This window comes from Littorina saxatilis, linkage group LG10 (genome assembly GCF_037325665.1).
Source record: "Littorina saxatilis isolate snail1 linkage group LG10, US_GU_Lsax_2.0, whole genome shotgun sequence".
NCBI classification, from domain to species: domain Eukaryota; kingdom Metazoa; phylum Mollusca; class Gastropoda; order Littorinimorpha; family Littorinidae; genus Littorina; species Littorina saxatilis.
The window spans coordinates 29,097,920-29,170,008 of record NC_090254.1 but is presented as its reverse complement, the minus strand read 5'-3'; the positions used below and the strand labels follow the sequence as shown (position 1 = coordinate 29,170,008).

At 41.9% G+C, this 72,089-nt stretch overlaps 2 protein-coding genes and 2 long non-coding RNA genes across 6 annotated transcripts in view; 1 reads left to right on the top strand and 3 right to left on the bottom strand.

Moving 5' to 3' along the window:
- The window catches only part of LOC138979038 (uncharacterized), a 1,504-nt gene extending 159 nt beyond the window's left edge, over window positions 1–1,345 (bottom strand). The window contains exons 1-2 of the long non-coding RNA XR_011459902.1: window positions 458–1,345; window positions 1–274 (exon numbers count right to left, since the gene is read on the bottom strand). The exon at window positions 1–274 is cut by the window's left edge and continues 159 nt beyond it. This is a non-coding gene — a long non-coding RNA (uncharacterized lncRNA). The remainder of the gene's footprint in view (window positions 275–457) is intronic.
- Window positions 1,346–1,357: 12 nt separating this feature from the next.
- LOC138977834 (uncharacterized) lies at window positions 1,358–5,553 on the bottom strand. The gene is made up of 2 exons (XM_070350442.1): window positions 1,565–5,553; window positions 1,358–1,436 (listed from the first exon to the last, which is right to left on the bottom strand). The coding sequence occupies exons 1-2, from the start codon at window positions 5,551–5,553 to the stop codon at window positions 1,358–1,360; spliced, it is 4,068 nt and encodes a 1,355-aa protein (XP_070206543.1).
- A 971-nt stretch (window positions 5,554–6,524) lies between these two features.
- LOC138979039 (uncharacterized) lies at window positions 6,525–7,561 on the bottom strand. Its single transcript, XR_011459903.1, has 2 exons — window positions 7,141–7,561; window positions 6,525–6,957 (listed from the first exon to the last, which is right to left on the bottom strand). It is a non-coding gene; the product is annotated as an uncharacterized lncRNA (long non-coding RNA).
- A 17,787-nt stretch (window positions 7,562–25,348) lies between these two features.
- Window positions 25,349–54,703, top strand: LOC138978572 (E3 ubiquitin-protein ligase MIB2-like). 3 transcript variants are annotated; one of them, XM_070351317.1, is made up of 19 exons: window positions 25,349–25,568; window positions 29,987–30,196; window positions 33,408–33,579; window positions 33,935–34,041; window positions 34,517–34,711; window positions 35,445–35,593; window positions 39,092–39,196; window positions 40,315–40,419; window positions 40,790–40,958; window positions 42,065–42,216; window positions 42,687–42,838; window positions 43,838–43,991; window positions 44,619–44,773; window positions 45,602–45,728; window positions 46,789–46,891; window positions 47,318–47,409; window positions 49,373–49,557; window positions 50,327–50,544; window positions 50,879–54,703. In XM_070351317.1, exons 2-19 carry the CDS (start codon window positions 29,995–29,997, stop codon window positions 50,911–50,913), a joined length of 2,577 nt encoding a protein of 858 aa, XP_070207418.1. In that variant the 5' UTR covers window positions 25,349–25,568; window positions 29,987–29,994; the 3' UTR covers window positions 50,914–54,703. The 3 variants fall into 3 exon arrangements, with proteins under 3 accessions (XP_070207418.1, XP_070207419.1, XP_070207420.1); XM_070351318.1 differs by lacking the exon at window positions 25,349–25,568 and adding an exon at window positions 28,631–28,732; XM_070351319.1 differs by lacking the exons at window positions 25,349–25,568; window positions 29,987–30,196 and having other exon boundaries at window positions 33,441–33,579; window positions 33,903–34,041.
- The last annotated feature ends 17,386 nt before the right edge of the window (window positions 54,704–72,089 follow it).

The following is a 72,089-nucleotide window of genomic DNA, read 5'->3' as shown; positions in this document are numbered from 1 at the left end:
TCTTCTTCTTGTTGCGTAGACGTTTGATATCGAAGCGCGGATCGTACTTCTTCTTCTCGTTGAAAATGTATTTCGGTTTACACAAATGAAGACGTGATGGTGTGTTAATGTTCACAAAATATAAAGTAGTCTACTCATCATGATAAACTCGATCTGGGTGACACTTGGGGACGTTGGTGGTTCCTTCCGTGGTTACCGCTGACGTTGCCCTTCCCACAGTGTTCACACGACATCATTTACACAAGCATTGTACACCCCTGTACACTTGCACCTTCTGCAACACACACGTGCAATATCTGTTATTATCAAGTATGATTTCCATCGATATCATTCAATTTGTTTCTCTAAAACAAACACAGAAACAAGAGTTCACAGACTGACACAAACACATGGAAAATGAACAATACCTGTGTTTTCCTGTGAATCAATAATGTTAAAATGTATTAGCGTGTTTTACCTTCGGTTAGTGGACCTTTGGAGATCGCAAAAATGTGGAAATCCGTCCACGGAAGGTGAAACATATGCTAGTGCAATCTACGTGGCTTCGTTGATTGCTGCCATCTTGGAGTCAATGAAACGGTCAGAGCATTGCATCCTAGCAACCTCAACTGAATATATGTACAGTTCATATTCACGAATTAATATACCAGTGCACGCTGTTTCCTTTTGCTCTCTTCTTTAAATTTCTTTCCATGAAGATAAACAAATTCTTGTCTTGTACGCTGCACTAGTTTTGGACTAATGGCGCGAGCGTTGACGTCATATGTATCCAGTGTCGTCATGACGTAGTCTCGGTCATTTAACCTCGTTTTGTGTACGCAACTAGTGAAGTCTCGATTAATATGAGAGAGGGAGTCGATACACGAATTCCATTCGTCACATAACCCCATGGATCAAGATAATTATCCTATCCCAAGTAGATAATTATTCATCGTACGACGCTCTGCTCATATAATCTGCACCGTGGTTGTCCTTCCCGGGGATAACACGTACGGTGAACTCGTATGGCTGCAGTTGGAGGGCCCATCTCATCAGACGAGGGTTGTTCGGTTGTCGTTGGAGATGTTTGAGTGGGCGATGGTCTGTCTCAATGGTGAAGTGTTTCCCGTACAGATACCGTTCGAACTTTCCCACTCCCCAAACTGTAGCTAGGCATTCTTTTTCTACGGTGGCGTACCTACTTTCTGCTCCGTTGAACTTCTTGCTTTGGTACGCAACAGGTCGTAGAGTCTCTTCGTGCTCTTGCATGAGAACAGCACCCATTCCTTTGTCGGAGGCGTCCGTCCTTAGCACGAAAGGTTTGCTGTGGTCTGGCATACACAGCACAGGTTTCTGTGAGATTTTCTCCTTGAGTGTCTCAAAACTCCTTTTCGCTTCGTCGTTCCAGACAAGCTTGTCTGGGTTGAACTTCTTTGTCAGGTCGGTTAACGGAACAGCTATGTTCGCGTATGATTCGATGTAGGACCTGTAGAAGTTGCAGAGTCCTAGGAACGACCGTAGTTCCTTCTTCGTGGTGGGTGGGAGAGCGTCCTGAATCTTCTTGATCTTGTCGCTTTCTGGCCACCTTTTTCCACCTCCCACTTCGTGTCCGAGGTACGGCAACTCTGTGTAGCCTATGTAGCACTTGGAGGGTTTTGCTGCCAAATTGGCTTCTTGTAGCCTCTGTAGTACTGCCTTCAGAGCTGACATGTGCTCTTCCCAGGTTTCAGTTGCTATAAGCACGTCGTCCATGAAGTGGTGGACGTCTTTTCTTCTGATTGGATTGAGTAGCTTCCTCATCATGCGGTTAAACACCCCCGTCGCTGTTTTCAATCCAAATGGCATGTTGGCCCAACGAAATTGGCCCGCTGAAGTTGTGAATGCCGTCTTGTCTCTATCCTCCTCCTCTATTGGGATCGCCCAATATCCTTTCGTCAAGTCTAGCTTTGAAAAGTATTTTGCTTTTCCCAAACTTTGAAACAGATGGTCGACATCGGTGATGGGTTCAGCGTCGAACACTACCACGTTGTTCAGAGCTCTCAGATCAGAACAGAAACGGTACTTTCCGTCCTTCTTCTTTATCAGGACGATGGGAGAGTTGTATGGAGAGTTTGCAGGTTCGATGACATGCAACTTCAGCATTTCTTCAATTTCCTTTTCGACAGTTTCTACCATGGCGTGAGGTATGGGTCTGGGTTTCACAAAGACTGGTTTCTTCTCTGTCACTTCAATGGAACATTTTTCCAGGTTCGTCGTCTTTGGAACATCTGTTAGGAACTCTTCAAATTCTTCACAGATCATCTTCGCCTCCTTGACCTTTGCCTCGTCCAATTTCTCGTCGAAATGGATGTTCTTCACATTTTCGGTTCTTTGAGTTTCTAGGAGGGGTAACATCTTCTGAGTGTCATACTTGAAAATGTCATCGTCCATCGTGTTGTCCTCTTCCATGACAACAGCCACGACCTCTTCTCCTCCGTCTTCTTCATCACTTTCTTCTTCGTTTGAAGCAGGAACACTCGCTTGGGCAGATGAACTGGGATTGGGAGTGGCGGAACTCAATTCCCGTTCTTGGTACTCCTTGATGAGGTTGATGTGGTAGATCCGTGTTCTTCTGCCAACTTGGATCTTGTAGTCGAATTCGTTCAACTTTTCCACAACCTTGTAGGGACCTGACCATGTAAGTTCCAGCTTGTTGTTCTTCACAGGGCGTAGAAGTAGAACCCGTTTTCCGACTTCTAGCGTCCTTGGTTTCGTTTTCTTGTTGAAGAAATGGGCTTGCTTGCTGGCCGCTTTCTTCAGGTTCTCACGTGCCACGTTGCACGTTTCTTCTATTCTGTTCCTGAGGTTGACTACATATTCCGCTGTAGTCTTCTGCTCCCCTGAGATTTCTTCTTCGGTCCATGTTTGGCGCAGCACTTGCATGGGTCCTTTGACAGATCTCCCATACAGCAGCTCAAACGGCGAAAATCCCATGCTTTCTTGTGGGGCTTCTCTGTATGCGAACAGGAGGGCGGGGATAAACGTGTCCCATTCCCTCGGTTGATCGATCGCTAACTTTTTCAGCATGCTCTTCAGTGTGGAGTTGAACCTTTCGACCAAACCATTCGCTTGAGGGTGAAACGGTGCAGTCATATGGTGTTTGATGCTGAGAAAGTCGTTCACTTCTTTCATCAGGTGGCTGGTGAACTGTGTGCCTTGGTCCGTTATCACTTCATCTGGGATTCCCAATCTAGTCCACATCTCCCAGAGAGCTTCAGCTACGGTGTCTGCTTGGATGTTTTTCAGGGCTACGGCTTCGGGGTATCGGGTAGCGTAGTCAACAGATACCAAGATGTATTGTTTCTTGCTCTCCGACATAGGTTTGACCGGGCCGATGATATCCACCGCAACTCTCTTGAAAACTGAACTGATGGGTGGCATCCTTCCCAGAGGGACTTTCTTCGTCTGACTTTTCGGTGCAGTTCTTTGGCATGTGTCACAGGACAAGCAATACCTACGAATGTCTCCTGCACACCCTGGCCACCAGAATTCTGCTCTAATTCTGTCAGATGTTTTTCTTTGACCTAAGTGTCCTGCCATGGGGTGATCGTGACCAAATGAAAGAACTTTGTTTCTGAGTTTCTTCGGAACGATTACTAGTGAACGGTCGTTTCCGTGGCGATCTTTCGTTGTTCTATACAGGATTTCTTTCTTGTATGAATACCGTATCCCATTGATCCCTTCTGGAGAGTTGGCAAATTGCCTGATGGTCTTCAACGAAGGGTCACTTGCCTGTTCTCTCTTCAGATCAGCTGGCGAATACAGTCTTTCTTCTTCCTTGACTCCCTGTTTGTGGCTGCAGCTTGGTTTCTGGGCGTCCTCTGTCGCTTGTGCTCTCGTGGTAACAGCAGCTGCTGTCCCAGGGTACCATGCTGGGTCTCGAACAGGATATGTGGGAGTCAATTTCTTCTCTTTACCTAGTCCATACCATTTACCTATGAGGACAGGGTAAATTGGGTCGTCCATCACCGTTACTTCTGTCTCGGAGTCAAAGTAGGGTGAATCGATGTGCACCACGGCGGTGTGGTACATCTTCTTGGAGTCTTTCTCTGCCAGAGTAGTCTCCTTCATTTTCGCTGAATATGCCTCCTTTGGCACAAACTTCTTGCTGACAATGATACCAGTACATCCAGTGTCTCTCAAAGCGTTGACAATTGTTCCATTCAGCTTCACTGGTACCACTTCGGCACATTTCTTTTCCTTGCAATTTCCGCAAAGTTTTTCTAAGAGGATCGGTGTCTCAAGTGTATCTTTCTTCGATGAAACTGCACCTGCTGTGTCTCTCTTGTTTGGACAGAAACGAGAGACATGCCCTTGCAATTTACAAATGAAACAACATCCAGATGCTCGCAGTTTCTCTCTCTCGGCGTCACTCAACTTTGCCTTTAGAGTTTGATTTGCGGGTTTTGTTGATGGAGCAGCTATTCTTGTTTCTTCTTGGGGAGAACGACGTTTTTCAGGCTTGACGTACGTTGATGAAGTTTTGACGTTCGATCTAGATTGTTGATATGTGTTGGCTATCATCCCAATCTCTTTGGCGCTCTTAGGGTCTCTATCCCTAATGTGAACGGCGAGGTCAGGAGGAAGGGTGTCCAACACCTGCTCACGGACCAACAAATCTTTGAGATCTTTTACATCTTGGTCGCATTCTGCTAATTCCACCCATTTGTCTAGATACCGTTCTAGCTTCGTGATGTGCTCTTTATACGTGTCAGTGGCGCTTTTCTTGGTTTGGCGAAACTTCTTTCTATAATCTTCGCTAGTGAGTTGGAAGCCCTCATACAAAGCGTGTTTGAGAGTGTCGTAGTCATTAGCGTCTTCCTCGTTCAGCTTTGAGAAGATGACTCTCGCCTTACCCTTCAGAAAGTACACTACACGTGAAGCTTTTGCTGCATCACTCAGGTTACAGTCTCGAGCATAATGCTCGAACTGATGGAACCAGCTCTCGATGTCATCACGGTCGTCTAGAAAAGGAATCTTGGGTTTGAAACCATCATCTTCGCGAATACGTCCTGGCGAGTTGTTGTTCCTGTTGCCCTCTTGGTTGGCGTTCTGGATTTTCAACTGTTCCAGTTGGAATTGTCGTTCAGCGTCACGTTCTAGCCGTTCAGCATCACGTTCTTCGCGATCAAGAGTTTGTTGCTTCTGATTAAGAACAAATGCACGCAACTCGGCTCCTTCTAACCCCAACAACTGTCCTTCGGCCAATAGCTGTCTAGTCAACTCTAGCGGATCTACACTTGTGGACTGAGACATATTTACAGGTGACACGTCCGTGCACGCCTGTGGATCAACCTCTTCGTCGTTACGGTTGCTGTCAACTTGAAGAGAGAGATGAACACTCTCTTCTTCGTCAGCAGGAATTGGTAACGAGTCTATCACCTCTTCCCGATCGTTACCGACAGTAAGGGTTTTTCTTCCCTTCTTATCTGTGGTCACTATGGGGAGAGATTTGTCGGCCGGCTGTTTCCGTGCCAACTGGGCTGCGATGGTGGACTTTCTAAAATTATGAGCTGGGGAACTGTCGTCACTCATAAGTCACCTCGCGTATTATTCCAAAACGTACAAAATGTATGTTGCTCAAACACCGTCGAGCTACTAAATTTCGGATCAAATTACAAAAAGAAACAGTCGGGCGGCGCCTTCGTGCACAAAATGCAAGTCCTAGTTTAGCTCTACTTCTACTGTACTTTGAAATAATTCTTCAACGTATGTTACGTTACGTTTCCACACAACCACCCAAAGAGTTATGTTTCCACGTTCTATCGTGAGTCAGTTTACTTTTATCTACCAACGAGAACTTACACTGTAAACTTTATTTGACTCTTTCTGGCGAAAAGATCGATCTTTCACTCGATCGAACGTTGAATATACACGATGTATCAACTCAACTGTCAATTCGCATCATTTACTGTGTAGATTAATTTACAGCCACTTCTACATCAAGTAAATACGACTGATATCCACAAGTCGATTATATAGGGCTTCACAGGGAAATACAGGTATTAAATCCTTACCTCTTAGGTACCTGACTCCCACCAACCTCCCGCGTAATTTAGAACAAACTAAGGGGAATGATGGTTCCGATAGTACGTGCAAGAATACTATCACACTGATGAATTGGAACACCACAAATAAAATTGGGAGCTAACAAATCAAAAGTGGTCTCGCTAAATATTGATTTTTTAACGTGTCGTTTCAGCTGACAACACTTCCAGTTTTTATTTTACCGTGTGATAGGGCACACGTTGAGTTATAGATCTGTGATAAGTAATATAACTAAAGGTAAATAAATAAAATTATATGATGAGACGATGGCGATGAAGTACGAACATATATACAATACAAATCGACATGCAGGAAACCTACAGCAATTTTGAAACGAGAAAAATTTGGAACGGCTGGATTGAAAGTAAAACGTTGATTCAATATCCCGTGACTCGAGCCCCCATTGTGACGTCTGCTTCTCGTTCTAGGGCTGATCAGTGTTTAACAGAGACAAGTGCAAAGAAGTAATAAGAAATTTAATAATTCTGTACTTTCAAAAACATGCACGTGATCATTCTTGCAGACATCAATCCCTTTCTCTTAGAATCTTCAAATGAAAGTTTTATAGATTATGATTTCGCTGGTGTGATTTCACACACACGTAACAACATTGTCTTTCTTCTTCTTGTTGCGTAGACGTTTGATATCGAAGCGCGGATCGTACTTCTTCTTCTCGTTGAAAATGTATTTCGGTTTACACAAATGAAGACGTGATGGTGTGTTAATGTTCACAAAATATAAAGTAGTCTACTCATCATGATAAACTCGATCTGGGTGACACTTGGGGACGTTGGTGGTTCCTTCCGTGGTTACCGCTGACGTTGCCCTTCCCACAGTGTTCACACGACATCATTTACACAAGCATTGTACACCCCTGTACACTTGCACCTTCTGCAACACACACGTGCAATATCTGTTATTATCAAGTATGATTTCCATCGATATCATTCAATTTGTTTCTCTAAAACAAACACAGAAACAAGAGTTCACAGACTGACACAAACACATGGAAAATGAACAATACCTGTGTTTTCCTGTGAATCAATAATGTTAAAATGTATTAGCGTGTTTTACCTTCGGTTAGTGGACCTTTGGAGATCGCAAAAATGTGGAAATCCGTCCACGGAAGGTGAAACATATGCTAGTGCAATCTACGTGGCTTCGTTGATTGCTGCCATCTTGGAGTCAATGAAACGGTCAGAGCATTGCATCCTAGCAACCTCAACTGAATATATGTACAGTTCATATTCACGAATTAATATACCAGTGCACGCTGTTTCCTTTTGCTCTCTTCTTTAAATTTCTTTCCATGAAGATAAACAAATTCTTGTCTTGTACGCTGCACTAGTTTTGGACTAATGGCGCGAGCGTTGACGTCATATGTATCCAGTGTCGTCATGACGTAGTCTCGGTCATTTAACCTCGTTTTGTGTACGCAACTAGTGAAGTCTCGATTAATATGAGAGAGGGAGTCGATACACGAATTCCATTCGTCACATTTGTAAAGATTTTAGTCAAGCAGTATGTAAGAAATGTTAAGTCCTTTGTACTGGAAACTTGCATTCTCCCAGTAAGGTAATATATTGTACTACGTTGCAAGCCCCTGGAGCAATTTTTTTATTAGTGCTTTTGTGAACAAGTGGCTCTATCCCATCCCCCCTCCCCCTTTCCCCGTCGCGATATAACCTTCGTGGTTGAAAACGACGTTAAACACCAAATAAAGAAAGAAAGAAAGATGTTCTATCAGATATAATTCAGTTATGGCACTGGCTTTTCAGCTTTCAATTGACAACGCTAAAGTTGAAGACAACCTAACTGTCCATAAAAACTTGGTGGCTATGTTGTGTACAGCTCTCACTTGTTGGAATTGTGTAGAACACTGTTGACTTGTTTGTGAAAATCATGACTGATGTTTTGCAGGCAAAAACAATCAAGGCTAATTTTGACATTGACATGAATCGGTAAAGTTGTGATTGATCATAAGTGGTTTGTTGGGAGGCTATATGTTCCTCTCTGTTTGAAAGCAGAATTTTTCTTGACTGTAATGGAAAGTTGATATTTTGTTTGAATTGTTTGATGAGTTCTATGACTTTTGAATGTATTTTACCTTTTAAAACAACCGTTTTATAAAAGTAAGATTCAGTGTACAGTGGTACCTCTCTATAACGACTTTGAAAATGTAACCGAAATTCGGTCATATTATGGAGGGGTCGTATTATGGAGGATGGTTTTGTTATGTCCGGGTCCGTCAATGATCCGGAATGACATTGGCGTTTTGATTGATTCCGCCCACAAAGTAATGTTATTCTTTCCTTAAACGATTATGGTAACCTGTTTTCTAATTCAATTAATTACCCACACACTTTTCTTGCTTGTTTAATCAAGCCCCGTAACTACTCGTGGGTTAAGGTTTGAAATAAACAAACTGAGGTCGAACGAAAGCATGCGGTCCCAAAACATGCACGTCGATGTCGATACCAGCTACTAATCATAGTCATACGATACCCAGCAACGATTTGGTTGAAAACAAAGAAAAGTGTCCCAAACGCAAGGAACAAAACGAATAAGAACCGCGGCAGTGTGTTGAAACTGATGTAAAATTGTAGCCAAAAGCGTCAGTTTTCCCGATGAAACTTGACTCACTCATTCAACTTGGGGACAACTGCACTACGGACTGTCCACAGAGTTGAGTAATTTAGGACACATACTCCACTACTCACCTTCAAACTTCACTGACGGGATTCTGAGAAGAATTTATTGATTCAAACGAACGCGTGGTTGTATATTGTGTCATTTGGTCACGGATCGGGGAAAACCAAGAACAGTTCCAGATTTCAAAACCCATGTTCGTTGGCCGCCATTGTTAGCTAGACCGAAAATGTTACACTTGCTTTGCATACGTACATCGCAAAATGACATGACGTCACCACAACTTTCGGTTTTGGTTCGATGATCGGATTGCTTTCATAACGTTTCTGTAACTTTGCGTGTTTAAAAGGTAGGAGTTCCTGCACAGTTCTTTGCAAAATGAAGCAGACATCTGGCGAATGACCTTTATCTATTCAAAATAAAGTAATGACCTGAAATAGAAACGAAAAACCATGGCTTCAGCCGTTAGCGTGCCGAAGCCGATGTACACGGAAAGGATTTCAGCACGTGTTTGTGTCCATATCGCTTACTCACTCGACTGGAGATATAAGTCAGAGTAAACCAACCCCGTGATAATTTTGGGAAAAGTCGTTATAAGTCCACGTTTGGACGGTCGTATGTCGTATCAGAGAGGGGGACGTAATATGGAGGTGACAAATACTAAGACAAAGAAGGAGAAAAAATCCGTCAGAGAAAAGTCGGTCGTATTATTGAGGGACCCGTAAAAGAGAGGGGTGGTATAGGGAGGTACCACTGTATTGTAGAGACTTAATACTTTAGTTCATTTCAGATGTAGAAGTAATAATTATTTTACTATCATTATCATCACAAGTAGGCCACTCATAGACACATTTGTGAAGCAGCCCATTGTTAGAGCCATCCACAATTTGACAAAATGACAAGGAAAGAAATTGCAGTTTAAAAAAAAAAAAAATCAATTGTGAGATCTATTGTTGGATGTGGGTACAAATGTGTACAGAAATATTTTGATTGGCTTAATTTTTTCTTCAAATATATACCATGACTCTATGCTTCTTTTAGACGGTTTGTTTAGGCGTGACTAACACTGGCCCTGTAACTACAGAAATATGCAAGGTGGAGTTGACAGTGATTTGTATTACAAGACTTTTTGTGGATAGTTAATCTCTGATGGTTGTGCGCTCAAACATAGTGTTCGAAACTCAGAATGTTTGATGAATTCCTTGCATTTGTTAGCAGGTTCAGATTTATGCATTATTCAGCAGACTGAATTTGTCTGATCATTTCTGTTTGAATTGTAGGCTATTTAAAGCATTCCATCCATTTTCATTATTCTGTTCAAAACGCGTGCCTTCACTTTATTTCATGGACAGTTCCTCTTTTTGATTGTCCTTGAACATTTCTTGTACAGATTTCTATTGACTTAAATTTTGTGTGTGTGTGAAGAGTAATATAATAGAAATGTCCATTTTACACATGTATGAGTGCTCTTCTTGGAGACAAAAAAACCCACAAAAAAATTAAAAAAAGATTTGAAGTTATTGTTGTAGTGCATCTGTAGAAAATATGATATTGCCACCTACATTTAGCATTTAAGAAATGAGTAGAAGTGAATTGTTGATATAATGCGTTCATTCTGTTGACTTGTATTGTACAAACATTTCGAAGAGTTCTTGTTTCTGCGTACATTTATGTATGAATCATGTACATAATGTTATAAATGATATCATGTACAGTTAAACATGTGTTTTGATAACACCATGTTTCATTGTGCTAAGGGGCATCATCATGTTTTTTATATGTGTATTTAGAAGATATACACTTTAATCATGATTAATTGTGAAATAGTGAGTTTGATTTCAAAGTCATATTTCATGATTTGTCTTTATTTTCATGCTTGTTCATTTTCTGCATTTGATCTGTTCACTTTCATGTGTGTGTGTTTGTGTGTGCAAGTATGCATGTATGTATGTATGTGCATGAGAGTGTGCATTTTACTTTTTTGTTGCATGTATCAAGTAGATGCTTGCTAGGTGTACCTCGAGTTTATTTTTATTTGTCATCTCAATACTTTTATCTGTTCTTAGCTTGAACATCAATATTTATTTTGTTGACCTTGGGTTCTATGTCAAGGCAAGTCTTTTTTATATCTGTTGTTTAGTTGAGATTAGAACTGGTTGCAAATAACTCAGTTGAAGCTTACAGCTGATAGTTACACCACAATTTTATACTATCAAATTTGCTGTGCGAAGTGAATGAGTCTTCCTTAATGACAGAGATATTAAAAGAGCTTGTCTTTGTATGAAGGCAAACTTGCAAGGACTACAGTGGGAGCTTGCTAAAAGTAGTTGTATCTGTGACACAACTCCTTGCTTTTTCCTGTAAAGACAGTCGTACTGTTCATAGTCATTTCTGACAGTGTTCTCACCTCTGGAGGTTTGTATGTTGCTGTTGTGAAAAAACAAACAACTGTTGTGCATAATTATCGTGACGTTCAGTGAGAGTGCATTGTAATTAAAATACTCACCGCTACCCTCATCCCCACAGAATCCCTATTTTTCTGTCCTTTCTGTCTGTATATATGTTCTATTTGTATTTCCTTTCTGTCTGTATATGTCCTATTTGCATGTGTCCTTTCTGTCTGTATGCCGTGTTCTGTCTTTATGTGTCCTTTCTGTCTATATGCCGTGTTCTGTCTTTATGTGTCCTTTCTGTCTGTATGCCGTGTTCTGTCTTTGTGTCCTTTCTGTCTGTATGCCGTGTTCTGTCTTTATGTGTCCTTTCTGTCTGTATGCCGTGTTCTGTTTTTATGTGTCCTTTCTGTCTGTATGCCGTGTTCTGTCTTTATGTGTCCTTTCTGTCTGTATGCCGTGTTCTGTCTTTATGTGTCCTTTCTGTCTGTATGCCATGTCCTTTCTGTCTTTATGTGTCCTTTCTGTCTGTATGCCTTGTTCTGTCTCTATGTGTCCTTTCTGTCTGTATGCCGTGTTCTGTCTTTATGTGTCCTTTCTGCATCTGTCTGTATGTCGTGTTCTGTCTCTATGTGTCCTTTCTGTCTTTATGCCGTGTTCTGTCTTTATGTGTCCTTTCTGTCTGTACGTCGTGTTCTGTCTTTGTGTCCTTTCTGTCTATATGCCATGTTCTGTCTTTGTGTCCTTTCTGTCTGTATGCCGTGTTCTGTCTTTATGTGTCCTTTCTGTCTGTATGCCGTGTTCTGTTTTTATGTGTCCTTTCTGTCTGTATGCCGTGTTCTGTTTTTATGTGTCCTTTCTGTCTGTATGCCGTGTTCTGTTTTTATGTGTCCTTTCTGTCTGTATGCCGTGTTCTGTCTTTATGTGTCCTTTCTGTCTGTATGCCGTGTTCTGTCTTTGTGTCCTTTCTGTCTGTATGCCGTGTTCTGTCTTTATGTGTCCTTTCTGCATCTGTCTGTATGTCGTGTTCTGTCTCTATGTGTCCTTTCTGTCTTTATGCCGTGTTCTGTCTTTATGTGTCCTTTCTGTCTGTATGCCATGTGTGCATGCCGATGTGGCATGCAGTCACCTACTTTTGTTGTAATTACGTTTGCTCAAGTCATTGCACGATGTAAAAAGAAGTAAACCGTGTTTTTATTGTGGCACCTTGTTGTGACCCGTTTTGTGGAGCGTTAATATTTTTACGTGAAATTCACGTGCTCCTTGTTCAGTTGTTGTGACCTGGTTTTGGTCGGAGCGTCACAAACTGCGTCGTTTAGTTCTAGAACACCGTGAGATTCACGTGCTATTTTCCGTGTTTTGATTTTGAGGTGAGCCCTGCGAATCTGCGTTGCAAGTTTTAGAATACGTGTGACTCACGTGTTTTTAGCTTTGTGATGTCAGCTAGTTCCTTGATGTTCTTTCTGTTAAATATACCGTTTTAAGTTTTGGGCATGCACGGAGTGCGTGATCGGTTACTGATTGGTTGTAAAATAGTAGTTTCACCCGATTCTGTCTTAGGAATGTTGTTGGTTGGTCAATCCGGTGACCTTTGACTTTTGAATAACTATTCCATGTTAGGTTTTTGTTTCCATAAATACCGCTGCTTGACTCCTGTCTCGTCAGTCGATCTGAGGGTTTTAGGAAGCGTTTGGTTTTGATGTAAACGTATGAAGGTTATCAAGTGAACCAACGGAGTGTTTCTTATGTTTTAACGTCAACGTAATGTTCTTGGAGACAGTTGTTTCTCAAGTGTGAATCGTTTTGTGCCCTTCGTTTGTGAGGCAACACGTTTTTGGTACTGCTGGTCAACCCACACAGCGCATAAGGTAATTTTGTTGTTACTTGTTTGTGTTGTGTTTTGGTCGCCATTTTGTAATGACTTTGTGAGTTGTTTATGTATAACGTGAGTTGAAAGTCTGACTTGTTGTAGTGTTTCTTTATTGTGTGTTCAATTGTTCTAGTGTTGTGAACGTACAGCAATGTTTTGTAGACGCTAGAAAGTCGCTAATGTTTATAATGATAACTTGTGTTTTCTGTGGTTAACGAAGTTCGAAGTGAAACGTTTTCTCCGACTTTTTCAGCCTTACGTTAAAAGAATTTAGGTAAAAGAAGCTTGCGGTCTGTGGTGATCGTTTGTAAACGGGCTTATTTCTTGTAACGTTATTGAGGGAAAGTGGATGAGTAAATATCTTGTTTGTGACTTTGATTAACGCAGGAACGTTGTCGTTAGACTTTTTTGGTATGACAGTTTGCTTTGTATTCCTGGCCTGATGAGTCAACGTTTTGTATTTTTCTGAAACTAGCCATTTTGGTTTTAAACGTATGTATGCTAAGTTTCTTGAGTATTCTTAGTGCTTATGGTATTGTTGAACGTACGGAACGTAATTCTTTATTGTTGTTGAACGTACAGAACGTAACTCTTTATTGTTGTTGAAGGATTAACCAACGAGTGTTTGGTAATTGTAACTTTCTTGTCTGTTTGTCTTCGCCTGTCTTGTGATTGTTTATTTTTCTTGTATTTACTTCTCGTGTCTTGTTAATGCATTTTAATACCTTTTGCCATGTCTAATAATTTGTTTTCTTTTCTCTTTTTCTTTCTGTCCATAAGTTTTTTACCGCAATAAGTAGTATCGCAATACGTAGTATCGCAATACGTGGTACTGTAACGATATATATACATTACTGATCCCTAGTGTCAGATGTAAAATAATAAACCAGTACTTTTGCGCGTTATCGCTTGTAACCTGTGTTTGTCATTTCGTATGAACAATATGTAGTACCAGCCTCGCTCACGAAGGCGCGCACAGTAAAAAACTTAGCTGCTGACGCCCAGTGAAAGAACGTTAGCTAAAGTAAAAAACTTAGCTGCTGACGCCCAGTGAAAGAACGTTAGCTAAAGTAAAAAACTTAGCTGCTGACGCCCAGTGAAAGAACGTTAGCTAAAGTAAAAAACTTAGCTGCTGACGCCCAGTGAAAGAACGTTAGCTAAAGTAAACAAACTTAGCTGCTGACGCCCAGTAAAGAACTTTTGTTATTGACGCTCAATGAACGTAAACGTAGCTGTTGATAACCAGCAAAAGACTTTATTGTTACCTGTCACTGTGTTAGTGAACCATAGTTTGACATAGATCAACTTGTCGGTTAGAGATCTTCCTACTCCGTATCCGGCGCATTTTTTGTGACTTTTGTGTATTATCCCAAACGACCCTCAGATCGATTCATTTTACTTTTTAAACAGATAAACCTTATGTAGGTTTTTAGTGCTTTTGAATAAGCGGACATTGTAATGGAGGAGATTCCAGCAGATAAACCATTGGAAGCTTCAGGTTATGACATTAACGGCGATGAAGATGAACATTCTCAAAGGCCTAGGCGTGACATTAAGCCTACTGAAAAAGGTAGAGATTACCAGATTGAGATCAAAACTAGAAACTTTGCAAGACAACGAACATTCTTGGAACGAGCAATCGGTGAGGTAGTAACAGAGCTTAACCAAGAAACTCCTAATCAAGAGTCGTTAACCAGTCAGAAACAAATTGTTTTGAGCATGTACAAGGATCTTGGTGACATAGAGAAAGGTCTTCGTAGTATTGGTAGCGGTGAAACCATTCAGGAAAGTTGGGATGATGTTCAGAGAACAGTTCAGAACATTATGTTTGACATTGATCGAGCTCTTGACAGACAATCGACTAGCGTGCAGGTGACTAAGAAGCCTACTTCCAGGCATAGCAGTGTAACACCTAGCGTTGGGTCATCCACCCACAAGTCAGCCAGTGTTAAGACTGCCAGCCATAAAGCAGCTAGCATTACGTCAGCCATCCACAAGTCAGCTAGCCACAAGTCAGGTATCAGGAGATCAGGTAGCCAAGTAGCTTCTCGCGCCGAGTCTCTCCGCTCTAAAAGTGTTAGCTCTGAAGACACTAAATTGGCTCTTAAACTAGAGGCTGCATCCCTGGCCATAAAAGTGGAAGGTGACGCAATAAAGGAAGCTCAGTTTAGTGAACTGGATCTCTTACAACAACAATATGCTGAGAGAACAGCAGCTAAGCAGATTGAAGAAGCTGAGAGAACAGCAGCTAGGCAGGCCGAAGACGCAGCTAGGCAGGCTAAGGAAGCTGAGAGAACAGCAGCTAGACAGGCCGAAGACGCAGCTGAAGCAGCTCTTGAAGATATTAAACAGAAAAAGGCTTTGAGACAAATTCAGTCCACCGAATTGAAAATTAGCTTAAGAGAACAACAAGCTATGTTACAAGTATTGGAACAAGGTGAATCCGTTCAGCAGGATCTCCCTGATCTACCGTCAGTTGATTTGTTGAACACTAGGTTCCACCCTCGTCCTTTCGTTCCCTTGTACAGTCTTGTAGCCCCTCCTCTAAACAATGAACAAACAGCGATAGGAATAGGGACAGGTGCTGCCGTCATTGCTGACCAAGGGACACACCAGCCAGCCTTGGACGCCGCGTCTGTTCCTGTCTGCCAAGCTGCCGTCATTGCTGATCAAGGGACACACCAGCCAGCCTTGGACGTCACGTCTGTTCCTGTCTGCAACGCCGCCAGCACCCGTGACATCTCTACTGTCAACGCTGCTGTCACCAACTTCATCGCAGGAACCGCAACGACTGAGCCACGACAGCACGCGTTACCTGTCGTGGACCTCGTCGTTGGAGTCAACGCCTCTACAAGCGCCGCTACTAGCAACAACGCCACCTACGAGGCGTGTAGACCTCAACGTAGAGAGGATGTCAACGCCCCCCATCACGTCGGAACGAGCGCTCCTTTCGTCCATCAGGAGCCCTTCACACCTAACTACACGACGGCTGCAACTACATCCTCCATGCGGCCTACAGCGCTGCTGACCACACTGCAGCACCCTCTCGGTGCATACACTGGTCAGCCGCCTCTGCACAACGTTGGACACTCAACGACAAGCGTCACAGGCTCTCGCCCGCCTGATCTCGACCACACAGGTTGGTCCTATCACCTACCAGAGACAAGGGAAGGTGATGAGACGCAAGAACGACACACCTACTTCCCAGAAGAACGTCACCAACGCATGGACCACAGACGTTTTCAAGTTACCCCACCCTGTTTCCCCTATGATACCCACCTACATCCCAAACCAGAGCCTTTCGTGCCCACATTCCTGGACCCACATCAGACCACCCCCAAAGTTATTTGGGGAAACGAAAATGCAAGGCCCCCTGCGTACATGAACTTTGACAAGGAATGTCATGCAGATCGTCCATTTGTCTCCTACCCCCCGTCTGCGTACTACCAACGTCCACTTGCTACTCCTGCCAAGCAGGACACTCCTATGGACTCTCTCGCCAAAACCCTATCAGACGCTCTGATGATCAACCGTTTGCCGATGCAGGAGCCGTGCATTTTTGTTGGTGACCCTCTCCAATATCCAATTTGGAGATCGTCGTTTGCGTTTCTCATCGAGAGACAGAACATAACCAGCAGTGAGAAGTTATTGTATCTGCAACGGTACATCGGAGGTCAAGCAAAGGAGGCCGTGACCGGCTTCTTTCTGCTGAGAGAAGGTGATGCCTACGAGAGAGCCATGGAAGTGCTGGAAAATCGGTTCGGCAACTCATACGTCGTTTCGCAAGCTTTCCGGACCAAGCTGGACGAATGGACCCCAGTCAAAAGCAAGGATCCCAAGGGACTCAGAAGTCTGGCCGATTTCTTGCAGCAATGTTCCGTTGCTGCCCAGGAAGTTGGTGGACTGAGCATCCTGGATGATGCCCAATACCTACGGAAGATCGTCGGAAAGCTCCCAGACTGGATGAGTCACAGATGGTCTAGAACAGTTGCTCGAACCAAGGTTGAAAAGAAGAGGTATCCTCTGTTCAATGAACTCGTGTCGTTCGTTACCCTCGAAGCAGACATTTCTAACGACCCTGTCTTCGGCTTGACAAGTGCATCGGGGACACCAAGAAAGTTCACAACGAACCTGTCAACCCTGACAGAGGATGTCACCGCATGTCTGCACTGTCAACTTCCGGACCATGACGCTGGAACATGTAAGGAACTCATAGTGAAGCCTCTGGTTGAGATACGAGATTTTCTGTTCAAGAACCGTATCTGCTACGGATGTCTGAGAAGCAAGGATCACCAGAGCCGTCAATGTAAGCAGAAACAGACGTGCAAGAAGTGCAAGAAGGCTCATCCCACTTGTCTTCATGATGACAATTTCAAGTATCAGAACAGTATGAGTGAAAACAAAGGGGCGAGTGAACACAAGAACAATTACCGTACCTCTGCTGCTGACGTTCAAGAGCCACTGTCATCGTCGACCCCTACAGTGTCTGCTCTTAAGGCCAGCGAGGAAAACAGCATCGGTTTCACGTCTATGATCGTTCCCGTTCTCGTTTCCAGTGACTCTAACCCCAACGTAGAAGTGCTGACGTACGCACTACTGGACACTATGTCCAACGCCACTTTTGTAGTGCAGTCAGTGGCTGAAGAAGTTAAAGCCAAATCGCAGCCGACTACACTCAGGGTCTCCACACTGACTGAGGACAATGCTGTGGTCTCCGGCAGGAAGTACTCTGGATTGCGTGTCCGCTCTCCTACCTCCTGTGAGTTTGTCAGGCTCCCTTCTGCCATCTCACGACCTTATCTGACCGTTGACCCCACTCATATCCCCACCTCAGAGACTGTCAAAGCTTACCCACATCTCCAACACCTGTCTCCTAAACTGCCCCCCTTGTACCCTGACTGCGAAGCAGGCCTCCTCATTGGCTACGACTGCGCTGAAGCCCTCATGCCCCTAAACGTTGTCCAAGGACTGCCATTCGCAGTAGAGACTAAGTTAGGTTGGAGCATCGTCGGCAAGGCACCGCATTCCGTCGCCTTTGATGGCATAGCCTCGTCCATGCGCGTCATCGTCAAGCCAGGATCGAGGGAAGAAGAACGTGTAGCTCACGTCTACAAGGTACAGGTGGACGAAGTCTCGTGTACTGACCCATTACATGTTATGGAAAGAGACTTTGCAAGTGACTCAGGATCCATGTCCCAGGACGATGTAAAGTTTGCGAAGATCGTGAAGGAAAACGTGAAGATCAACGAAGCTGGTCACTACGAGATGCCCTTACCATTTCGACCAGAGAAACCGTCCCTCCCCGACAACAGAGGTGCCGCAGTCAAGCATCTGAAGGGCCTGAAACGCCAGAAAAAACAAGGGTACCGTGATGACTGCGTCAAGTTCATGACATTAATCTTGTACGGGCTGATCGTGACGTATTTTGCCTCTAGGGCAATCCACATTGAAACCCTGGATGACATGTCAAGTGATTCCTTCATCAACGCCCTACGCATTGTTGTCTCCATGCGAGGAAACATATCACGCATTTGGTGTGACAAAGGAACGAACTTTGTAGGTGCATGCAACGAGTTCAAACTGGCATGGAAGGAGATGGACTCTGAACGACTGACATCAAAGATGCTGGAAAGCAAATGTGAGTTCAAGTTCAACCCCCCTGCAGCTAGTCACATGGGTGGCGTTTGGGAGCGTCAGATCCGAACGGTACGCAGCATCCTGAATGGTCTTCTCAGAAGATCAGGCCAGCGTCTCACTACTTCATCACTTCGTACGTTCCTATACGAGGTGATGGCCATCGTGAACAGTCGACCACTGTCTGTCGAGTCATTGGAATCGGCAGATGGACCACGCCCTTTGACCCCCAACCACGTCCTCACCATGAAGTCAGGTGCCATCCTTCCGCCCCCTGGTGTGTTTGAAGATCCAGACCTGTACGCCAGGAAACGTTGGCGCTGTGTCCAGCGGATGGCAGACGAATTCTGGCTGCTATGGAAGAGCCAGTACCTTTCACTCTTGCAGAAACGTCGTGTCTGGCAACGTCCCCAGGCAAACGTACAGGTGGGAGATGTTGTTGTTTTGCATGACCAGAACTTGTGCAGATCAGAGTGGTGCATGGCTCGTGTAATCGAGGTGATGCCTGGATCTGATGGACTGGTCAGACGAGTGAAAGTGCATGTTGGAACAAAGGCTCTAGACAATCACGGCCGTCCCACTGGTGATAGTCGCATATTAGAGCGACCGATTCACAAAATGACTGTGTTAGTAGATCGTGAAAATCACAAAGACAAAGCTGTGTAAGCGAACTGAAAGAACATTGAACTTTGGAGTGTTTTTCCAATTTGACAGTTGTAGATTGTTGCAGTTTGTTTTTATACCAGATGATGTAACGGACATTTATGTTTTAAGTGGTGCGTTTTCTTTATGCCGTCGAGTAAATGACCAGTGGCATTTAGTTGAAACGAGATGTGTTGAAACATTGAAAATGATTGAACCGTAATAGTGCTGTGTAAATGTTTTGCAACACAATGATTTTGAGTTGTAAATTGGAAATGTCTAAATCTGCGTTATTCTTCTTTTGATATAAGGAATATGTTTGTACAAAGGTTTTTGAAGTAAATTATATTAATATAATTTCCGGTGGGAGTGTGCATGCCGATGTGGCATGCAGTCACCTACTTTTGTTGTAATTACGTTTGCTCAAGTCATTGCACGATGTAAAAAGAAGTAAACCGTGTTTTTATTGTGGCACCTTGTTGTGACCCGTTTTGTGGAGCGTTAATATTTTTACGTGAAATTCACGTGCTCCTTGTTCAGTTGTTGTGACCTGGTTTTGGTCGGAGCGTCACAAACTGCGTCGTTTAGTTCTAGAACACCGTGAGATTCACGTGCTATTTTCCGTGTTTTGATTTTGAGGTGAGCCCTGCGAATCTGCGTTGCAAGTTTTAGAATACGTGTGACTCACGTGTTTTTAGCTTTGTGATGTCAGCTAGTTCCTTGATGTTCTTTCTGTTAAATATACCGTTTTAAGTTTTGGGCATGCACGGAGTGCGTGATCGGTTACTGATTGGTTGTAAAATAGTAGTTTCACCCGATTCTGTCTTAGGAATGTTGTTGGTTGGTCAATCCGGTGACCTTTGACTTTTGAATAACTATTCCATGTTAGGTTTTTGTTTCCATAAATACCGCTGCTTGACTCCTGTCTCGTCAGTCGATCTGAGGGTTTTAGGAAGCGTTTGGTTTTGATGTAAACGTATGAAGGTTATCAAGTGAACCAACGGAGTGTTTCTTATGTTTTAACGTCAACGTAATGTTCTTGGAGACAGTTGTTTCTCAAGTGTGAATCGTTTTGTGCCCTTCGTTTGTGAGGCAACACGTTTTTGGTACTGCTGGTCAACCCACACAGCGCATAAGGTAATTTTGTTGTTACTTGTTTGTGTTGTGTTTTGGTCGCCATTTTGTAATGACTTTGTGAGTTGTTTATGTATAACGTGAGTTGAAAGTCTGACTTGTTGTAGTGTTTCTTTATTGTGTGTTCAATTGTTCTAGTGTTGTGAACGTACAGCAATGTTTTGTAGACGCTAGAAAGTCGCTAATGTTTATAATGATAACTTGTGTTTTCTGTGGTTAACGAAGTTCGAAGTGAAACGTTTTCTCCGACTTTTTCAGCCTTACGTTAAAAGAATTTAGGTAAAAGAAGCTTGCGGTCTGTGGTGATCGTTTGTAAACGGGCTTATTTCTTGTAACGTTATTGAGGGAAAGTGGATGAGTAAATATCTTGTTTGTGACTTTGATTAACGCAGGAACGTTGTCGTTAGACTTTTTTGGTATGACAGTTTGCTTTGTATTCCTGGCCTGATGAGTCAACGTTTTGTATTTTTCTGAAACTAGCCATTTTGGTTTTAAACGTATGTATGCTAAGTTTCTTGAGTATTCTTAGTGCTTATGGTATTGTTGAACGTACGGAACGTAATTCTTTATTGTTGTTGAACGTACAGAACGTAACTCTTTATTGTTGTTGAAGGATTAACCAACGAGTGTTTGGTAATTGTAACTTTCTTGTCTGTTTGTCTTCGCCTGTCTTGTGATTGTTTATTTTTCTTGTATTTACTTCTCGTGTCTTGTTAATGCATTTTAATACCTTTTGCCATGTCTAATAATTTGTTTTCTTTTCTCTTTTTCTTTCTGTCCATAAGTTTTTTACCGCAATAAGTAGTATCGCAATACGTAGTATCGCAATACGTGGTACTGTAACGATATATATACATTACTGATCCCTAGTGTCAGATGTAAAATAATAAACCAGTACTTTTGCGCGTTATCGCTTGTAACCTGTGTTTGTCATTTCGTATGAACAATATGTAGTACCAGCCTCGCTCACGAAGGCGCGCACACCATGTCCTTTCTGTCTTTATGTGTCCTTTCTGTCTGTATGCCGTGTCCTTTCTGTCTTTATGTGTCCTTTCTGTCTGTGTGTCCTTTTTGTATGTGTCCTTTCTGTATATATATGTCCTATTTGTATAAACTTGTGTCCTTTCTGTCTGTATGCTGTGTTCCGTCTACATATCCTTTCTATCTGTATAAGTCCTGTTTGCATGTGTCCTTTCTGTCTGTATGTGTTCTATCTGTATGTGTTCTATCTGTTTGTGTCCCTTCTATCTTCATGTGTCCTATTTGTATCTGTCTTAAAATGTTCTATCAGCATGTGTCATTCTTGTATGTATGTGTCCTTTCTATCTGTATCATCATTGTCTGTCAAAATTTCTTCCACTGTTTAGGCTTTTTTGCATGTCATTCTGTAGCTTGTTCATTGCATGTTTTATCACTTTCCATGTTAGACAAACGGAAGAACAGAAATAGGGACAAATATATGTTGTTTGTTGTTTTTGCATGCTATTGTGGAACTGATGAATAAAAAAAAATATTAATTTGTTTTGTTTTTGAAAAGGCCCTTTTTTCAAATGGCAAACTTAGAGCAAGTAACCTTATTATTTTAATATTATTTTTACTTTTCCTGTTTTGTGTGCTTTTTGACTCGCATGCGAAGCAAAAGTGAGTCTATTGTACTCACCCGAGTCGTCCGTCCGTCTGTCCGTCCCGGCGTCCGTCCGTCCGTCCGGAAAACTTTAACGTTGGATATTTCTTGGACACTATTCAGTCTATCAGTACCAAATTTGGCAAGATGGTGTATGATGACAAGGCCCCCAAAAACATACATAGCATCTTGACCTTGCTTCAAGGTCAAGGTCGCAGGGGCCATAAATGTTGTCTAAAAAACAGCTATTTTTCACATTTTTCCCATTTTCTCTGAAGTTTTTGAGATTTAATACCTCACCTATATATGATATATAGGGCAAAGTAAGCCCCATCTTTTGATACCAGTTTGGTTTACCTTGCTTCAAGGTCACAGGAGCTCTTCAAAGTTGGATTGTATACATATTTTGAAGTGACCTTGACCCTGAACTATGGAAGATAACTGTTTCAAACTTAAAAATTATGTGGGGCACATGTTATGCTTTCATCATGAGACACATTTGGTCACATATGATCAAGGTAAAGGTCACTTTGACCCTTATGAAATGTGACCAAAATAAGGTAGTGAACCACTAAAAGTGACCATATCTCATGGTAGAAAGAGCCAATAAGCACCATTGTACTTCCTATGTCTTGAATTAACAGCTTTGTGTTGCTTGACCTTGGGTCAAGGTCACATGTATTTTGGTAGGAAAAATGTGTAAAGCAGTTCTTAGTGTATGATGTCATTGCTAGGTTTAGCTGAAGGTCAAGGTCATGTAAAGGTCAAGCATGTGAGTCGTATGGGCTTTGCCCTTCTTGTTTGTACTTGGGTTGCATGAGGGTAATGTGTTGTACGGAAATGGGAATAGTGATGATTTTCAAACCTGAATGAGTTGTATGTGTTCCTTTCATTAAACCAACAAAGAAAAAAGTAAAGCCATCTGAGGGCACACACTGACACAGACACAGAGATAGACTCAGACTACACACACACACACACACACACACAACCCCACTCTACCCCATGCACACATGCATGAACACACACAGACACACAACAAGAAAAATAATTTTGCTGTGTTGGTACAAATCTTTTGACATAGTCAGATCTTTTTGTGTGTGCTGCAGTTTCATAATTTGTTAGCATCATGGTCCTGGGTTGTAATGGTCCAAAATACCAAAGTCGGGAAGCCATATTCCTATTTGACATCATGCTACTTCATCATCATGATTTGAATGATAATTTATCTATTTTGATGCAGATAGCAATCCCATTAGACAACATTCGTTTTTTATATTTAGTCAAGTTTTGACTAAATATTTTAACATCGAGGGGGAATCGAAACGAGGGTCGTGGTGTATGTGCGTGTGTGTGTGTGTGTGTGTAGAGCGATTCAGACTAAACTACTGGACCGATCTTTATGAAATTTGACATGAGAGTTCCTGGGTATGAAATCCCCGAACGTTTTTTTCATTTTTTTGATAAATGTCTTTGATGACGTCATATCCGGCTTTTCGTGAAAGTTGAGGCGGTACTGTCACGCCCTCATTTTTCAACCAAATTGGTTCAAATTTTGGTCAAGTAATCTTCGACGAAGCCCGGACTTCGGTATTGCATTTCAGCTTGGTGGCTTAAAAATTAATTAATGACTTTGGTCATTAAAAATCGGAAAATTGTAAAAAAAAATAAAAATTTATAAAACGATCCAAATTTACGTTTATCTTATTCTCCATCATTTGCTGATTCCAAAAACATATAAATATGTTATATTCGGATTAAAAACAAGCTCTGAAAATTAAATATATAAAAATTATTATCAAAATTAAATTGTCCAAATCAATTTAAAAACACTTTCATCTTATTCCTTGTCGGTTCCTGATTCCAAAAACATATAGATATGATATGTTTGGATTAAAAACACGCTCAGAAAGTTAAAACAAAGAGAGGTACAGAAAAGCGTGCTATCCTTCTTAGCGCAACTACTACCCCGCTCTTCTTGTCAATTTCACTGCCTTTGCCATGAGCGGTGGCCTGACGATGCTACGAGTAAAATGGCATTGCGTTCAGTTTCATTCTGTGAGTTCGACAGCTACTTGACTAAATATTGTATTTTCGCCTTACGCGACTTGTTTTATCTGTATCACTGTAATTCATTTGTGTACAATGTTTGCCATGTACATAACTCTGGCGTTATTAGTATATCTATGAGTGTAATAAAAACACAACATAAAACGTGTGTGTGTCTGCCTGAATGGAACCATGTGATTGGTTGTAACCTTGTCTTCTCAAAGATAGACTCACACACACACACACATACACTAAGACACACAAACACACACATACAACCACATGCACACACACATAAGTACACATGCACTTGTACACATGCAGGCGCACACAATTAGACCAACAGTTACACACATGACAGACTCGATGACATGCACACACACATATGAATGCACGCACGTACACGCACACATTCACAGATGCGTGTGTGTGCATTTGTCAGCCAACTCTATGTCTGTCCACCTTTCGCAATCACGAACGGCACACTGTCAACTCCCAAGTCCTGAGTTCGAATCCCACTCCCGTCAATACTTCAGGCTGTGTGTGTCTGTACGTGTGTGTCCCGACCGCAGCAAGACTGGTACCAACAGGATGTGTGTGAGTTCGTGTCTGTGTGTGTGCGTTTGGAGTGAAAATGGAGAATGCAGACCCGTGCCATGCGCCAGAGCAGTGCCAAGAGCGTGATGCCAGAGTGAAAATGGAGATAAACGAGAGTGGTTGTGCCAGACCCTTACCGGAGTAAGAGTGGTGGCGTGAGAGTGCTGGAGTTAGAATGGTGATGCCAGATCGGTGCGAGAGTGAAAATGGTGGTGCCAGAGTGAGATTGGTAGTACCGGAGTGAGAGTGCCAGAGTGGGAGTCGGCTAGACCTGTGCGAGATTTAGAAACCCAGATGATGGTGGTGATCTGCGGAGTGGGAATGATGGTACCACGTACCAAAGTGGTGGGTGTAGAGAAAAAGCGGTTTTACTGAGTGCTGTTTTATATGTTTTTTCATTTACTAGAACTCAGGACCCGCTTCGCCCGGATATCATTCGCCAATAACTATTACATTTAGGAGGGGGGTGTGAGAGAGAAATTGGGGAGCTAGGGGCGGGAGGGAAAGATTGAAGGGAGGGAGACAGAAAGGGGAAGGAGGGAGAGAGAAGAAGCATAGGTCACACTAGTCTACGCTGTCGCCCTTTGACCATTGACACAATCATTCTCTCATGATGAAATTCCCGATTCTATAAATAACTGTGTTTTCCAGAATTCAGCAGCTGTAGATGAGTAGACTACACCGCACAGTTTGTCATTGACTAGATCATAACTGCATACCGAAAGCCGCAAAGTTCACACAGCTCATTTAGCTATGACAGAAGCAGAGACAAGTCACTGTGAGATAGATTGGACTGACGTGACAGAGAAAACAGGAGACACTTGAAAACAAGTTGAGGAAATACAGTATACACACTGAATACGGAAGTTGACGAAGCGGCCGTTCAATCTTGGTGTAGGCCATTGTGTTTAAGGTGAGTGTTGGGTCCTGTGTCTGTTTTATCAACACTCTCTGTCTTCGGCCCTCTGTCTGCTTCTCTGTCCTCTGTCTACCCCCATTTACTCCATCAGTGTTGGATTTGTTGTTCAGTTCAGGAAGTAAACAAACTAAACTTCTTTAGTAGCCTACTTCTTGCAGAACCACGACATAGCATTTATTCTGTGCAAAGCTAAGACTTTAAACTGTTTGTGTACAACGTTACCTGAGCTAACTGGCGTTGAAAGTGATGCGATTCCCATGATCGAACAATGTTTGTGTTTACGTAGTAGCAGGACGTATGTCATATCTCTGCTTGTGGTAGTAAGGGTGGTGACCAGTTCCGTCGTCACAATGTATAGTCACGTATCAGTGATATCGACTGCCACAACATATGTTGTTGTTGCCGCATAACAACCCGATGAATTGCTAAATTGTGAATTGTGGCTTGGGTGAATGAATGTTAGGGCCTCGCACTGAAAAAAAAAGTACGCCATCACAAAGTCAGTGTACTGTATGTTCACCGGCAACGACTGTCACGTCTTCGGTATACACTGAAGAACAAAATTAAAGCTGCTTTACTGATAGCCTGCACAATCTTGAATTCAGTCCGTCCGACACCAGATTCGTTGGTGACAAAGTCACTGTATGGGTATTCCGGGCCATGATTCATATGCTTCACGACACAGTAATCCAGCGGTATGACGGCTTACTAGTGCCAAAACCTGGGGTTACTCATTTTCACGTGATAATTACTAATTAACGCTGTCAGTTACTGTTTTCACTCGTTAGTTACTCATTTTCACGGGATAATTAGTTATTTTCCCGGGAAAATGACTAATTTTTAGTTTTGGCACTAGCAATCCGTCAGGAAGTGAGCCAAAACTAAGAAATGAGCAATGCGATTCCCATGATCGAAAGTTGTAATTTTCCCGGGAAAAGTAGTAATTAACACGTGAAAATGGTAATAATGATAATTACAATTATGAGGTTTTGGCACTAGTAAGCCCTATGACGGCTTACTAGTGCCAAAACCTGGGGTTACCCATTATCACGTGATAATTACTCATTAACGCTGTCAGTTAACTAATTACTGTTTTCACCTGTTAGATACTCATTTTCACGGGAAAATTACTAATTTTTAGTTTTGGCACTAGCAATCCGTCAGGAAGTGAGCCAAAACTAAAAATTAGTAATTAACAGGTGAAAGTTAGTAATTATTCCAGGAAAATTAGTAATAAACACGTGAAAATGGTGATTATCAAGGAAAAAATTACTAATTTTTCCTTGATAATTACAATTATGAGGTTTTGGCACTAGTAAGCCGTCATACAGCGGGCCCTAGAACTAACTTCATAGCCTTAAAATGACGGTAAGCGCTAACACAGGCACCAGCTGAGCACTTTCACAATCGTCACTTTCTCTCAAAGTTTGTGTATATGTCGTATCCATTCTGTACAATTTGCGCATTATGTACAATGAGCAGCATATCTTGCACATTGTATACAATGAGCAACAAGTTTTGCTCATTGTATACAATGAGCAAAAGTGTTGCCCATTGTATACAATGAGCGAGACCATAAAGTTGCACATTGTATACAATGTGCACCGAGTGAGCAAGATTGTTGAATGGCGTTCAAGCTACACTGATATATGAATCATAGTGAATGGTTGAATGGAATATGTGAGTAAAGTGTTCTAATAACGATGTTTGTTATGTTTAAGCATTGTTTTGATTCTCATTTCGCTAAAACTATACAGTGCATTAGGAATTTAATTATTGTAAATTAATTAAACAATAAAAACAAATACAACAAATAATGTTGTTTCAACACACGCACACACACATAATTCGTTCATAATAGCGCTCACATTGTCATGTCATTGCTAATGAGAAAAATATATTTTAAAAAAAGAAAAGATTTTGAATATGTTTTTGAAAATATTGTTTTGGATTTTTCGTTCCATTCTTTTTCTTATCATATGCACGCCAGTTCACAACGCCGAAAGCAACAACAACAAAAAACAACGCATGCATATTGGTCAAATTTGAAGCGAGTTACGGCCGTTTTAAAATAAAAAATATGACGTCATTCTACTTCCACTACAAAGTTAAATGTTATTTCCAGCCAAACTAACAGCGCTATCGATGTGCGGTTTCACTAAAGTGGTTCCTATGCATCAAAGAATTAAAAAAAAAAGTTGTTTTTAGCTGTTTTCTGCCCCTTTTAATTTACAATAATTAAATTCTTAATACACTGTTTAGTTTTAGCGAAATGAGAATTAAAACAATGCTTAAACATAACAAACATCGTTATTTGAACATTTTACCATTCACTATGATTCATATATCAGTGTAGCTTGAACGCCATTCAACAATCTTGCTCACTCGGTGCACATTGTATACAATGTGCAACTTTATGGTCTTGCTCATTGTATACAATGGGCAACACTTTTGCTCATTGTATACAATGAGCAAAACTTGTTGCTCATTGTATACAATGTGCAAGATATGCTGCTCATTGTACATAATGCGCAAATTGTACAGAATGGATACGACATATACATCCTCAACCAAATCCTTGTAGATACCCATATGCTGACAGTGTGTGTGTGTGTGAACAAACAAATATACAAACACACTCGCTCTAGCTCACTGATTTACCTACCTATTACCGCATCAGACTAACTGATTACTGAATCAGGCTTATCAAGCGACACAAAAGCAGCACACACTTTGGGCTACACAATTTTACCAGTCTTTTTCGAATTCCTTGTTGAGATATGATTCCGAGCCAAAGTGGGATCAAGCGATAATCATGAACTGCTTAAAAAAACAAAAACACACACGTTCAAAATGAACTTCTATTTTAATTACTTATTTTTGCTTCCTTTTCTTCTTTTATTTGTAGGCAGGGATCGTGGGTGAAGGGAGGTTGGGGGGGCTGATCAAGTTGGTTTGTTTATAGTGCGTAGGTCACCAACTAAGTACTGTACTATCGTTCGTCGGATACGTCAGAAGTTTCCCAGAAACTGAAATAAGTCCACTCATAATGACATAGCAAACCGGACAGGTGTGTATGCCCAGGGGTATATGTAAGAAGATAACGTGAAGAACATTTGAATGTCTTTGTGAGAACGATGAAGTCTTCATAACAAGAGGTTTTGTATCTTTTTCTTTTTTTGGTTATTTTTTTTTCTTTCGTTTTAATCTTCTGTCTCCTTGTCTGTGTATGACTGTCTGTCTGTTTGTCAGTAAGTCTGTTTGTCCGTCCGTTCGTCTTTTTTCCCCCTTTCTTTTTGCCTGTCTGTCGTTTAGTTTTCTTTCTTTGTTACTTTTTACATCAAGTTAAGTCAAGACGGGGAATCGAAACGAGGGTGCATGGTATGTCTTTCTTTCTGTGTGTGTGTGTGTGTGTGTGTGTGTGTGTAGAGCGATTCAGAGAAAACTACTGGACCGATCTTCGTGAAACTTTTACATGAGAGTTCCTGGGTATGATACCCCCAGTCTTTTATTTTATTTTTTTGATAAATGTCTTTGATGACGTCATATCCGGCTTTTAGTGAAGATTGTGGCGGCACTAGCTGTCACACCCTCATTTTTCGATCAAATTGATTGACATTTTGGTCAAGCTATGTTTGACTCAGTCCGGACTTTCGTATTGCCTGTCAACTCGGAAGCTTGAAAATTAATTAATTACTTTGCTCATTAAAAACGAATTTTCACTTACAGATTCAAAAAGGAGATTGACTGTGCTAGTCATTTCTAACCGGGAGTCATTCTGATATATAGGTTGAAGCCGACTACTGTCTGTAGGGTAAGGGTGCAAAGGAAATACCAGAAGGAAATAACACAACAAGGAATTAAACTTGTCACGTGATTGACATTCATTTTATGTTGTCATCATTCTTATTACAGGTTAATAACATGTCTACAGTGGAAGTAAGACACACGACCGGGATGTTCATGATTTACTTTCGTGACATAATTATAAGCGGAATATGAAATAGGATACTTTTAGGGGCAAATTTCATCATTACTTTAGTGTCCCATCTTTAAGAAATTCTAGCCGCTTCCTCCAAATGGAAAGCTAGCAGCGACAGTGTGTGCGCTAGGTGTGATCAGTCACCTGCACATCTGGCACAATGACCGAGGTATTTTGGTTGCCACAATGGTAGCATAGGGGTGGGATATAATTTAGATATCTGCACATAAAGTTGACCCAGATTCGAACGCCTGTCCCGCAGACCACAAGTCCAGTGCACTACTAACCGATCCAGGCTATCCCCCCCCCCCTTCCCCCAGGGAAGAAGGTAATTTTGGAGGTTCTTCCCTGGCATCGAACTAATAGTACAAGTCGAAGGAAAATACCCCGCATAAGTGATCTAATTGTTAAACCTTTGTTGTGAGTCCAGATTTCAAGATGGCGGCCGGTCTGCGTGTGATCCGCGGCCCTGACTGGAACCTTGGTGAGGCCGATGGGGGTGAAGGCCACGTGGGTACCTTGGCGGAGGTCAAGGACGGCGGCAAGGCCAATATTGTTTGGGATGGAGGGGAGGTCACCTTATGCAGAGCTGCTGAAGGTCAAGGGTATGACCTTCGCGTGTTGGACAATGCAACTGTCGGTGAGTGTATTGAGTTGTACCGAGTGTGATTGCGGTTGTTCCAAGTCATCATGAACATTTCCACGACAAACTAAAACATGATCACAAAGAAGTCAGATTTTCATATGTTTGAACTGAACGGTAAGAACGAGGGTCAGAACGTGGGTCTAGTTGGTGTACAGAGTAGCCTGTCCTTTTCAGGCTTTTAATGTTAGTCAAATATGAAATGCATTCTCCTGATTTCTGTCACCAATATGATAAACCGGACACATAAAAACAAAGGAAAAAAATAATCTCATGTTTTTGACTTTTAGCATTTTTCCTTGTACATGTATCACCCTCTGGCTTGCCTAGCTGTTACGCGAGTGATGTATTTTAAAATGCTTGTAATGTGCTAAACGCACGCCGGGAGAAGGTGTACGCCCGGTTTAATGCCTATCGGCTTCTTCGCTGGGTCTCGAAGCAATTTCTTGAACAGACGACGGTATGTTACTGCATTAAAGATACATTTGGTTGGCTAAATTGTGAGTAAATCGATTACATAAAACATAAAGTATAGATACTCCTCAATGCAACAACGTCACGAAATAATTATGTGTATTCATACCTTTACGTGAAAGAAGGGTACGTTTTGTGGTGGGAAGTGCGGCATTATGGATTAAATTTCAGCCATTTGCCTTTCCCTGCAAATGTACACTACACCAGCGAGAACAATTTTAAATTCACAATATTGCATAATTTCTCCCCAATTTTTTTTGTTTTTTTGTTTTTTTTGTTTGTACATGTACAATGACGCACTGCGAAACAATAAGGCCTTTTATAACAGTACCCTCAAATTTTGGCATACGGTGCAACCCCCGCCAAACAGGCTCGTCACTTTCACTGCCTTTTGCACTAGCGGCGGACTACGTTCAGTTTCATTCTGTGAGTTCCACAGCTTGACTAAATGTAGTAATTTCGCCTTACGCGACTTGTTGTTTTTATGCGCTTGGCCGCCACATTGGGGGAACGGTTAGGGTGGAGTAGGATGGGAGGTAGGGAAGGGGACTCGGGGAGGGGTTAGGGAGGTAGGATCTAGGAAGGGGTGGAATAGGAGGTAGAGGCTGGGGAGTGGGGTAGAATGGGGTGGAATAGGAGGTACGGGGGGGGGGGGGGGGGGGGGGGGGTAGGATGGGAGATAGAGTTAAGGGAGTGGGGTAGAATAGGTTGTGGGAGGGTGGTTTTAGGATGGGAGGTAGAGGCCAGGGAGGTAGGTGGACGAGGAGGAATAGTTAAGGGGGCGATGACTTAAGGGCTAAGAGGGGGCAAACAAAGTGCGCAACGGAACTCACGTAATACAATCTACCCAATGTCACTGCAGACACGTCCGTTTGGATGAGAAAACACTTAATAAACATTGGCGTAGCTTCATCAAGGTTTATTAAGTGTTTTCTCATCCAAACGGACGTGTCTGCAGTGACATTGGGTAGATTGTATTACGTGAGTTCCGTTGCGCACTTTGTTTGCCCCCTCTTAGCCCTTAAGTCATCGCCCCCTTAACTATTGCTCTAAGTCCTTAATTACAAACTGCGCTTACCTGCTAGTATTCCTAAAGTCAAAATTTTCAAGAACGAACCAATAATGGCCATAATGCTCCTTTGCTATTCATATTTAGAACTGAACAACACCTTACACTTACAGATCCGGCGGAAAAAATGAACAGGAGGCGTACACCGCTATGGGTTGGCACTGTACATTTATTTGTCACACTCTCTGTCTTTGAAGTCAAAATTAAAAGCAAAACAAATTACCCAGAGGCAAAACTCTTCGCACAATGCGCCGCACACATATTGTACAACTTGTTCGATTGCTATGATAGTAAGGGCTTGCTTGATTTATCATAACAAAGTAAATCTTCCCATACTCCTGGGGGCTTTGACAAACGATTGGAACAAAAGTAAGTCCAAACTTCACGTAAAGAGAGGGTACTATGGAAAAAGTTCAAGTATTTGATAGAGAGAGGGTTTCTGCAAATGGCACTTAAAATTGCCAATATCCAAAAAGCAGTTCACGCATTCTAGCACATTTTGTGCGAGCATTTACCTTGCCTCAGATTGTAAGCGGCGCGGGCGATAGGCATTACACAGGGCGTACATCTTCCTCCGGCGTGAACGATAGGCATTACACAGGGCGTACATCTTCCTCCGGCGTGAACGATAGGCATTACACAGGGCGTACATCTTCCTCCGGCGTGAACGATAGGCATTACACAGGGCGTACATCTTCCTCCGGCGTGAACGATAGGCATTACACAGGGCGTACATCTTCCTCCGGCGTGAACGATAGGCATTACACAGGGCGTACATCTTCCTCCGGCGTGAACGATAGGCATTACACAGGGCGTACATCTTCCTCCGGCGTGAACGATAGGCATTACACAGGGCGTACATCTTCCTCCGGCGTGAACGATAGGCATTACACAGGGCGTACATCTTCCTCCGGCGTGAACGATAGGCATTACACAGGGCGTACATCTTCCTCCGGCGTGAACGATAGGCATTACACAGGGCGTACATCTTCCTCCGGCGTGAACGATAGGCATTACACAGGGCGTACATCTTCCTCCGGCGTGAACGATAGGCATTACACAGGGCGTACATCTTCCTCCGGCGTGAACGTAGAAAGTCAATCTGTGCGTGTATTTCTAATGCTTTTTCTGCAAAACAGAAATATTTGCAAACGGCATTCCTAAATGAAATCAACAGTTTTGATTGAAATTTCTCGTTGTAAAATGAACACATCACTTGCATAATATGGAACCCAGTGGACCCTAGCTTAGCAACAAAAAGCCTAGCATACGGTTCATCGGCAAAAGTCATCACACTGATATCTTTAATAAACACAGTTGCTTTTCATTTTGAAGGCATAAGACATCACACTGGTATGCTAAATAGATACTTTTTGTTTTCATGGTGAAGGCATAAAACATCACACTGATATGCTAAATAGATACTTTTTGTTTTCATGGTGAAGGCATAAAACATCACACTGATATGCTAAATAGATACTTTTTGTTTTCATGGTGAAGGCATAAAACATCACACTGATATGCTAAATAGATACTTTTTGTTTTCATGGTGAAGGCATAAAACATCACACTGATATGCTAAATAGATACTTTTTGTTTTCATGGTGAAGGCATAAAACATCACACTGATATGCTAAATAGATACTTTTTGTTTTCATGGTGCAGGCATTAGACATCCACACATTGTGTGTGACGAGTGCGGAGAGTCGGGTATTGTGGGCATGCGCTGGAAGTGCACAGAGTGTGACGACTTTGACCTCTGCTCCCTCTGCTACTTCAGCGACAAACATGACTGCAACCACCAGTTCTACAGATACGAGACCCCCAACTCTCAACCGTGAGTCACCGTCCATTTGTTTTGAATTCGTGATTTTTGTGTTAATTGATTTATTTTAGAGTGAGTGTATGGAGTGAAGGTGCGTGCGTACTGGTTTTTATTTTTTTATTTTTTTTTACACCATGTGAAATTTGGGCACAAGTCAAAAGATACATTTCTTTATATATACCACATTCCGATAATAAAGTTGTATTGAATTCAACTAAGCTGAATTGAATTGAATTGAACAGGAGTTGTTATCGAGTTAGTAATGGGGTGTGAAACGGTTGAATCGCAATAAAGACCAATCCATGTTACGACCTATCTTTGTGTACATGTTGAAGGTCGACACAGGGAGTTTACTGTTACCTTGCAGAGCGAAACAAGAGCGGAGGAGCAAGAGCATGAAGATGCGTGTGCTGGGGATCTTCCCTGACGCCACGGTCCAGCGGGGTCACGACTGGGAGTGGAAGGATCAGGATGGTCAGTCACCTTCACCTTCGTATCTTTTATCATTATTTAAAGCATGTAGCTTGTTGATTCCTAAATGATCGTGTTATCATCTTGCGTCTGTAGCAGACCAAAAAAAAACCAAACCCAACAAGAACAACAACACAAACAAGAAGAAGAAGAAGAAGAAGAAGAAGAAGAAGAAGAAGAAGAAGAAGAAGAAGCTGAAGAAGCTGAAGAAGAAAGAAGAAGAAGGAGAAGAAGAATAACAACAACCGAAACAACAGGACGACTTTGCTTCTTTGGGACAGTCATGACAGTTTGAGAGACAGACAGACACTCGCGCACGCACACACATACACACACACGTACACGCACGCACACACACTCATACACACACACACACACACACACACACACACACACACACACACACACACACACATACACGCGCGCGCGCATGGAAGATCAAATTCTGTTTCAATGTTTTCTCTTATTTTATTTGCAGGCGGCCAGGGTTCAACAGGTCGTGTCCTTGAACTATTGACCCCGGCAGCGCACTCAGCACGGAGCACGGTCAAGGTTGAATGGGAGAACGGACGAAAGAACGTCTACAGACTGGGGTACAAGGGCAAGGTCGACCTACAGTACACAGAGGAGGCTCCTGGCTTGGAGTGCTACCCTCAGCATTTACCTCCCTTTGGTGAGCTGTCAAAATACACTCCATATGGTGCTAGTTCTCCAATGATTTAGGACCGCCTTGTAAACGATTAGGCTCACCATAACAATAACAACACTTTACTGTCCTTTAAATTTAATACATTGACATGTCTTAAACGTCTTACCTGCCTGTCAACGATTGGCCTAGTGGTAAGGCGTCCGCCCCGTGATCGGGAGGTCGTGGGTTCGAACCCCGGCCGGGTCATACCTAAGACTTTAAAATTGGCAATCTAGTGGCTGCTCCGCCTGGCGTCTGGCATTATGGGGTTAGTGCTAGGACTGGTTGGTCCGGTGTCAGAATAATATGACTGGGTGAGACATGAAGCCTGTGCTGCGACTTCTGTCTTGTGTGTGGCGCAGGTTATATGTCAAAGCAGCACCGCCCTGATATGGCCCTTCGTGGTCGGCTGGGCGTTAAGCAAACAAACAAACAAACAAACTGTCAACGATTATAAAATAAATCTCAGCTATTGCTAGGCTTTACATGGGATAAGACCACTTGATAAGACCACTTGATAAGACCACTTGATAAGACCACTTGATAAGACCACTTGAACAAATACCAAAAATCGACAGTCTGGGTGCTTTTTGTGAACAATTGGGGAATGGTCTTGTTCCATGTAAAAGCCTGAGATGGTGAGCAGTATCGTTTACACGGGAAGGACTGTTGGCCAGACAAGTTCTCCACATGTTGAGTTTTGCCGCTGACTGTGCAGACGTGAGCCACTACAGCGAGTCGAGACTGCAGGATCAGCCCGTGACGGACCACGTGACACAGGGAGACAACGTGGTCATCACAGTGGGGCCCGGGGAGCTGCAGCAGCTGCAGAAAGCACGCAGTGGCTGGGCCGTCGGTATGGCCGAGGTGCGTACTGGCGCCCCACAGGGAGTCAAGCAGTTTTGAATTAAGTACACTGGAACACCCTTTTAAGACCACACCTACACCAAATTTAAGTCTCCCTCCCTTTTAAGACCCTCTATTATCGGACTTTGTGTTCATGACCTGTGTAAATGTACCCCCGTTTTAACACTCCCTCCTTTTGCAGACCTGATTTCCTCAGACTTGTGGAGGTCTTATATGGGGGGTTCCACTGTACTATCACTTTCACAATGTCCATCACGAGGACGTATTCCGTAATCCACAGGACCGTGGGGTTAGAGACTTTAGCCTAGGATAAACTGCATTGAGGGTACACTTTGTCCCGGACTAAATAGTCTATAACCTCGACTCTTGTACACCGGGCCAAGGCGTCACAGAAGACGCACGTCTAGGCAGCTTTCTTCATTTCTTGCGGTTCAGCCAGGACTTTTGTTGTGGCGAAATCAGCCACAGTCTATTTTTGACATTGTCCCCTTATTTCTTCCTTTGTCTGTCTCTTCTTCTTGTTCCTTCCACTGTGCGGTGGAGAATGGTCTTTGTCGTGACATGGCCATACCCCATCCTGAACTCAGGTCAAAATGAGTTCGGCTCATTCTCTCCCTGGCAGGATGCCTTGTCTGGCAAGGAAACCGATTTTTTTTTAACATATTTAGAGCTTTTTGTAATGTATTATTGATATAAGCAGATTCGCGATCGTCGATAATGATTTTTCATGGTGTTTTGTAATTTTTAAATTACAAAGGAATTGATATGTAAGACAGTTTCAAGCGAGCTATTTTTCGCGGCTGTATTTACTGTGCAAACAACTCTAAATATGGCAAAAGTGTCACGTGATAATCAACCGTTTGGTTTCGGCGCTAACTGGAGCAGACGATTTTTTCTGTAACCAGTTGACAGTGATGAAACCATATATTACGGTCTCCTTCCGGCAGCAGTCCCAAAATTTCGACTTGTTTTGACCTTAGAACGATGTCTTTATCATAACTGTGAAGAACAGAACGGAGATCACTGTCGAAGTCGGCCAATCTGCAATCATTTTCGTCTCGCGAACACTGATCTCAAATTTAGATCAGTGCTCGCGAAAACCATATGGGAGATAACTCTGTATGTTTGTTTTGATAGATTCGCGTAGGACTGTATCGTCCTGCCAGGGAGAGAATGAGCCGAATGTTGCACCACACTTTGAAGTAATCCCACACTTTGAAGTAAATTACTTCAAAGTGTGGGGATGTGCCCCACACTTTGAAGTAAACCCATTTTTTACTTCAAAGTGTGGGGGGATCTTCCCACACTTTGAAGTAAACTCAGTTTTTACTTCAAAGTGTGGGGGGATCTTCCCACACTTTGAAGTAACTTACTTCAAAGCGTGGGACTTTTGCATCGCCTGTTTGAGCCTGATGATTTTGTCAAAAAAAATGGCAAAGTCTTTTGGATGAGTGAACAGAAAAAGTGAGCGAGCCAAGAAACACAGTGTCAGTGATGTTTATTATCAACCCAAAGCAATGACCTATTGTTGAGTGTGACGAAAACACGTGGTGACGATTTTAGAACATATGGGGTCACGCGGAGACTATCTGAGAACACTCGGGCTCATTCGGCACGATTTTACAAGCATGGGCTCCCTGGAACATGTCCCCACTACGACAACTCCCCCACCAAATGTCCCCACTGTCGCAATTTCCCGCCAAATGTCTGCATCTGCGATAATTCTTCTCCAAATATTCCAACTGCGATAATTCCCCGCCGAATATCCCAACTGCGACAATTCCCCGCGAAATGTTGCCTGACTCGCCCTGGAAAATGTTCCCACCACGACAGTTCCCCGCCAAATGCCCCCACTACGACAACTACCCGCCAAATGTCCCCGGCTCCCACTGCGACAATTCCCCACCAAGTGTCTCCCACTGCGACATTTCCCCGCCAAATGTTCCCACTACGACAATTCCCCGCCAAATGGCCTCCACTGCGACAATTCCCCGCCCAACGTCCCCACTACGACAATTCGTCTTCAAATGTTCCCAGTACGACAATTTCCTGCCAAATGTCCCCACTACGACAATTCCCCGCAAAATATCCCCACTGCAACAACTCACCACCAAGTGTCCTCCGCTGCGACAATTACGCGCCAAATGTCCCCACTACGACAGTTCGTCGCCAAACGGCCCCACTACGACAATTAGTCGCCAAATGGCCCCACTACGACAATTCTCCGCCAAATGTGTCCCCCTTCGACAATTACTCGCCAAAAATCCCCACTGCGACAATTCCCCACGAAGTGTCCCCCACTGCGACAATTCCCCGCCAAATGTCCCCACTGCGACAATCCTCCCTGGAAATGTCCCAACTGCGACAATCCTCCGCCCCCAACCCCCCCAACGGCCCCACTACAACAATTCGTCGCCAAATGTCCACAAATGCGGTAATTCCCCGCCAAATGTCCACACTACGACAATTCCCCGCCAAATGTCCCCACTGCGACAATTCTCCCTTGAAATGCCCTTACTACGGGCAAATGTCGTAGTGGGGACATTTTGGTGGGAATTATTGTAGCTGGGACATCTGGCGGGTAGTTGTCGCAGTTGGAATATTTGGCGGGAAATTATCGCAGTTGCGGACATTTGGCGGGAAATTGTGACAGTGGGGACATTTTGTGGAGAAATGTCGTAGGGGGGGGGGGGGGGGTTTACAGTGAGCCCATGCTTGTAAAATCGTGCCGAATTAGCCCAATTGTTCCCAGATAGTCTCCGCATGACCCAACATGTTTTAAAATCGTCACCACGAGTTTTCGTCACACTCAACAATGGGACATTGCTTAAAGCCTGATAACAAACATCACTATGTTTCTTGGCTCGCTCACTTTTTCTGTTCACTCATCCAAAAGACTTTGCCATTTTTTTTGACAAAATCATCAGGCTCAAACAGGCGATGCAAAAGTCCCACGCTTTGAAGTAAGTTACTTCAAAGTGTGGGAAGATCCCCCCACACTTTGAAGTAAAAACTGAGTTTACTTCAAAGTGTGGGAAGATCCCCCCACACTTTGAAGTAAAAAATGGGTTTACTTCAAAGTGTGGGGCACATCCCCACACTTTGAAGTAATTTACTTCAAAGTGTGGGATTACTTCAAAGTGTGGTGCAACAGCCGAACTCATTTTGACCTGAGTTCAGGATGGGCCGTACCCGTGTAAGCTTTATTTTCTTAAATCCATTTTTGTCGTTTAAAACACGAGTAAGCGAAAGCTGACATTATTTGCTGTATTGTTGTTATTGTTGTTGTTGATGTTGTTGCTACTGCTACAGCTGCTGCTGTTGTTTTGTTGTTTGTGATGATGAAGATGATGATGATGATGATGATGATGATGATGACGACGATGACGACGACGACGACGACGATGATGATGATGATGATGATGATGATGATGATGATGATGATGATGACGACGACGATGATACATACGTATACAATGCGTTTGTCTTTACTTTCAGTGCGTTGGAAAAGTTGGCAAAGTTCAGGGCTTTGCCGCCAATGGCGACGCCATTGTTAGTTTTGGCAACAAGAAATACAGACTCTACCCTGGTGCCTTGAAAAAGGTAAGCGAAATAAGGACTGAACGTGTATATTATGCCAAGACTTTAGTACGCACAGCTTTATTGGGCTTACTGTGAAGATTGAGTTGCAGCAAGTGATGCTAATTTTGATTAAAGTCTGTTGTATCTATTTACCGGTTCTCTCTCCTGAAGACAACGAGCGGCGTCTTAATACGGAGTAGCAGCTCGTCTTGCTGGTACATAAACAAATTCCTGAAATAACTCTGCCGGGGTGGTCATTGGACGTGGAACAGTTGTAATTCTTGAAGGTGAGGCAAACGGTGCCATACAAGTGTTGGAAATAAGTAGCGGAGACACACCATGGCGTCACGGTGAGGAATGATCTCATAATCATATCCGCATGTTTCCGAACTAAACCCACATCATATGGGTTGGAGACTGCACAAACAGTCATTTCCGACTCTGTCTAATGACTCTATAGAGCCCAGTACAATCACATCAAAAGGTAGATCCCGTGTCCTTTTAAGTTTGTTTGTTTGTTTGTTTGTTTGATGTCTATTGTTTCTTCAACCCAGGGGGTCATACGAGATCGATTTAGCATTAATCGTGTTCCCTGTTTTGTATTATGCGTATTCTTAAAACAAAAACAACCACAAAACACTATTCACATTCAAGGAGTATTACAGTAGTAATAGGTAGAAGGTTCCTTAAAATTCCGGTTCTTTCACAGTCAGAATCATTCAGGGAACTTGCAACACGACTGGACACTCCGCACGAAGACGCCGTTACAGGGACGTTTATTCCGGTTTTCCAACCTATTTACTTCTTCGTTGTCTTTTATGCCACAGTAAGATGGGTTCCATGGCAGGGTTGAACTTAATGTTGTGGATAATGTCAATAATTATCATAATGTTAATATCAGAGCTGGACATGACAGCATATTGTTGATCGCTGCCTGCAGTGCTGTGAGAGCGTCTGTCAGAGAGAGAGAGAGAGAGAGAGAGAGAGAGAGAGAGAGAGAGAGAGAGAGAGAGAGAGAGAGAAAGAGAGAGAGAGAGAGAGAAAGAGAGAGAGAGAGAGAGAGAGAGAGAGAGAGAGAGAGAGAGAGAGAGAGAGAGAGTGGCACTGACTGTGTCTTGTTTCTCTCTGTCAACGTGCAGGTGGGCAGCATCACCTTGGGAAGCCGTGTCAGAATTTTGGACGACGAAGAGAAGGTGAAGATGTTGCAGGATGGACATGGCGGCTACAACGAACAAATGAAAGCTGTGAGTTGATGATCCTGATGGTTTTTGATGGTCTGAGATTTGTACTCTCTAACAAATGATAGGTGAACAGTAGCTTCTCCTGTAGTCTCATTGCAGAAATTCCTAACACTGAGTTAGGTATTTTTCTTATGAGCGTGACGTTATGATGACGACGACGATGATGACGAAGACAATGACGAAGACGATCTTCTTAAAAACGAGTAACAATCCTGAAACAATAATACTTTATACGTGCATTAATCTCATCATAGTACGAGTAATCATTCCAACGAAAGAGACAGTGTTTAGAGTAGGAATTACTGAGTGTCTTCTTACTTTCCTTCCGGCCTGCATTTTATTCCACCCTTTTGATTTTGTCCGTTGTGTGCAGGCGGTGGGCAAGGTAGGGGAGGTAATCAAGGTGGACCAGGACGGGGACGTGGTGGTCAAATTCGGTCAGCGACACTGGGTTTTCGCCCCTGCCTGCTGTATCGCCGCCCCTGGCGCTCAGGTCGACCTCATCTCCGCTGACGTGGACGGCTCTGTCCCGTTCGGGCTGGGTGAGATGGGATGCCTTGTTCACTCCAAACACAAGTGTTCCACTTATCTACCCATTTCTGTAACAGGGTTTGAACAATTATTGACCTATTATATAGTTCTACTTGCAAAAGAGGCACACATAATAAACACATGGTGTTCACAAGAGTTCATGTGAACGGTATGTGCGATGCTTTTGTCATTACACGTATAACTATGTACTATGTTAACAAAGTGTTTAAAACTTGTTACAGAAATGGGTTCAACTGATCTGTTTGGTTGATAACGGTTTTTTTCCTTTTCAAACGTAGGCATGTTGGTTTTGCCATGATGAACATATGGTTAGTAGTGTGGGATGCCTTGTGGTTGTTCGTGTGGTTCTGTGTGATCTTCGAAAGACAGACGGCTTTATTGCACGTAGGCTATGAGCTCATCGAGCAAAGGGCGGGGTGGGAGATAAAAAGTCTGCCTTAGCGAAAGTCCGACCGAAAACACGAACGTAGAACTTTGTTCCTAATTTGCACATAAGAGGCAAATGTCTTCAGAGTTGGATCAGTCTTTTGTTCACAATCAGCAAAATAACAGCAAGTTTAATATTCGTTCTTGGTTTTGTGAAAGCAGCAAGATTCTGTCTCACAATAAAATAGTAGTAGCGGAATCAGCACGTAACGTCTGTGATTAGTACACCTCTGAGACACACTGTCAGTACATGGGGCGTGTCGCAGTACGTTGTGATAGCACGTGAAGTCTGTGATTGTCATCGGGCGTGCCGCAGTATAATTATTGTTACAGCACGCTGCGATTCGTTCTTTCACAGTGTTGACGTGGTCAGCATACCGGAGGGGATCCACTTCCTGCCATATCTGCGTGTAGTGTACGGTGATGTTGTGTTTGAAGGCTCCATGACTGTCTAATGCTAACAGACAAGAGAACGAAATGAATAGATATGTTAGCGTGGCTCTTGATTCACCTCCGGGTCCGGTTGAATGAAAGGCTATTAATATGTGAGTCTAGGGTGTGGGTCTAGCTTGGGATGGCTATGGGTGGGTCTTTACTCTCCTCCGGCTGAGGTTGGTAGACAGGCTATGTTTGAATTATTTAAAACAAATTCTTTTCTGTCCTATTCCAGGGGGTAACAAGACTGGCGCGGACTTGCTGGGTCTGCTAGCGGCTATGGCCCAGGCCACGGGACAGGCGGCAGGTGACGGCCTCTTCTTCAAGGCGGTGGCTGAGAAGCAGGAGGCCTTGGCCCTGGACCTTCTACGAAAGAACCCCTCCCTGGTCTGTGCAATCGTGATGTCTTCTGTGTGTCGATCCCGCATTGCCAACTATAGGTTGAATGGACGTTAAACATGTAGAGCCAAGTACTATGTTTCGTTTCGTCTATAATTAAAGTTTCACTTTTTCATGTCTCCTATGTTTGGTTTCGTCTATACTTACAGTCACTGCCTTCCTGTAAAACGATTCGGAAGACAATCTGAGATGTTGTCAGGATGTGACATTGGGCAGGGCCGCCCTCCACGTGGACACATACCCACAATCAACAACCTGCTGCTTGCTGTGCACAGTCGGAATCCTTTCAGGCATTAGTTTCTTAAAAAGCAAGAAGTGCCTGAGATAGTGAGCAGAACGGCTTTGCTCTTGGTTCTGAATATTATTATCCAAGACAGGAAAACATCACAACATGTTTAGTGTATCATTAAACGTTCTAATAACTAACCTTTTCGTTTTTGTAATTGGTTTTTTGGCAGGCCAAAAGCGAAACTCAGGGTTTCTCAGCGCTGCACCTTGCATCCAATCGTGGCTTGCTGCGTGTCTCAGTAGCACTGGTGGCGGGAGGGGCGGATCTGAACAGCAAGGACAAAGATGGCGACACGCCGCTCATGTCGGCACTGGCTGGAGGGTAAGTCCGGGGAACACCTTTTTACTTCCTTTCATTTCACCTTTTATTGGGTAACATTCAAAAACAGTGACCCAAATTTAAGGAAACTGGGGGGACCCTCACAGTGTGTTGAAACTAAGGCAACGTCGTGGTGGAAAACAGTAATTTTGACATTGAAATTTGAGTCATTTCGTCAGTTTTATTTGCATGTTCAAGAGATATTACCGAGTGGTGGAACTGTTGACGGACGGGGTAAATTTCAGACACAGTTCTTGAGTTTCACCCTGTGTTGTCACATTCCTGATTCGGATTGCTTCCTCCCATAGGAAAGCTAGCAGCTACAATAGTCGCGCTACCCAAGGGTTTGCTTGTAATCAGCCACCTGCACCGAGTCCTTTACGAGTTACACGGGGTGGGTGACAAGGGGGTGGGACACGAATACCGTCTCTAAGTCAGTCATCACATAAAGGTGACATCTGTCTGGCTCGACCTGGATTTGAACCTGTGAACTGAGGATAGCAAGTTCAGTGCTCTATCAACTGAGCTACCAGACACCCAGATCCAGTAGATGGACTGCTACCATCATTAAACCGAGATTCAAACACAAGCAGCGTGGATTATTGACACGTGTAATGAATTGGTACAATACAGAACATTCGTCAGGTTAATTCACCAGTTAGTCTACTCATCTTTCATGTGAACAAACAGAGACAAGAGACACATGAAAAATGAAAACTTGGGTTATATCATGTTATATTTTAATCCTGTTTTTTTTAATTTTTTTTTTATGTTTCTCGTGAGTATCAAGTATTCTAGGTTTCGTCCATGTTTTCCTTTGTAAAAGAACAAACAAAAACACCACAAGAACAGGAAGATACTAGAACATTTTAATGTTTAACAAACCAAGACAAAAACAAACAAAAAAGTGTTTGGATTTCTTTTGTACTGTCGCAAAATAATCTCCTTGAGAGGAGAGTCAACAAGGTTATTCTACTTCATTCTTGGTCTTGTTGTCTCCAGTCAGGCGGAGGTGGCTGAGCTCCTGATCCAGAAAGGCTGCCAGGTGGACGCCAAGAACAACGACGGACAGACAGCCGGACACAAGGCGGCGCTGGCAGGCCTGGACAAGATCATGCAGGCTCTTGTCGCCCGCGGAGCGGATCTGAACGCTCAGGTTTGGAACTTTTTTTTTTAATTTCATGGTACAGTATTTTTGTGTTTGAAGCGTATGGCATTTCTGTTTTAAAATGTCATGGTGTTTCTGTTTTGGATGTTCATGGGATTCTGTTTTTTGTATTTTGCAGCATTTCTGTGTATCAATTACATGGCATTTCTGTTTATCAAGTTCATGGCATTTTTGTCTCTGAAACTATTTTGTTGTGTCTAATATTAATGTAGCAAATGCTTTTTGTGTTATTTCTGCATTACTTGCTGTTTGTGTTTGAATGTAGACATAGCTTAATGGATAGCTCGTCTGGCGTAGAAACCAGCTCGTGTCTGTCGGCGTGGGTTCGACCCAGAAAACACTTTCTGTGCTGACATTGCTACATGCTGTTTAATATACTCCGCGTGTATTCTTGTATTTATCTGTTTCAATTATGTGTAGAGTTGCGTGCTAAAAAGTATGTTTCTTACATTTTGATCGATATATATTTATTAGAATAGTCCCTCATGGGCTGGATGTGAAAAAAAATTCTCCGTGCGCCATTGACCGTGTTAATACAGAAATCTGTTACCTTACCTTATCGTGTTTTGTCTAGTCTCATCTCATCTGATCATATTTCTCATCTTGACGAAACAGGACAACAGCGGAGACACGCCTTTGCACGACGCTGTGTCTCAGAGCAAGGTGTCAGTCGCTGAGGTGATCCTGTCCTGGCCTGGCATTGACGTTCACAGCAAAAACAAAAGAGGACACCCCCCTCTGCACTATGCCTGCATGAGAGACGAGCCTGAGTAAGTGTAAACGACGTGCGATACGCATTCATGCACAGCCTGGCGGTCACCTAACACGTCATTGTCAACTGCTGATGTAACGTCACCGAGACAAACTTTGGTCTTGAATTTTTTTTTCAATTCATCGGGAGACATGCGGAAGAAGTGACAGAATTTACCTATAGCTTTTTGTTATGCTCCAGGTGACTTCTAGTTCTGCGTTCGGCGAAGCAGAATTCTGTACAGCTATTTACTTCGCCCAAACTCATTCCTGTCTGACTGGTTTTGCCTCCAAATGAAATTCAAATGTTTCATGCACTTGACAACAGACATACAACAAAAGATTATTTCATGGTCGAAACCATACACACTATCCAGGGAACATTTTGTCTGCTCCTGGTTACATCAATGACAAATTGATGGGCTTCCATTTGAAACTTCGAGGTTATCATCGTTGATTGACGTCCGACCAAAGCATCATTGGAGCCCGACGGAGCGAAGCATGGCGAGTGTGTGTGTGTGTGTGTGTGTGTGTGTGTGTGTGTGTGAGAGAGAGAGAGAGCGAGAGAGAGAGAGAGAGAGAGACAGACAGACAGACATACAGACAGACAGACAGACAGAGAGACAGACAGAGACAGAGAGAGGCAGAGAGCATCTACAGAGAGAGAGAGAGAGAGAGAGAGAGAGAGAGAGAGAGAGAGAGAGAGAGAGAGAGAGAGAGAGAGAGAGAGAGAGAGAGAGAGAGAGAGAGAGAGAGTTGACCGCCGGTAATCTGACCAATCACATAATCTGTTTCATTCTAGACCCATCTTGATTTTAATACAATGTGTGTATCACGTGCCATTTCAGGATAGTGGATCGCATTATTCGTCGGGACCGGTCGACAGCGAACGAGAAGAAGGGCGATGGCTTCACACCGCTTCACGTCTGTGCGTGCAACGACCATGACAGCTGCATGAGGATTCTCATCGAAAAGGTGTGTGCGCCGAACCAATGTTTGATTGGTTGGTTATTGCTTTTTGTTATCGTCCCCACAACCTGTATGGCTATCCAGGACTGATGCAAGTTTGTTTCCTTTCTTAGTTTACATGGCAGTGTCCATGCATGACATTGGTTTCGTTTAGGTCTTTTACAATACAAATGGTTCTAAAAAGCTCATGTCTTTTCACCTTTATTACACCCCCGGTATAGGATTCGCTCGATGTGTTTGTTTGTTTGTTTGGGTGTGTGTTTGTGTTCGCATATAGATCTCAAGAATGAACGGACCGATCGTCACCAAACTTGGTGAACAAGTTCTATACATTCCTGAGACGGTCCTTACAAACATTGGGACCAGTCAAACACACGGTTAGGGAGTTATTGGTGGATTAAGATTCTACAAGGACTTATAGAGGGACATGTTAATGGTCAAAGGGAAATAACCTTCTCAGTTGGTGGCAGTGAGAATGGTTATTTCCCTTTGACCAACGGGGGTGTTTTTCCTACCTCGGAGGAATTTCTTGTTTCTTCAAATCTTGTTACACATTTATTTTTGTGCATTACTTGATTTGGTGTGACCTTAATAAAAACAAAAGAGAACCTTAGTCTTCATGACAAATACAAGACAGCTGTAAACTATTTGACTGTGACGGCCTCCTCAGAACTAACAAGTAACACAATTAACAAAGCAAAACGAAACAAAAAGGGCTTTCAAAACAGAAGCAAGCCAACAGGACAACTTGAGATAATAAACTAAACAAGAATTAGAGGGAAATCATCAGGAAAATATGCAAGGGAGTGAAGTTGTGTTTTCAATGGCTTTTCTATAATTGATTGTGCATGATAAGTGTAAGATACGTGATGTTTGCGATAAGTCTCAGTCAGTATGTGCGCAGAAAAATGGAGATTTCTTCGCTTTGCGTACTTGCTTTGACTTGTTTTGACCATGGCATTGTGAGTTGCGTGTGCACGTAAAAGCTCACGAATGTACGTAGGAATTTCAGCCCACGAACGCAGAAAAAGAAGAGGAGGAAGACTGAGAAGTTGTGTGTTTTCAGGGCGGCGCCACAGTGAACGTGGCCAACGATGAGAAGCAGACACCTCTCCACGTGGCTGCCCACGAAGCGGCCAAAGACTGTGTCCAGCTTCTGGTCAAACATGGTGAGAGAGAGAGAGAGAGCTAGAGAGAGAGAGAGAGAGAGAGAGAGAGAGAGAGAGAGAGAGAGAGAGAGAGAGAGAGAGAGAGAGAGAAAGAGAGAGAGAAGAGAGAGAGAGAGAGAGAGAGAGAGAGAGAGAGAGAGAGAGAGAGAGAGAGAGAGAGAGAGAGAGACGTTTTGACGCTTTTGATGGACTAACGTCGTTAGCGTATTATAAATATATTAGCATTATAAAATCATGTAAAAGTAGTATGTGGAGCAGGGCATTTTAAACCGTGTGAGAGAGAAAGAAAGAGAGATAGAGAAAGCAAGAGAAAGAGAGAGAGAGCGAGAGAAAGAGAGAGCGAGATAGAGAGAGCGAGAGAGAGAGCGAGAGACAGAGAGAGTAACTCTGGTAGTATATATCAAAGACAGATATTATGTGGTGTAGGTGCCGATGTGAACGGACGTGACAGTATGGGCAACACACCGCTACATGTCACGCTGGCAGGCCTGGCTAGGGGCATGGAGGAAATGGGTCTGGTGAGTCTTCCATTTGTTGTTGTTGTTGTTGTTGTTGTTGTTGTTGTTGTTGTTGTTGTTCTTCTTCTTCTTCTTCTTCTTCTTCTTCTTCTTCTTCTTCTTCTTCTTCTTCTTCTTCTTCTTCTTCTTCTTCTTCTTCTTTTGTGTTCCTGTTCTTGTTACTCTCTTGATCACCTCAGGGTAAGAATTGTGTGTGCCACGCTATTTTTTCCCCCTACCACGTTGGCAGCATGATGCCATCTTCGAGGTTGTGTGTGCTAGCTCTGTGGTTCACACTGTCGCTGCAATCTCGGGATCTAAACGTGCGCATCGGTCTCTTTTTACATTTAGTCAAGTTATGACTAAATGTTTTAACATCGAGGGGGGAATCGAGACGAGGGTCGAGGTGTATGTGTCTGTGTGTGTGTGTGTGTGTGTGTGTGTGTGTGTGTGTGTGCGTGCGTGTAGAGCGATTCAGACCAAACTACTGGACCGATCTTTATGAAATTTGACATGAGAGTTTCTGGGTATGATATCCTCAGAGGTTTTTTTCATTTTTTTGAGAAATGTCTTTGATGACATCATATCCGGCTTTTATGGAAAGTTGAGGCGGTATTGTCACGCCCACATTTTTGAATCAAATTGATTCAAATTTTGGTCAAGTAATGTTCGACGAAGCCCGGACTTCGGTATTGCATTTCAGCGTGGTGGCTTAAAAATTAATTAATGACTTTGGTCATTAAAAATCTGAAAATTGTAAAAAATAAAAGTTTTTATAAAACGATCCAAATTTACGTTCATCTTATTCTCCATCATTTGCTGATTCCAATAACATATAAATATGTTATATTTGGATTAACAACAAGCTCTGAAAATTAAATATATAAAAATTATTATCAAAATTAAATTTTCCAAATCAATTTAAAAACACTTTCATCTTATTCCTTGTCGGTTCCTGATTCCAAAAACATGATATGTTTGGATTAAAAACACGCTCAGAAAGTTAAAACGAAGAGAGATACAGAAAAGCGCAACCACTACCCCGCTCTTCTTGTCAATTTCACTGCCTATGCCATGAGCGGTGGACTGACGATGCTACGAGTATACGGTCTTGCTGCGTTGCATTGCGTTCAGTTTCATTCTGTGAGTTCGACAGCTACTTGACTAAATGTTGTATTTTCGCCTTACGCGACTTGTTATATATTTGCATAGAGGGTGGTACGACTACGTCTGAAGTTAAATCCGTGAGTTTGATGAAAACTTAACGAAAATAGATAAGACAAATGTCAGTATAAAATCCTCCTTGATAGGGACACTGTAAGTGATCGCATGACATAAATGTGTCATGTGTAAAACTATTTACATTTTCACACATAGTTCTTTGTTTTAAGGCATACGTAGTGCTAAATAATACGATATGTTCCTTCTTGTTCAGCTATCCCGTGTCATACGTACAAGTTTTACCTCGGGCCTTTCAATCTTCGTATCGTTTGATATCTTGTCAAAACTGGGTGCAATAATATGATGCTCAATCGAGGCTATGCCGAGACTGACTTAATACTATGGTAAGAATCCGCCCTCTCGAACACAAACTTGCAGAAAAAGGGGAATGACGGCTTGCTTTCACTCAAGGAGCATAAACCAGCCTGAATTTCAATATGGATACTTTGGCAAATATACAACAACAAAAACTGAACGAAGTATAAAGCAATAACAGTTTCAGCTTTTAGTCTTTTTCTTCAAACATACGTATACGTATATGTATGCTGCACACATGCCACCATAATACACTCATCAACTAAAGGTCAATCACGAATTCAATCACAGATCAAATAAAAACATGCACAAAGGAATGACGCAGCAGTATGCGACTTCTCGGGATTAATAATAACTCCTGCACATTTCTGTTAAATCCTAACATCACAGCACTATAATTATGGCATTTCCTATTCATCCCTTAACTGAAAATCCTGGACTGTTGCAGCTGATGGCCATCCTAGGCCAGCTGGACAAGGTGAAGGAGGAGACACGCACACAGATCGCCTGCTTCCTTGTGCAGCACGGCGCTGACCCGCACGCCACCAACAACTTGGGGCTGGCCGCACTGGACGCCTGTCCTCAAGGTCACCCCAAGGTCCAGGACGCCATCAAGCGATACGTGGCGCAGATGTAAGATTTAATTTTTATTTTATTTTAAACAAAACTTTAATTCGATGGCACTATTATGACATGTGATATCTACAATGATGAAACAGAGATCCTATGTTTATATTAGCGGATCCTTGGCAGTATATATATTCTGGCAAATTTAAACACGATGGCGGACATATTTGAGGACATTTTGATATAAAGAGAAGAGAAGACGAAGAATACATGCAGGTGAGAATATTGAGAAAATAAAAAGGAGAACGAAAAGAAGTAGAAGTTTCTCGGTAATGGTTTACTCTCATCTCAGTCGCTTGCCTGTGACAGTCGTCCGGGGGACCCGAGGGCAGAAGAAGCGGAAATCCTTCTCCAGGATATGCATGTCCACGTACAGGAGTACATTATATCTTTGAAATATATAACAGGGCTGGAGAGTACAAGCCAATTCTTAACGATCATGCAGGTTAACAATTCATGTCTGCGAAAGTCCTCTATTAAATGCAGCCCAGCTTACACCAAATATTCAGACATGGGATTCTGTCATCTCTTGTACTCAAATTAATGGTAGTGAGCATAGGGGTGGTTTATTTTGCTGATTTTGATGAACAAAAGCACACAAAAACTTCCGTTGGGGTTGTGGCATTAACGAAAAATCTTAAATTTACTTAACAACCTCATTAGTAAATGTCTGGTTTTGTCAAGGTCTAAACATTCTATAAACCTACCGTCCTTGTGTTTTGATTGACAAATCTCACGTGATAATAACACAGCGACATCGTCATTGTGTCGCCAGGGATACCAGAAGGTCTCAGGCACTCCCAGCAGCCATGAGCGGCATGTCGCTAGCTCAGACCAACGGCGGCCAGGAGGGCAAGTGCAAACACTGCTTCTTCAAGGATGCCCAGATTCTCATGGTGCCATGCGGGCACCGTCCTTTGTGCAAGGATTGCTGTTCGGGCATTTCGCGGTGCCCGGAGTGTGGCCAGTCCATCAAGACTATGTTTGACAAAGGTGGGTGTTAGTTAGGCTGAGAAACAAAGGGAAATAAGCGCTCTAAATGCATACGGCATGTGAAAAAGAGTAAGTCATTCAGAACCATATGGGGTTCTGGGTGTTTGCTGGTAAAGTTGTTTGGCGGGTGTCAGCAGAAAAAACGGCGTGATTGATCACTGTGTGTAAAACATGGTTCGTCTGTATCACTTTTCTGTGTTAGCTTTTTCACTGGAATCACACATTGTTATGACAAAATTTGCAGACATACTGCTGATCTTTGTTTATTTGTGAGTCGAGTGTGTTTAACTCCACGTCAGGGGACATAACTTTGATTCTGTCCTATCTTTTTCAGACGGCCGAAAAGTCAAGGAATGCATCGTGATGTGAACAGCTGGCGAAGACTTCGGAACGAAAAACGGAAGGACAGAAAGGAACATTCTTTGACTGTCACTGTTTCAGTTATTGTGCTCTCCGTCTACTGTTTCTGTGATTTACCAGTCTACCAGAACGACTGTCTTCTGTTTGTGAAAGTCACCAGTCTACCAAAACGACCGTCTTCTGTTTGTGAAATTCACCAGTCCACCAGAACGACTGTCTTCTGTTTGTGAAAGTCACCAGTCTACCAGAACGACTGTCTTCTGTTTGTGAAAGTCACCAGTCTACCAGAACGACTGTCTTCTGTTTGTGAAAGTCACCAGTCTACCAAAACGACCGTCTTCTGTTTGTGAAATTCACCAGTCCACCAAAATGACCGTCTCTTGTTTCTGTGATTCATCAGTATACCGATACGGCCGTCTCCAATTTGTGTGACTAACCAATATACAAAAATGGTCGTCTTGTTATGGTATTACCCTCCAGTATAACAATATGGCCATGTTCTGTTTGTGCAATTCAACATTTGACTTATATGACCGTCTCCCGTTTGTAGCATTCTCCAATTTACCAGACGTGATGATGAAACAGGAGTGGATACAAAAAACTGCTTGAGTGCAAAATCTGTTTGCCACATGCTATTGTTCTTTTGAACAACTCGGCTTGACCTGTTAAAAACAAAAACAAAACAAACACACACAAAACAACAGCAACGTCAACCACCAAACGAGCAAACACGCACGCACGCAAAACACACACACACACACATGCACACACACACACACACACACACACACACATACACACACACACACACACACATACTCGAACTTCTCTCCCTGTGAGGACCAGAACCTCAGACATGCGTTCTGAAGACCTCGACAGGGAACAAGGTTAGCTCAAAAAAAACTGTGGGTTTAGATAGAGATGGGTATTGTTATAATTGTTTTGGGTAGATACTTACGAAAATTCATCAGGTATAGGTTTTATATTAGGATCATTACACCTGACAAACTGCATGAAAAGTGAGGACTCTGACTGAGGACTCGCCAAGCACAAATTCTAAGTAAGACTATAAAGTGAGGACGTACTCTACACTAATTCAAAGTAAGGCTTCAGAGTGAGGACTGACGTTACACACCTTCCAAGTTAGCCAACAAAACAAGGACTTGACATACACACATTACAAATAAAGCTGCAAAGTGAAGACTTACTAAACACAGTTAAGTACAGTTAAGGTCAGTGCGGTCCAAGTCACCGATCTTCAATACCAATCTCTCTCTCTCACTCTTCCCCTCTCTCTCTCTCTCTCTCTCGAGTCTCTCTTGTGCAGACGCAAAACCTCAAAAACAACCAAACATATCTCTCTCTCTTTTCTTTCCGTCAGCCAATGGCTCAGCTAGTACAGACGCAAAACCAAATCCAACAACAATCTCTCTTTCTTCTTCTCTTTCACTCATTCCCTCTTTCTTTATTTAAGGGACCCGGGATTTAGATCAGTAGGTAGTGCGCGATACAGTCCGTCAACTCTCGTTGCGGCAACTGGCAGCGCGGGTAACAGGATCGAATACAGGTAACCCCACCTCTGATATCACTTTGTGTGTGGCTCAGTGGGAACGATAACCCCCCACTTTTTGGCAATTATTGTAATAACAATATCTAGCAAAAGGCAGGCGATACGAGGTGATGAACAACAGCCTTATATATAAGAATTAGTTTGTGACTGTACCTGTTCCTGTTGGCCGTCAGTGATGAACATGCATATTATACCGGTGTTTGTCTGCAGTGAGAGTGGACCTTTCCACCTGTCTGTTGTTATTGTTTGTAACATGTTGGCATTATGATTACATGTGACATGCTATTATGAATGAATGCATTGAATTATTCATTGACTGAGGACTCGCCAAGCACACATTCTAAGTAAGACTATAAAGTGAGGACGTACTCTACACTAATTCAAAGTAAGGCTTCAGAGTGAGGACTGACGTTACACACCTTCCAATCAAGTTAGCCAACAAAACAAGGACTTGACATACACACATTACAAATAAAGCTACAAAGTGAAGACTTACTTAACACAGTCAAGTACAGTTAAGGTCAGTGCGGTCCAAGTCACCGATCTTCAATACCAATCTCTCTCTCTCTCTCTCTCTCTCTCTCTCTCTCTCTCTCTCTCTCTCTCTCTCTCACTCTTTCCCTCTCTCTCTCTCTCTCTCTCTCTCTCTCTCTCTCTCTCTCTCTCTCTCTCTCTCTCTCTCTCTCTCTCTCTTTTGTGCAGACGCAAAACCTCAAAAACAACCAAACATATCTCTCTCTTTTCTTTGCGTCAGCCAATGGCTCAGCTAGTACAGACGCAAAACCAAATCCAACAACAATCTCTCTTTCTTCTTCTCTTTCATTCATTCCCTCTTTCTTTATTTAAGGAACCCGGGATTTAGATCAGTAGGTAGTGCGCGATACAGTTCCGTCAACTCTCGTTGCGGCAACTGGCAGCGCGGGTAACAGGATCGAATACAGGTAACCCCGCCTCTGATATCACTTTGTGTGTGGCTGGGAACGATAACCCCCCACTTTTTGGCAATTATTGTCATAACAATATCTAGCAAAAGGCAGGCGATACGAGGTGATGAACAACAGCCTTATATATATATAAGAATTAGTTTGTGACTGTACCTGTTCCTGCTGGGCGTCAGTGATGAACATGCATATTATACCGGTGTTTGTCTGCAGTGAGAGTTCTTTCCACCTGTCTGTTGTTATTGTTTGTAACATGTTGGCATTATGATTACATGTGACATGCTATTATGAATGAATGCATTGAATTATTCATTGACTGAGGACTCGCCAAGCACAAATTTTAAGTAAGACTATAAAGTGAGGACGTACTCTACACTAATTCAAAGTAAGGCTTCAGAGTGAGGACTAGACTGACGTTACACACCTTCCAAGTTAGCCAACAAAACAAGGACTTGACATACACACATTACAAATAAAGCTACAAAGTGAAGACTTACTAAACACAGTCAAGTACAGTTAAGGTCAGTGCGGTCCAAGTCACCGATCTTCAATACCAATCTCTCTCTCTCACTCTTCCCCTCTCTCTCTCTCTCTCTCTCTCTCGAGTCTCTCTTGTGCAGATGCAAAACCTCAAAAACAACCAAACATATCTCTCTCTTTTCTTTCCGTCAGCCAATGCAGTGAGAGTGGACCTTTCTTTCCACCTGTCTGTTGTTATTGTTTGTAACATGTTGGCGTTATGATTACATGTGACATGCTATTATGAATGAATGCATTGAATTATTCATTGATATGAACTGTAAGGCAGGTTTTCCAGCATTGTGATTGTGTGTAGATTTTAATTATCATAGTTTGAGAGACAGAGATGGAGATGGAACCATGTGTTTATTCTTATGAAAATCTGTATTGCTTGTTCACATACAACAATTGCCTTGTTTTGATGAGGGCAATAAAGTTACTTGAAATATTACTATTGACGCCTTTGTTGTGTTTTTGACAAATGCGACAGAGAATGGTAGCAGTAACAGCAGCATCCTTCACAAAGAATCCACAGCAAATGACAAAGCAAAAACTTGATGAATTGTTTTAATTGTTTTATTTAAGACAGTCAATAAGTGATGACAAATTTGACAGTTTGTTTGACCTTGATGACAATATCATGTTTGCTTGTATCAAGCTTGAATGTTATAAAGACTTATGAAAAGATTGAACTTTGATCAAGAGAAATCATATGTCATTAGTATCACAAAAGCCATTTGCAAAGTTACAGGAGCAGCTAATACAACTTTAACACTCCTTCATATTCATGTTAAAATGTTCAAATACTAAAAGTGAAACAAATGGTGTCAGGAACAGTAAGTGGTGGAAATCCCATTTTTGGGTTTGTAGTGCAGGTTGCTTGAAAAAGTAGGTACATAAATTTGGAAGTAAATCAACAGGTGCTAGTTTCATTCCCCACTGAATACATTAACATATGTGGTGGGGATTTCACAGAATCGCTGAATTCGCAGAATCAGCAAACAAGTAGTTTTCATGCATTTTCAGAATTATAGACACAGACCATAACAAAAATAGAGAGGTAAAGCAAAAAAAAGTAACGGACTGGCTGGCCCTTGTTTAGGCCAGTTACCTTTACACATTGTTGGCAAAATGCTGCCGATTTAGCTAAATGAGCATCATTTTGCCGATAAAATGAAATGGGTAAAATGTTACCAATTTCTGCAATTCTAGGAACACAGCACCAGGCATGGGAATTGAAAAACTTAAAAAAAGGCTAAAAAATCTGTTAGTGAAAGCAAAGTCGACGACGCAAAGCCTTACTTGGGGGGTCCGGGGGCAGAACCATTTTTGCCTCCCCCATTAATTTTTCGGCGGACACGTATGCTTTTTTCAACAGAACAAAAATTTCAGCGGAAATTTGCCTTTCGACGGACAATTCCCATGCCTGGGCACGACACACACACACATTTTCACTAATCAAATACAAGTCACATCATGAAAAAACTGTGTTGAAAAACTGTACACAAACAAGGAAAGCCAATGCTCATACAACTCGTCTTCATCAGAAGTACATGTAATATGCATTAGAACAAAACTATCTGCTGTTCTATCTCTATCGATAGAAAATGAAGAATATTATACATTTTGACAAGAACTGGACCTTACTGACATACCTGGAAAGATGACCCAGATTAACCAGACCAGAGTAATTTCCAGAGATCTAAACCTAGAAATGTGTTTAGTTTCAAATCTCAAGTCGGACGGACGGACGGCTGATGAGCTGTCCGCCTGTCCATGCAGACACTCCTCATTGCTAAGTGTTAATGATTAATCAACAAATGAGCTAAAATCATGTATATCTATTTTGATTATGATTAAAATTCAAAGTAAATCTTGATCATTATTTTTCACATGCTTGATTGCTGTCCAAAACCAATAAAACAGAAAACTCTGTGCCATGTTCCACGCTTGAGTTTAAACAATCCAAACTAATCATAAAACATCAGCCACAAACACTTTAGGGAGTTCAAACAAAAATCAAAACAGGCCAAAAATAGGTCTTAAAACATGACTTACAAACCTTTCTTTCTTTCTTTCTTTCTTTCTTTATTTGGTGTCTAACGTCGTTTTCAACCATTCAAGGTTATATCGCGACGGGGAAAGGGGGGAGATGGGATAAGGGAAAGATGGGATAGAGCCACTTGTTAATTGTTTCTTGTTCACAAAAGCACTAATCAAAAAATTGCTCCAGGGGCTTGCAACGTAGTACAATATATGACCTTACTGGGAGAATGCAAGTTTCCAGTACAAAGGACTTAACATATATCTTACATACTGCTTGACTAAAATCTTTACAAACATTGACTATATTCTATACAAGAAACACTTAACAAGGGTAAAAGGAGAAACAGAACCGTTAGTCGCCTCTTACGACATGCTGGGTAGCATCGGGTACGTAAATTCTTTCTCGTCCCAACCAATATGGGACTCCCCCTAACCCGCGGGGGGACTTACAAAACTGAGATGGTCCTCGTGAAAGATTGTTCTGAGTGTAATTAACACCTGGTAGAATACAATATTGCATATGCTTTTTGGCCGTTTCAAAATTGCCTGAAATATTGGTGTGTGTTTTTGTTAAATCTTACAATCCCCACATAGTATGAAGAACTAACTAACTCAGAGACGAAAGATGTAAAAATCAAATAAGGTAGGCTACACTATTGCGTTAACATTCACATGTTGAAATGGTTTTCAAGCTGGCAAAAATGTCTGAAAAACCATGTTTCAAGCAGACATGAAAACCTGTTGTCATAATACAGCATTCCCTGTCCATTAAAGCCTTAAATAGTCAACAGAATGAATAAACAGCAATCGTCAACACATGCATGAATAAAACTGAGATTGATACTGACAATTGACAAAAAGAAACAATGGTATGAGAAGGCATCACACAAACATTAAACAACATGTCATGTGAAGAATGTTAAACACAAATCAACAACCTAACATGAGTACTGTTTAGTACAACAGCACTTTGCAATACTGAACCCCACTTGAACTCTGTTGAACACAAAGGCAAAACTATCTGGTTTAAAATTATTACAATTTGGAATTCAAGTACGTTAAAAGCAAGTGTGTTTTGACAAGAAGGCATTCCACTTGTTCTCTGAGCTTTGTGGTGAAAAGCACAGGAACTCTTCTTCCGAATTTACCAGGAATTTCAACTTTAGCCAGAACTGTGACTAGATTCTTTTCAAATTCAGAAAGGCCACCGAGGAGGTCTTCTTGTGTTTGTTTGCCATGCTTCAAGCCTTCTGTGAAATGACAAACTTTGATTCTCTCTGCTTCGCCACTTCTTCTGCGGTTGAAAAGAACTATCTGAACCAGTGTCACCTTGCACAGCTCATGCCAATCCGCGACCATGTCACCTGATGAAGCTTTCAGATCCACCATCAGGGTTCCAGCCTTTTCTTGCAAGAATAAGTTCATCTTCTGGATGTCCTTTGCCAACGGTATCCTCTTAGGATTGTTGAATCTTATTTGACTGAGTGATGTCAAACTTCGTGAGGTCCTAAACTTGTTGGTAAAGTTTTAGCATAGTACTCAGAATGTTGTCTCCACTAGACTTTCTTCTGAGGAGTGTATACCAAGTTCACACACTTTTACAGAGAATGGTGGCAAGTTTAATTCGAGTGTTTATCAAAAACCAATCAGAAAGAGGCCACGTGATCAACAAATCACGTGACATTGCCACGCCAATGAAAATGCTTTCTTCTGGGTGGGAAGCCATTTTGGTCAGTGTGGGGACGCGCGGGATGATGTCCGTCAGACAACTGAATAACAGAAATTAGGTAAGCGGATCAAATCCCGATAGCCCCGTCGCTGATATCACCTTTTTTGTGACTAAAGACGTCAACCCCCCCCCCCCCCTTTTTTTTTTTTTTTTTTTTTAGCTATACGCCAAGACTGTTTAAAATAAAATGTTTGAAGGGAAGCCATGAGATAAGGCACACTGGGCTTGTTGAAGTATAAATGAAAGTATGAATGTTGCCATCTCAAGGGGGAAGTCCTGGGAAAAAACCCACTGTTGTGTATTCTGTAAAACACTGTATGCTAAACTCGCACGGCACATGGAGCAAAACAATTTCCATCAAAAAGATGTACAAGATGCTTTGAGTTATGAAAAAAAAGCAAAGAAAGAAAACAACAATGGCTTGTACTTCGAAATAGAGGAAATCTTGTTCACAATCAAACCGTTTTGACAGAAGGAAAAGGGACAATAATTCCATCCAAAAGGCCTTCTGAAAAGGCAGATGTCCATGACTTTGTTCCCTGCTCTGACTGCTATGGGATGTTCCAGACAAGCATGCTTTGGCGTCATGCAAAAGAATGCAAACTGCGCAATGAAGAAAACACAAAGAAGCACCATGTTCAAGAGGGCCAGGCCCTTTTACCTGTAGCTAAGAATGTGACGGAAGAGTTCAAGAAGACAATTCTCTGCAGCATGGCATGTGATGATGCGAGTTTTTTTGGCTAGGACGGATGAGGTGATATCTGGCTTTGGTCAAAAACTGTTTGAGAAACATAGGCACCTTCCACATCGCTATCAGTACATCAAGCAGAAAATGAGGGAACTGTCGCGTTTCCTCATCATTGCTCGGCAGGAATGTGCTTCTCCATCTCTCAACATCCGCGATTGCCTGTCAGGACAGATGTTTGACTCAGTTGTAAAGGCTGTGAAAACAGCCTGTGGTTTTGACAGTGTCACTCATTTCTTCATTCCTGTCAACATTCATTCCTTCATTTGCATCATCATTGTCACTCTTACTCGGTTCCATCCTAGCAACATTCATATCTTCATTGTCACTCTCACTCAGTTCCATCCTGGCAACATTCATTCGATATTCCTCCATTTGAATCATCCTTGTCGACACCATCTATACTTTCATCATCACTGCTGTCTTCAGAAAGATCTTCCATGCGGACATCAGGATCACACGGGTCATCAAAGTTATCAAAGTTGTCTTCATCGGAAGACTCTTCCTCAGTTATGCAATCTGCAATTGCCGAGTCCAGAGATGAGTCACGAGAAAGAGGGTTGTCCTCGGAGTTTACCTCGTTGTCCTCGGAGTTTACCTTGTTATCATCGAAGTCCAAAGAGATGCGGTCTGTAAATATAAGAAAACATAATCATTTCTTTTCTAGATGTTATGCAATAGACGATTTTTTTTCAGGACTGTCAGCAGTCTGGAAGAATAAGAGCCCCTTTCCCCCCAGACAAGTTTTTCACAACATCCGGAGCATGTTTCATGCTTTGGATCAGCTTTATCCTGTGATCGTGATGAGCAACTAACTCTGATGTGTATCATTGCACAGATCTGCCTACCCCTTAGAATGGTCAAGAGTAGCAATGGTAGCCCAAAAGCGAAGCATAGCGTGTCAAGGCGTAGAACATCACAGATATTATCAGAATCGCAAACTCACACTGAATAACGCCGATTATATTGTCACTGAACTAACGGCCGCCATTTCTGCACTTACAAGCACCTGGATATAAAATTGAAGACGTGTTCATTAAACTTGCTCTTGCTTTGAGTGCCAGCACAAGTTACTATTCATGTGGTCTGCTGTAAAAGCACACACCCGGGTAATCTCAGTTTGGATGCATTATCGCAGTGACAACACAAAACAGTGAAGTAATACAAAAAAAGGGCTGGCTGGCTCACAAAAAATGGCTCAAACCGGTGCACCAAGAAACCTGATTGTAGCAGTAGGTTCCATATTGTAGAATGCTATGCCCAAAACTAAGAGTAGGCAGGTCTGTAAAATACAGCACGTGCACAATATGATATCCTTTTCTCTTAAAAATCGGTGCTCGCTAGTTCATCCAAGTTCATAATAATTAATATGTAGCGGAAATGATTGCTGGCACATACCAATGGCTCACAACATGTAGTTTGATTGAGGTCACGTGAGATTGGCTTGAGGTCACATACGTGCAGTTAAACACATGTGCTTAGTGAACACTTACAGTGATCAGCAAGCCATTGGTGGTGATTCGGGGTCAAGATGTTTATATTTGCCAGAAAAAAAGGTATTTTTAGTGCACGCTGCATAACATACATACTGATGTTGGTTGTTCGTCTCGATCCCAATCAGAAACATGGAACATGCTCTGGGTGTTGTGAAAAGCTTATAAAGGGACTCTTACTCGACCAGACCCAGACCGCTTTCAAATCCCGAGTTATTTTAGGAACATGTCTATTGCTGACACACACGCACACACACACACGTACAGACTATAATAAACATAACACACACCTGAGACTAGACTATATGAAAACACACATTTGACATTCTGAGGACTTGGGCAATATCCTGAATTGAGCTCTTACTAAATGCACTGAAAGACATCAAGGCGTCAAAAACGTGTAGGTCCTCAAAACTATTACACGTATGTGTGCGTGTCCCATAGCTAAACTTACATCTTAACTGCGTGGAAGTGTGTAACAACGAGTCACCATAACAAAGCTGAATAGGCCATTTTGTAATGTACCCGAGAATCCACGCATTGGTTGGTACATTTCTTTCAACAAGTCATTTATTCAATTACATGCAACTAAAGCAGAACAAAAAAGATAAAGATCACCCATAGCAACAAGCAACGATTATGAACTAGCCCTGCATAACTAAAGTGCACGTAGAGGAACAGGCAAAATGAAGCTACCTTTACTTACTGTGTTCAGGAACAACTTCTGCCACTGGCTCTGCATCCCTGCTTGACTCAGCGAAGCACTCAGTGTCTATTAACAGAAGTTAGTGTAAATGTATTTGACAGGATGTAAACACAAATAGCTTTGAGTTGGAATGATATATATTGGAATGATATATATTATAATAATGTATATTTCAAAAGGTGGTTTACAAGTCTTGGGTGGTTGGTGTTCAGTTTCAACCTTTCTGTCTTTAATACAAAAAACAAAAACAAAACAAAATTAAAATATCTTTGCAAGATATTTATTTTACTCTGAAACCGCAGTGTTTGTATCTGAAATCCTGAGATCCGCGGACAATTCCCATGCCTGTAAATTGCTAGAAGAGTTCTCAGATTCAAGTTTATTTATGACGCCTACAAACACATAGACTACATAACACACCTGAGAAAAGACGATATGAAAACACACATTTGTCTTTCTGAGGACTTAAGCAATATTCTGAATTAGGCCCATATTAAATGCACGGAACGACATCAAGACATCAAAAACGTGTAGGTCTTTAAGTTTTCTTATGCTGCTTACAAACACACACAAACGTAAATACACATCTAAGACTAGACTATTTGAAAACACACATTTAACATTCTGAGGACTTGGGCAATATCCTGAATTGGGCCCTTATTCAATGCACTGAAAGACATGAAGACGTCAATAACGTGTAGGTCTTTAAGTTTACTTATAGCGCTTACAAACACACACACAAACGTATTGACTATATACACACCTGAGACTAGACTATTTGAAAACCCACATTTGACATTATGAGGACTTGGGCAATATCCTGAATTAGGCCCATATTAAATGCACGGCACGACATCAAGACCTCAAAAACGTGTAGGTCTTTAAGTTTACTTATACCGCTTACAAACACACACACAAACGTATTGACTATATATACACCTGAGACTAGACTATTTGAAAACACACATTTGACATTATGAGGACTTGGGCAATATCCTGAATAAGGCCCTTATCTGTACCTAGTGTACCTGAGACTAAACTATTTGAAAACACACATTTGACATTCTGAGGACTTGGCCAATATCCTGAATTGGGCCCTTATCAAATGCACTGAAAGACATCAAGACCTCAAAAACGTGTAGGTCCTCAAAACTATTACACGTATGTGTGTGTGTCCCACACCTAAACTTACATCTTAACTGCGTGGGGGTGTGTAACAACGAGTCACCATTACAAAGCTGAATAGGCCATTGTGTAATGTGCACGAGATTCCAACTGTCAACGCATTGGTTGGTACAATTCTTTCAACAAGTCATGTATTCAATTAAATGCAACTAAAGCAGAACAACAAGATAAGGATCACCCACAGCAACAAGCAACGATTGTGAACTAGCCCTGCATAACTAAAGTGCACGTAGAATTTGACGGAACAGGCAAAATAAAGGTACTTTTACTTACTGTGTTCAGGAACAACTTCTGCCACTGGCTCTGCAGCATCCCTGCTTGACTCAGCGAAGCACTCAGTGTCTATTAACAGAAGTTTGTAAATGTATTTGACAGGATGTAAACACAAATAGCTTTGAGTTTGAATGGTATATATTATAACTAGAATGAATACCCGCTTCGCCGGGTAGCCGGCTTCGCCGGGAAGAAGTACTTAGAGCCGTACGCCGAACTATGGACCCGTCAAGCTTAGGTCCCTCCCAGATTCGTGGAATGGGAACAGCACGAAAATGATTCAGTGGCCATAATGCCATTCCTGACCATATCGAGTCCCATCCTTGTCGACGAATGTAACCGTGTTAATCACCTTTGGAGGCGAACTCCACTCAAACAGGACTGAGCAAGTTATGGCTTCTCAAAGGAAGGCCAGTACATAAAATTACACAAAAGCCGCCAGACCACATCACAAACAGAACTGAAGAATGCACAGGTGTTGCTTACATAGAGACACACACACTCACACACACACACACACAAACACAGAGAAGCCGTATCTATAGAGAGATAGATGACAGTGTATTTTTCGCGTGGCTATAAATTGATTCGACCTTTGCACTTTTACAGTGAGGATAATTTACGGGTCCAATTTACGTTCTGTACACTGCGTTGACCTTCTAAAAATAGGTAACAGTAACAGAACGCCGGGAATATCCGAAGACGCTCAGCGCAGTGGACAGCGCAGTGTAGTAACTTACAACTGAACGGGAAAGCCACACGAAGGAAGGGAGATAAACGCCAAACACTGGAGAAGATAAGGAAGAGTTACTTATAATGGTGAAATGAACACAAAAACGAAAATGAGTTCAGCGCTGCGCGCTGAGAGCACGTGTTGAAATATCTCATCGATGATATTGTGTCCGGGGTGTAGCTGAATACGGTGTACAAATTTGAAAAAGATCCACCGAGAACTTTGGCGTTGTGATGTGGTGTAGCGGCTATGGTGTGTCGGTATGGGGGCCCGGGTAAGCTGAGGTGGAACCAAAATAGCTGAGGTGGAACCAAAATCGGTTCCGCGCTGCGCGCTGAGAGCACGTGTTGAAATATCGACCAGGTTGTGTCGTGTCCCGGGTCTACTTGAATATGCCCACCAAATTTGAAGCAGATCCATCGAGAACTTTGGCCGTGCATCGCGCACAGACACACAGACACACAGACAGATACACAGACAGACACACAGACACTAGTCGTATATATATATAGATAATGTATATTTCAAAAGGTGATTTACAAGTCTTGGGTGGTTGGTGTTCAGTTTCAACCTTTTTGTCTTTAATACAAAAAGAAACCAAAAAAAAAATTAAAATATCTTTGGAAGATATTTATTTTACTCTGAAACCGCAGTGTTTGTATCTTAAATCCACAGATCCGCGGACAATTCCCATGCCTGTAAATTGCTAGAAGAGTTCTCAGATTCAAGTTTATTTTTGATGCTTACAAACACTTAGACTACATAACACACCTGAGTGAAGAATATATGAAAACACACATTTGTCATACTGAGAACTTGGGCAATATCCCAAATTAGGCCCATATTAAATGCACGGAACGACATCAAGACATCAAAAACGTGTAGGTCTTTAAGTTTACTTATACCGCTTACAAACACACACACAAACGTATTGACTATATACACACCTGAGACTAGACTATTTGAAAACACACATTTGACATTCTGAGGACTTGGACAATATCCTGAATTAGGCCCATATTAAATGCACGGAACGACATCAAGACCTCAAAAACATGTAGGTCTTTAAGTTTACTTATACCGCTTACAAACACACACACACAAACGTATTGACTATATACACACCTGAGACTAGACTATTTGAAAACACACATTTGACATTCTGAGGACTTGGGCAATATCCTTTCTTTCTTTCTTTATTTGGTGTTTAACGTCGTTTTCAACCACGACGCGACAAGGGAAAGGGGGGAGATGGGATAGGGGAAAGGGGGGAGATGGGATAGAGCCACTTGTTAAGTGTTTCTTGTTCACAAAAGCACTAATCTAAAAATTGCTCCAGGGGCTTGCAACGTAGTACAATATATGACCTTACTGGGAGAATGCAAGTTTCCAGCACAAAGGACTAAACATTTCTTACATACTGCTTGACTAAAATCTTTACAAACATTGACTATATTCTATACAAGAACCACTTAACAAGGGTTGGTTGGTTGGTTTTTGGGGTTTAATGTCTCTTCAGCAGATGCTAGCTGCTATTCGAGACCGCTTAACAAGGGTAATAAGTGAAAAATGTTATGGGTGAGAAAAGGAAAGTAAAAGGACTTTGGGGAGGCAGAAATAAAGAAACAAGAAAAAGATCCTAATTAGGTTCACGGCATCGAGAGTGATGCGACCTTCTCTCAGAAGTTAGTAGAGAAGGCTCCCCCATCCACCACCCGGGGGACGCGCCTCTACGCCAATTAGGGGGCGCGAGGGGGCAATATCCTGAATTAGGCTCATATTAAATGCACGGAACGACATCAAGACCTCAAAAACGTGTAGGTCTTTAAGTTTACTTATACCGCTTACAAACACACACACAAACCTATTGACTATATACACACCTGAGACTAAGACTATTTGAAAACACACATTTGACATTCTGAGGACTTGGGCAATATCCTGAATAAGGCCCTTATATGTACCTAGTGTACCTGAGACTAAACTATTTGAAAACACACATTTGACATTCTGAGGACTTGGCCAATATCCTGAATTGGGCCCTTATCAAATGCACTGAAAGACATCAAGACCTCAAAAACGTGTAGGTCCTCAAAACTATTACAAGTATGCGTGTGTGTCCCACACCTAAACTTACATCTTAACTGCATGGGGGTGTGTAACAACGAGTCACCATTACAAAGCTGAATAGGCCATTGTGTAATGTGCACGAGATTCCAACTGTCAACGCATTGGTTGGTACAATTCTTTCAACAAGTCATGTATTCAATTAAATGCAACTAAAGCAGAACAACAAGATAAGGATCACCCACAGCAACAAGCAACGATTGTGAACTAGCCCTGCATAACTAAAGTGCACGTAGAATTTGACGGAACAGGCAAAATAAAGGTACTTTTACTTACTGTGTTCAGGAACAACTTCTGCCACTGGCTCTGCAGCATCCCTGCTTGACTCAGCGAAGCACTCAGTGTCTATTAACAGAAGTTTGTAAATGTATTTGACAGGATGTAAACACAAATAGCTTTGAGTTTGAATGGTATATATTATAATAATGTATATTTCAAAAGGTGATTTACAAGTCTTGGGTGGTTGGTGTTCAGTTTCAACCTTTTTGTCTTTAATACAAAAAGAAACAAAGAAAAAAAATTAAAATATCTTTGGAAGATATTTATTTTACTCTGAAACCGCAGTGTTTGTATCTTAAATCCACAGATCCGCGGACAATTCCCATGTCTGTAAATTGCTAGAAGAGTTCTCAGATTCAAGTTTACTTGTGATGCTTACAAACACTTAGACTACATAACACACCTGAGTGAAGAATATATGAAAACACACATTTGTCCTACTGAGAACTTGGGCAATATCCCAAATTAGGCCCATATTAAATGCACGGAACGACATCAAGACATCAAAAACGTGTAGGTCTGTAAGTTTACTTATACCGCTTACAAACACACACACAAACGTATTGACTATATACACACCTGAGACTAGACTATTTGAAAACACACATTTGACATTCTGAGGACTTGGGCAATATCCTGAATTGGGCCCTTATCAAATGCACTGAAAGACATCAAGACTTCAAAAACGTGTAGGTCTTTAAGTTTACTTATACTGCTTACAAACACACACACAAACGTATTGACTATATACACACCTGAGACTAGACTATTTGAAAACACACATTTGACATTATGAGGACTTGGGCAAAATCCTGAATTAGGCCCTTATCTGTACCTAGTGTACCTGAGACTAGACTATTTGAAAACACACATTTGATATTCTGAGGACTTGGGCAATATCCTAAATAAGGCCCTTATCTGTACCTAGTGTACCTGAGACTAAACTATTTGAAAACACACATTTGACATTCTGAGGACTTGGCCAATATCCTGAATAAGGCACTTATCTGTACCTAGTGTACCTGAGACTAAACTATTTGAAAACACACATTTGACATTCTGAGGACTTGGCCAATATCCTGAATTGGGCCCTTATCAAATGCACTGAAAGACATCAAGACCTCAAAAACGTGTAGGTCCTCAAAACTATTACACGTATGTGTGTGTGTCTCATACCTAAACTTACATTTTAACTGCGTGGGGGGGGGGGGGGGGGTAACAACGAGTCACCATTACAAAGCTGAATAGGCCATTGTGTAATGTGCACGAGATTCCAACTGTCAACGCATTGGTTGGTACAATTCTTTCAACAAGTCATGTATTCAATTAAATGCAACTAAAGCAGAACAACAAGATAAGGATCACCCACAGCAACAAGCAACGATTATGAACTAGTCCCGCATAACTAAAGTGCACGTAGAATTTGACGGAACAGGCAAAATAAAGGTACTTTTACTTACTGTGTTCAGGAACAACTTCTGCCACTGGCTCTGCAGCATCCCTGCTTGACTCAGCGAAGCACTCAGTGTCTATTAACAGAAGTTTGTAAATGTATTTGACAGGATGTAAACACAAATAGCTTTGAGTTTGAATGGTATATATTATAATAATGTATATTTCAAAAGGTGATTTACAAGTCTTGGGTGGTTGGTGTTCAGTTTCAACCTTTTTGTCTTTAATACAAAAAGAAACAAAGAAAACAAAAATCTTTGGAAGATATTTATTTTACTCTGAAACCGCAGTGTTTGTATCTTAAATCCACAGATCCGCGGACAATTCCCATGTCTGTAAATTGCTAGAAGAGTTCTCAGATTCAAGTTTACTTGTGATGCTTACAAACACTTAGACTACATAACACACCTGAGTGAAGAATATATGAAAACACACATTTGTCCTACTGAGAACTTGGGCAATATCCCAAATTAGGCCCATATTAAATGCACGGAACGGCATCAAGACATCAAAAACGTGTAGGTCTGTAAGTTAACTTATACCGCTTACAAACACACACACAAACGTATTGACTATATACACACCTGAGACTAGACTATTTGAAAACACACATTTGACATTCTGAGGACTTGGGCAATATCCTGAATTGGGCCCTTATCAAATGCACTGAAAGACATCAAGACTTCAAAAACGTGTAGGTCTTTAAGTTTACTTATACCGCTTACAAACACACACACAAACGTATTGACTATATACACACCTGAGACTAGACTATTTGAAAACACACATTTGACATTATGAGGACTTGGGCAAAATCCTGAATTAGGCCCTTATCTGTACCTAGTGTACCTGAGACTAGACTATTTGAAAACACACATTTGATATTCTGAGGACTTGGGCAATATCCTAAATAAGGCCCTTATCTGTACCTAGTGTACCTGAGACTAAACTATTTGAAAACACACATTTGACATTCTGAGGACTTGGCCAATATCCTGAATAAGGCACTTATCTGTACCTAGTGTACCTGAGACTAAACTATTTGAAAACACACATTTGACATTCTGAGGACTTGGCCAATATCCTGAATTGGGCCCTTATCAAATGCACTGAAAGACATCAAGACCTCAAAAACGTGTAGGTCCTCAAAACTATTACACGTATGTGTGTGTGTCTCATACCTAAACTTACATTTTAACTGCGTGGGGGGGGGGAGTAACAACGAGTCACCATTACAAAGCTGAATAGGCCATTGTGTAATGTGCACGAGATTCCAACTGTCAACGCATTGGTTGGTACAATTCTTTCAACAAGTCATGTATTCAATTAAATGCAACTAAAGCAGAACAACAAGATAAGGATCACCCACAGCAACAAGCAACGATTATGAACTAGTCCCGCATAACTAAAGTGCACGTAGAATTTGACGGAACAGGCAAAATAAAGGTACTTTTACTTACTGTGTTCAGGAACAACTTCTGCCACTGGCTCTGCAGCATCCCTGCTTGACTCAGCGAAGCACTCAGTGTCTATTAACAGAAGTTTGTAAATGTATTTGACAGGATGTAAACACAAATAGCTTTGAGTTTGAATGGTATATATTATAATAATGTATATTTCAAAAGGTGATTTACAAGTCTTGGGTGGTTGGTGTTCAGTTTCAACCTTTTTGTCTTTAATACAAAAAGAAACAAAGAAAACAAAAATCTTTGGAAGATATTTATTTTACTCTGAAACCGCAGTGTTTGTATCTTAAATCCACAGATCCGCGGACAATTCCCATGCCTGTAAATTGCTAGAAGAGTTCTCAGATTCAAGTTTATTTTTGATGCTTACAAACACTTAGACTACATAACACACCTGAGTGAAGAGTATATTAAAACACACATTTGTCCTACTGAGAACTTGGGCAATATCCCAAATTAGGCCCATATTAAATGCACGGAACGACATCAAGACATCAAAAACGTGTAGGTCTTTAAGTTTTCTTATGCTGCTTACAAACACACACACAATAGACTAGACTATTTGAAAACACACATTTGACATTCTGAGGACTTGGCCAATATCCTGAATTGGGCCCTTATCAAATGCACTGAAAGACATTAAGACCTCAAAAACGTGTAGGTCCTCAAAACTACTACACGTATGTGTGTGTGTGTCCCACACCTAAACTTACATCTTAACTGCGTGGGGGTGTGTAACAACGAGTCACCATTACAAAGCTGAATAGGCCATTGTGTAATGTGCACGAGATTCCAACTGTCAACGCATTGGTTGGTACAATTCTTTCAACAAGTCATGTATTCAATTAAATGCAACTAAAGCAGAACAACAAGATAAGGATCACCCACTGCAACAAACAAAGATTATGAACTAGCCCTGCATAACTAAAGTGCACGTAGAATTTGACGGAACAGGCAAAATAAAGGTACTTTTACTTACTGTGTTCAGGAACAACTTCTGCCACTGGCTCTGCAGCATCCCTGCTTGACTCAGCGAAGCACTCAGTGTCTATTAACAGAAGTTTGTGAATGTATTTGACAGGATGTAAACACAAATAGCTTTGAGTTTGAATGGTATTTATTATAACAATGTATATTTCAAAAGGTGATTTACAAGTCTTGGGTGGTTGGTGTTGAGTTTCAACCTTTTTGTCTTTAATACAAAAAGAAACAACGAAAAAAAAATTAAAATATCTTTGGAAGATATTTATTTTACTCTGAAACCGCAGTGTTTGTATCTTAAATCCACAGATCCGCGGACAATTCCCATGCCTGTAAATTGCTAGAAGAGTTCTCAGATTCAAGTTTATTTTTGATGCTTACAAACACTTAGACTACATAACACACCTGAGTGAAGAATATATGAAAACACACATTTGTCCTACTGAGAACTTGGGCAATATCCCAAATTAGGCCCATATTAAATGCACGGAACGACATCAAGACATCAAAAACGTGTAGGTCTTTAAGTTTTCTTATCCTGCTTACAAACACACACAAACGTAAATACACATCTGAGACTAGACTATTTGAAAACACACATTTGACATTCTGAGGACTTGGCCAATATCCTGAATTGGGCCCTTATCAAATGCACTGAAAGACATCAAGACCTCAAAAACGTGTAGGTCCTCAAAACTATTACACGTATGTGTGTGTGTCCCATAGCTAATCTTACATCTTAACTGCGTGGGGGTGTGTAACAACGAGTCACCATTACTAAGCTGAATTTCTTTCTTTCTTTTTTTCTTTATTTGGTGTTTAACGTCGTTTTCAACCATTCAAGGTTATATCGCGACGGGAAAAAGCTGAATAGGCCATTGTGTAATGTGCACGAGATTCCAACTGTCAACGCATTGGTTGGTACAATTCTTTCAACAAGTCATGTATTCAATTAAATGCAACTAAAGCAGAACAACAAGATAAGGATCACCCACAGCAACAAACAACGATTATGAACTAGCCCTGCATAACTAAAGTGCACATAGAATTTGACGGAACAGGCAAAATAAAGGTACTTTTACTTACTGTGTTCAGGAACAACTTCTGCCACTGGCTCTGCAGCATCCCTGCTTGACTCAGCGAAGCACTCAGTGTCTATTAACAGAAGTTTGTGAATGTATTTGACAGGATGTAAACACAAATAGCTTTGAGTTTGAATGGTATATATTATAATAATGTATATTTCAAAGGGTGATTTACAAGTCTTGGGTGGTTGGTGTTGAGTTTCAACCTTTTTGTCTTTAATACAAAAAGAAACAACGAAAAAAAAATTAAAATATCTTTGGAAGATATTTATTTTACTCTGAAACCGCAGTGTTTGTATCTTAAATCCACAGATCCGCGGACAATTCCCATGCCTGTAAATTGCTAGAAGAGTTCTCAGATTCAAGTTTATTTTTGATGCTTACAAACACTTAGACTACATAACACACCTGAGTGAAGAATATATGAAAACACACATTTGTCCTACTGAGAACTTGGGCAATATCCCAAATTAGGCCCATATTAAATGCACGGAACGACATCAAGACATCAAAAACGTGTAGGTCTTTAAGTTTTCTTATCCTGCTTACAAACACACACAAACGTAAATACACATCTGAGACTAGACTATTTGAAAACACACATTTGACATTCTGAGGACTTGGCCAATATCCTGAATTGGGCCCTTATCAAATGCACTGAAAGACATCAAGACCTCAAAAACGTGTAGGTCCTCAAAACTATTACACGTATGTGTGTGTGTCCCATAGCTAATCTTACATCTTAACTGCGTGGGGGTGTGTAACAACGAGTCACCATTACAAAGCTGAATTTCTTTCTTTCTTTTTTTCTTTATTTGATGTTTAACGTCGTTTTCAACCATTCAAGGTTATATCGCGACGGGAAAAAGCTGAATAGGCCATTGTGTAATGTGCACGAGATTCCAACTGTCAACGCATTGGTTGGTACAATTCTTTCAACAAGTCATGTATTCAATTAAATGCAACTAAAGCAGAACAACAAGATAAGGATCACCCACAGCAACAAACAACGATTATGAACTAGCCCTGCATAACTAAAGTGCACATAGAATTTGACGGAACAGGCAAAATAAAGGTACTTTTACTTACTGTGTTCAGGAACAACTTCTGCCACTGGCTCTGCAGCATCCCTGCTTGACTCAGCGAAGCACTCAGTGTCTATTAACAGAAGTTTGTGAATGTATTTGACAGGATGTAAACACAAATAGCTTTGAGTTTGAATGGTATTTATTATAACAATGTATATTTCAAAAGGTGATTTACAAGTCTTGGGTGGTTGGTGTTGAGTTTCAACCTTTTTGTCTTTAATACAAAAAGAAACAACGAAAAAAAAATTAAAATATCTTTGGAAGATATTTATTTTACTCTGAAACCGCAGTGTTTGTATCTTAAATCCACAGATCCGCGGACAATTCCCATGCCTGTAAATTGCTAGAAGAGTTCTCAGATTCAAGTTTATTTTTGATGCTTACAAACACTTAGACTACATAACACACCTGAGTGAAGAATATATGAAAACACACATTTGTCCTACTGAGAACTTGGGCAATATCCCAAATTAGGCCCATATTAAATGCACGGAACGACATCAAGACATCAAAAACGTGTAGGTCTTTAAGTTTTCTTATCCTGCTTACAAACACACACAAACGTAAATACACATCTGAGACTAGACTATTTGAAAACACACATTTGACATTCTGAGGACTTGGCCAATATCCTGAATTGGGCCCTTATCAAATGCACTGAAAGACATCAAGACCTCAAAAACGTGTAGGTCCTCAAAACTATTACACGTATGTGTGTGTGTCCCATAGCTAATCTTACATCTTAACTGCGTGGGGGTGTGTAACAA

What these genes read in the sequence shown, in the direction of transcription:
- LOC138977834 (XM_070350442.1), bottom strand. Translation starts at nt 5,553, where the DNA reads ATGAGTGACGACAGTTCCCCAGCTCATAATTTTAGAAAGTCCACCATC. An exon ending in GAAGTGGGAGGTGGAAAAAG is followed by an intron (nt 1,437 to 1,564) that starts GTGGCCAGAAAG and finishes ACGCGAACATAG; the next exon opens with CTGTTCCGTTAACCGACCTG.
- LOC138978572 (XM_070351317.1), top strand. Translation starts at nt 29,995, where the DNA reads ATGGCGGCCGGTCTGCGTGTGATCCGCGGCCCTGACTGGAACCTTGGT. An exon ending in GAGACCCCCAACTCTCAACC is followed by an intron (nt 33,580 to 33,934) that starts GTGAGTCACCGT and finishes GTTACCTTGCAG; the next exon opens with AGCGAAACAAGAGCGGAGGA. An exon ending in AAGCGATACGTGGCGCAGAT is followed by an intron (nt 49,558 to 50,326) that starts GTAAGATTTAAT and finishes TTGTGTCGCCAG; the next exon opens with GGATACCAGAAGGTCTCAGG.